Source organism: Bombina bombina, chromosome 5, assembly GCF_027579735.1.
Source record: "Bombina bombina isolate aBomBom1 chromosome 5, aBomBom1.pri, whole genome shotgun sequence".
Classification (NCBI taxonomy): domain Eukaryota; kingdom Metazoa; phylum Chordata; class Amphibia; order Anura; family Bombinatoridae; genus Bombina; species Bombina bombina.
This window is the reverse complement of record NC_069503.1, coordinates 786,797,753-786,869,841: the sequence shown is the minus strand read 5'-3', so window position 1 is coordinate 786,869,841 and position 72,089 is coordinate 786,797,753.

Here is a 72,089-nt window from a genome sequence, read left to right as displayed (position 1 = left end):
ACCTTGCAAGCAGAAGGTTTGTGGTTTGAATCCAGCTACTGCTCTTTGAATGTGCACTCAAAAATTGCTTCTTTTCCAAGTTTTAAGCTATTTCCTTTTCTAATAGGGACATTAAAAAACTCTTGCTTTTCTTTAACAATTTATCTTTGCCCCACTTCTCCTAGAGAGGTTACCAAAAAACATCTGCAACCTTGGTTTTCAAAATGCTGCAAATTGCCATAGAATATGGCACTCCATTGCTGCTTAGAGGTTAACTTGCCTGGAGAGACACAAAACAAATTATTTTGGCAACCTAGATATTCTAGGCTAGTTGTAGCCTTATGAAAAAACATTTGCAGGTAAATGTTATAAACTGTTTTACATTGTTTAGTTCCTAATTGGTCTAAAATCATAACAGTAATAGGTATTAATCCTACCAGGCCAGCTATGAAAACCCTAGCTTAGCTTAGTGGTTAGCATGCCTGTTTACGAAGCAGTAGGTTGAGGGATCAAATCCACCCATGGGCTTTGCTACTTTGTGGCTGCGAAAAACTTTCTTAGGAACTAAAAGTTTAAGGGCTTGTGTTTAGAAAGAACACTGAACCCATTTTTTTTTTCTTTTGTGATTCAGATAGAGCATGCAATTTTAAGCAACTTTCTAATTTACTCCTATTTGCAAACTGTTCTTCATTCTCTTGGTATCTTTATTTGAAAAGCAAGAATGTAAGTCTAGATGCCGGCCCATTTTTGATGAACAACCTGGTCTGTTTTAAGTCAGATCTTGCCCTACATCCAGATCCCTTCCACATCTCTGTGTCCCAAAGCCCATTCTAAATATGCCAGGTACATTCTGATCTTACCTTTTACACATTCCTACCAGCCTCTCTTTCCTCTTGCAGATCCTCCTTCACAACCATACTCTCCATACACCCCACACCCCATTCTAAATATCCAAGGAACCTCCCTATACCCATTTTACATAACGCTCCATCTCTGATAACACATCCTCTTCCTAAATAATGTGGCAGATACTACCTATCCAGCATGCCTACGTACGCTATTGCTACCATCTGGTCTTCCATCACAGATTTCACTCCTCTCCCAATCTGTTTCTGCCACCTCCCCCTCAAGATCCAAGTTAATTTTTTTCCCATTCAGAGCCCTCCCCCTCCTATTTTCCCAACCTGGTCCCTCCCACTCCAGATCCTCACTTTTCCTTATCCATTCCCCTTCCACTCCTATTTTTCCTAACCCTGGCCCTCCTCCCACCAGATTCCTTTTTTTTCCACAAGCAGTCCCCTTCCCCTCCTGATTTTCACAACCAGACCCCTCTCCCCTAACCCATATCCTTTGTATTTCCAAATAGAGACCTACCCTCCCCTCAATATCCTAGTTTACCAAACAGACCCCTTCTCCTCAGACCCTCCCCCTCCAGTTCCACATCCTATGTTTCCCACCCAGAACCCTCCCCCTCTACACCCTTTTCTTCCTCCAGATCCCTACACCTATTGATCTACATCCTTGTTTATTTATTTATTTTAAACATTTGAACCCCACCTCACCTATTTATTCCCATCCAGATCCCTCCCCCTCCAGCTCCTACTTTTTTTCCCACCCAGTCTCCTCCCCCTCTTATTTTTCCCAACCCGATTCCTGCCACTCAAACTCCTATTTGTTTCCCCAATCTCCTCCAGCTCCTACTTTTTCTCACAGTTCCTTTGCCCCATCCTATTTTTCGCAACTCCCAATAGATCACTGCTGTTGGTTCAACAAAGGATACCAAGAGAATGAAGCACATTTGTTGACAGATACAAACCTGAAAGCTGTTTAAAATTGTTTGCTCTACCTGAAACAAAAAATAAAAAAAGTTACGAAAAAGTGTGGGTTTCATGTCTCTTCAAGTTCAATACCAGGGTATCTGTCAGGAACCAGACGTCACAGCAAAGGGAGCAGGCAAAAGAATAGTCAAATGTTTTCTTCCAGAAGTAAGTAGCCAATAAATCAGTCCTTAAAGGGACTTTCAAGTCCAAAAAAAAGTTCATGATTTTAATAGGGAATGTAATTTTAAACAACTTTCCAATTTACTTTTATCACCAATTTTGCTTTGTTCTCTTGGTAGGATTAGTTTAAAGCTAAACCTAGGAGGTTCATATGCTAATTTCTTCGACCTTGAAGATTGCCTCTAATCTGAATACATTTTGACCACTAGAGGGCATTAGTTCATGTGGTTCATATAGATAACATTGATACATGAACGCCAGAACTTCAATAAGAATAACCAAGACTTAGAATGACATCAGCAGACACCTTTTAGCATGTCCCCAGAGGTTATGGCACACAAAATCAATACAGGGTCATCCAGGTTACAAGTGGTGCACCTTTAAGCGCAGGTATTACAGTAAAAAAAGAAGTCTACAGCACCTGCCCCACTCTAAAAGCACCATGATGGCTTCATCCAGTCTCCCCCTCCAACTGTTTTTCCCCAAACTGCTCCCGCCTCCTTTAGATCCCTCCTTTTCCCCCCAGGCTCCTCCCCATTTCCCCCCCTTCCTATTTTCCCTCTCCTGAGCCTCACCTTTTCCTAAGGCTCCTCCTCCTCTAAGCCCTGCGCCTGCTCTTTTTCACCATCCCATCCGACTCCTATTTATTCCTCCTCCAGTATCCTCCTAATCCCTCCCTCTATTTTTCCCCATACTAATCCCTCCTTCTTCCCAGACTCCTCCCCTTCCCCCATTCTCCTCCCCCTCCTCCCTATTTGACCTTACCCAGCCCCCTCCAATTTTCCTTACCAGATCCCTTATGCCCAATCTAGTCTGCGCCCCCTCTCACCAACCCATCCAGTCTCCTTCCACTCCTATTTCTCCCTCCTCAGTTATTCACCCAATCACTCACCTATTTCTCCCTCCTCCATTATTCACCCAATCACTCACCTTCCATATCCCATGTTTTCTCCTCCTCCATATTCATCCCATTTCTATTTTTCCTCCTCAAACACTCCCCCCTCTATATTTCCCATTAAGCCCCTCCCCGATCTTATCCATATTAATTTCTATTTTATGATATTTCCCCAGATCCCATTATTATTATTATAGCTATATAGGTGGATTTGAACCGCTGGCCTTGGGCTTGCTAGCCCATGACCTTACCACTGCTCCACAGCAGCTTTCTGCTTGTTGACTAGGTATTGCCTCGCCGGTAATGGATATTGGCCCTGCCTGGCTTTCTATTGCCAGCATTGGTAGCATAATGGCTAGCTGAACTACCTTGCAAGCAGAAGGTTTGTGGTTTGAATCCAGCTACTGCTCGTTGAATGTGCACTCAAAAATTGCTTCTTTTCCAAGTTTTAAGCTATTTCCTTTTCTTATAGGGACATTAGAAAACTCTTGCTTTTCTTTAACAATTTATGTTTGCCCCACTTCTCCTAGAGAGGTTACCAAAAAACATCTGCAACCTTGGTTTTCAAAATGCTGCAAACTGCCATAGAATATGGCACTCCATTGCTGGTTGGAGGTTAACTTGCCTGGAGAGACACAAAACAAATTATTTTGGCAACCTAGATATTCTAGGCAAGTTGTAGCCTTATGAAAAACATTTGCAGGTAAATGTTATAAACTGTTTTACATTGTTTAGTTCCTAATTGGTCTAAAATCATAACAGTAATAGGTATTAATCCTACCTAGCCAGTTACGAAAACCCTAGTTTAGCTTAGTGGTTAGCATGCCTGGCTACGAAGCAGTAGGTTCAGGGATCAAATCCACCCATGGGCTCTGCTACTTTGTGGCTGGGAAAAACCTTCTTAGGAACTAAACGTTTAAGGGCTTGTGTTTAGAAAGAACACTGAACCCAATTTTTTTTTTTCTTTTGTGATTCAGATAGAGCATGCAATTTTAAGCAACTTTCTAATTTACTCCTATTTGCAAAATGTTCTTCATTCTCTTGGTATCTTTATTTGAAAAGCAAGAATGTAAGTCTAGATGCAAGCCCATTTTTGATGAACAACCTGGGTTGTTCTTGCTGATTGGTGAATAAATTCATCCCCCAATAAACAAGTGCTGTCCAGGGATCCAGACTTTCTTTTCAAATAAAGATAGCAAAAGAACAAAGAAAAATTGATAATAGGAGTAAAGTCAAAAGTTGCTTAAAATTGCATGCTCTTTAATCTGAATCACGAAAGAAAAAATTTGGGCTCAGTATCCCTTTAACTAAAGCTGCTGGTTCCTTTATTTGCACGCTCTTCTAGAACAACTTTACACTGTGTGCAGAATTATTAGGCAAATTAGTATTTTGACCACATCATCCTCTTTATGCATGTTGTCTTACTCCAAGCTGTATAGGCTCGAAAGCCTACTACCAATTAAGCATATTAGGTGATGTGCATCTCTGTAATGAGAAGGGGTGTGGTCTAATGACATCAACACCCTATATCAGGTGTGCATAATTATCAGGCAACTTCCTTTCCTTTGGCAAAATGGGTCAAAAGAAGGACTTGACAGGCTCAGAAAAGTCAAAAATAGTGAGATATCTTGCAGAGGGATGCAGCACTCTTAAAATTGTAAAGCTTCTGAAGCGTGATCATCGAACAATCAAGCGTTTCATTCAAAATAGTCAACAGGGTCGCAAGAAGCGTGTGGAAAAACCAAGGCGCAAAATAACTGCCCATGAACTGAGAAAAGTCAAGCGTGCAGCTGCCAAGATGCCACTTGCCACCAGTTTGGCCATATTTCAGAGCTGCAACATCACTGGAGTGCCCAAAAGCACAAGGTGTGCAATACTCAGAGACATGGCCAAGGTAAGAAAGGCTGAAAGACGACCACCACTGAACAAGACACACAAGCTGAAACGTCAAGACTGGGCCAAGAAATATCTCAAGACTGATTTTTCTAAGGTTTGATGGGCCAGATGGATGGGCCCGTGGCTGGATTGGTAAAGGGCAGAGAGCTCCAGTCCGACTCAGACGCCAGCAAAGTGGAGGTGGAGTACTGGTTTGGGCTGGTATCATCAAAGATGAGCTTGTGGGGCCTTTTCGGGTTGAGGATGGAGTCAAGCTCAACTCCCAGTCCTACTGCCAGTTTCTGGAAGACACCTTCTTCAAGCAGTGGTACAGGAAGACGTCTGCATCCTTCAAGAAAAACATGATTTTCATGCAGGACAATGCTCCATCACACGCGTCCAAGTACTCCACAGCGTGGCTGGTAAGAAAGGGTATAAAAGAAGAATATCTAATGACATGGCCTCCTTGTTCACCTGATCTGAACCCCATTGAGAACCTGTGGTCCATCATCAAATGTGAGATTTACAAGGAGGGAAAACAGTACACCTCTCTGAACAGTGTCTGGGAGGCTGTGGTTGCTGCTGCACGCAATGTTGATGGTGAACAGATCAAAACCCTGACAGAATCCATGGATGGCAGGCTTTTGAGTGTCCTTGCAAAGAAAGGTGGCTATATTGTCACTGATTTGTTTTTGTTTTGTTTTTGAATGTCAGAAATGTATATTTGTGAATGTTGAGATGTTATATTGGTTTCACTGGTAAAAATAAATAATTGAAATGGGTATATATTTGTTTTTTGTTAAGTTGCCTAATAATTATGCACAGTAATAGTCACCTGCACACACAGATATCCCCCTAAAATAGCTATAACTAAAAACAAACTAAAAACTACTTCCAAAACTATTCAGCTTTGATATTAATGAGTTTTTTGGGTTCATTGAGAACATGGTTGTTGTTCAATAATAAAATTAATCCTCAAAAATACAACTTGCCTAATAATTCTGCACTCCCTGTATATCCTGCAGTCTAGATAAAAAAAAATGTCTTGTTTTGCCAACTCCTCTATTCTATTTTGTTTCTTTAGCAGAAGTCATGTCTTTATTGCTTATATACTTGTGATCACTTTCCAAGTAAGATACCAGCGGAGCATACCATTGTGGTCTAGTATTTAGCATAGCGTTCTTGTTTGGTTAAGATTTACAATCCAGCTACAACACCTTGCCTTTTCTGTGTCTTTCTGCTAAGATATTACAGATAGCTTTCCAAAGAAAACATCTGTTTTGCATATTTGATTCCTTTTTATTTTCTTAAAGCAATTCATCACTTTAATTCTTTACACTGTTTCTTGGATCAATGAACTCAAATGATAAAAAGAATGGGTACTGGCCCTGTCTTTAACCAGCATAGCAACTCCTTGCGGCTCGTGGCTAGCTTAGCCCCCTAACAATGTCTGGCGGCGCTTCCAGGGCTGTAAAAGCACAGCTCTCGCTGACAGTGATAACACTGCACTGTTTCTGCGTGCCTCACTGCCTGAGATCCGCACTCGTAGAGCCCTGGAAGGGTACGTGGCCGTAGTGAGGGGGATAAAAATAAATGTTGTTTTGCAAAATTCTCATCTATTTTATTTCCTTAAAGCAAGCCAGGAGATAAGCCGTTCTGAAAAGGACCTTGCATATGCACCTGCATATCGGATTAACCCAGAGCTACTTCTGTACCACCGAAAGGTGGGAGCAAATTCAGCATGGGAAGTCTGTTATGCCACCTGTTCCTCTTCTCCTTGAGATCTAATGAACGTCCTACCTCCCCTGCAGCGGGGAGTAGCGCGGCAGCGACAGCAGCTTTCATGATATCTTTACAAAGGGTATAGGTTTTGTTCTTTGGGTCCTATGAAATCAAATGAGGTATTTGCTGTCTGAGAGAAACCTTGTGTTCCCAACATTTGCACATGTTAACCCTTGATCCTATGCCCATAAAAGCAGTGAGCAAGGTGAAATACATCTGTTGTAAGTCTTTAGAGACACTAACTTTATCGTGCCCCAGAACGTTTGCTTTTAAGGCTTACAGAGCAGCCTAGCTTCTCCGTCCAAAGTCGTTTATCTAGCTATAATAAAATCTCATTGATAGGCCTTACGCTCCTTTCCTTTGACTTTTGGCGAGAGAAAAACATACACATAGGCACAGGAACAATTTCTATTAGAATATTTAGTCTTCATCCTGCCTAAATTTGATCCCCAGATTTTACAACATCACCTAAATTAACTATAAAGTTACACAGTAAATCTAATTTGAATGCATTTCTTCCCTACCCAGATTGCCTAGCTGTTGTGAAAATAAGCTCTGAGCAGAGGGATCATGTTGAACAGTATATTACTTTATCCCACTTGATCTGTCATGTCCTAAGAAATTTTTATGAAGATTTCCTATATTATCATTTAATATTCCTGTAAAAAAATAGAAAATATAAAAAAGTAATAATTTTATGCAAAAAGATCATCTTTTTCATTTGAGCTTGCAGTTTTTGCATTACTGACTCTAGCTATCCTGACAATGTTTTGTTGCATATATAAATAGGAAATATCTATAAAAAAAATAAAAATAACACACATATATACACCATCAACAATTAGCTTTCTGCACAGTATATTTCTGGGGCAGAAAAACAACTACACCATAATAGTTTCTGGAAAAATGTTCTTTTGCCCATGGTATGAAAATAGATGATATTTTGTAAAATCCTAAATGTTGTAGTGTTTTGGTTTTTTTTTTTGGGGGGGGGGGTTGACAACATGTTTTGCTATATTGAGTAAGATTAGAGAGGGGTAGCAGTTTGTGTAAACTGTCACAAATGTCAGAATTTCCCCTCTGGAAAATCAGAACGTTGTGTAATTTTAAAATGTATCTAACAATTTCATACCTACCCACATATCCCATAGTCTTTTGTAGACTGTGAGGTGAAGGAAACTTGTGGCCCTGAACAAAGAGATAGAGTAGTAGGTAAGCCATGGGCAGGGTGGCTGTGTCATTGACAGAGTTAGGTTACACAGAACCATGGCAGTCCCTGGTTTTGTTTTGTTAACCAGGACATTTGCAGAGATGAGGAAGCTGGAAGAGCGACTGCATGGTAAAGACCTGAACCATGGGAATGCTGCAATATATGGAACAGTTGTGAGTTCTGTATTTTTATGGTCTTTTAATAATTACTAATTTTCTGCTTAAATTGAGTGGTAAAAAAATCTAATACATTTTAGCTTTTCAGGATTAATGCTTATTATTTTGCAAACAATATTGACTGTGCATCCAGGTGGAAATTATTTTGATAGTTTCATTCTTAAGAAACCAATAGATGGCGCTGTTTTTTCTGCTAGAATGTAAACAGTTATTTGCACAACCAACAGATGGTGCTTTTTTCTCTAGCTGTAAAGGAGTTTCTAAAGGGTTATTTATTTATTAATTTACTGTTTTTTTTATTAAAGACACAGTGCATTTTTGTGTCTTTTCCACATGTAATAGTCACTTGATAAGTTTACAGTGAATTGGGCAGCTTTAGACCTTTTTCAGAGTTAAAGGGACAGTATACACTCATTTTCATATAACTGCATGTAATAGACACTACTATAAAGAAAAATATGCACAGATACTGATATAAAAATCCAGTTTAAAACCGTTTAAAAACTTACTTAGAAGCTCCCAGTTAAGCTCTGTTAAAAAGGTTACTGGAACACCCACATCAAGTGTGAAATAGCAGACACTCCCCCCTCCCCCTTCTTCCACATATGAAAAGACTCTTTACACAAACAGGAGCAAGCTGGAGTGGTAAACCTGTATGGGCTATATAAATAGATCATCTACAAAACATTTATGCAAAGAAAAATCTAGTGTATAATGTCCCTTTAATAGAGAGAGAAGAGGGAAACCATTTCTGTCTGCATATGATAAAATATGAGATTCAGCAATTAGCTGGTGTGGACAACTGATAACGGCCAAACTTGTAAATCCTTCCAATATAAAGGTGAGATGATAGTTCATTTAATTAACTGATTTTCTATGATTAATTTTATTGTATCACAGACAAATTTTCTTTCAGTTTGAAGTGAAATAAACAAACTACAAATAAGACAATTATATACTTTTATTCAAATAGTTTATACAATATTTGCAAAAAATAAAATAAATGATAGCATTCCTTTTAAACAAACTTTTTTGTCCAGATAGAAAAAAAATGTTTATTTTAAAAAATATGAATAAGAAGCAAATCTATCATCTATAGCATTGCTAAATGGCAAGGATTTAAAGGGACATGCCGGTCACAATGTAACTGCCTACATAAATTACATATTTGAACATATTTGCAATGAACATGTATTAGCAAAATGCTTCTAAAAAAAGTTATCACAGTTTTAGTGTTAACATTTTTCTTTGCACGTGCATGTGAAGCATAGCTAGATATTGTCAGTGAGGCTGCTCAGAGCACCAGTGGGGCTTGTATCATGTCAGCAATTAACAAATTGAGTCATTACCAGATGGTACAAGCACCTTAGGCTCTCTACTCTGAGCAAATGCTGTGTTTAAAATGCTGGTGCACGGTGCATACTTAAATACACTTTTGAATCAGCTATAACTTTTATTAGAAGCACATTTGCTAATACATGTATATTACAAAAATGCTTCTATTCTAAATTTAAATGCATCCTTGTGAATTTCAATTTTGACTGGACTGTCCCTTTAATCTATCAATTTGAGTTCCTAATGATATAACACAGTTTATTAAAGTCCAATTTTAATGTTTGGTTCTGCTAACTTTTAACCCTTTCGAGTATGGGCTAAAGTGTTTGGTTCTGCTAACTTTTAACCCTTTCGAGTCTGGGCTAAAGTGTTTGGTTCTGCTAACTTTTAACCCTTTCGAGTCTGGGCTAAAGTGCCTACATCGGAACAGCTGTTCCGATGTAGACAAATTGAAACCACGCGATCGTGCACACGATCGTAAGATTTCAATTATTGGATCGCGTCTGGGGGGCGTCCCTACAACCCTAGGAACACCCCCAAGACCGCGATCAAGTCCTGACAGCACACAAGGCTTCAGGACAGCTGTTAGCTATGACTTTCTATTCCGTCATAACGGCTTTAAAGCCCAGTCTAATTATGACGGAATAGAACTGCATAACGGCTTTAAATGGTTAATAGCTCCAGTGTGTGTGTGCTTGTGTGTATGCTTGTATGTTTGTATGTTTGTGTGTGTGTGTGTGTGTGTTTGTATGTGTGCATAAGTGTGTCTGTGTGTATGTTTGTATTTTTGTGTGTGTTTGTATGTTTGTGCATAAGTGTGTGTATGTTTGTATGTTTGTGCATAAGTGTGTGTGTGTCTGTGTGTATGTTTGTATATGTGTGCATGTGTGTCTGTGTGTCTGTGTATATGTGTTTGTATGTTTGCGTGTGTATGTTTGTGTGTGTTTGTAAAAATTATTCTAATCAACCAATAGATGGATCTGTGTTTTCTTCTCAGTCGTAAACACGGTTATTTGCACAACCAACAGATGGTGTTTTTTGTATCTAGCTGTATTCTTGGAGTCTTGAACGGAATACATATTTAGTCATTTTAATTTACTTTTTCTTTAAAATTTTTACTAATTTGTATAAATTCTGGTTAAATAAGTTAAGGGCTTTAGTTTGGAACATATTATATTAGTGTGTCTTTTCCACATGCAACATGCTTTTTTCAGGTGGCTGTCCGGTAAAGTTTGTAGTAAAAAAACAGACAGTTAAATGTCTGTTTTTTTGTGTTTTTATTATTGCACAGTTGTTTTAGTTCCCTGCAATTCTGCCTATCTGACTTCTTACACCTTATGTTCAGGAGAGTGCATGGGGATGGGGTTAATAGGGAACTGCCGTGTCACTCACTTTCAGAGACATAAAACTAACAGTTCTCTGTCTGTGCTGTGGAGGAGGGGTGTCTTCTAAAGTTGTAGAGAGAGAGAGAGAGACAATAAATTAATGAGGTAAGCGAATGAAGAGTAGGAAGCCAGCAGCGTGGAATGTCTGCTCTTTTCTTCTTCTTTTTTTTTAAGCATCTTTGCTCCCTACTAGTGATGTTGCGAATTGTTCGCTGGCGAATAGTTCCCGGTGAACATAGCATGTTCGCGTTCGCCTCAGCGGGCGAACATATGCGATGTTCGACCCGCCCCCTATTCGTCATCATTGAGTAAACTTTGACCCTGTACCTCACAGTCAGAATACACATTACAGCCAATCAGCAGCAGACCCTCCCTCCCAGACCCTCCCACCTCCTGGACAGCATCCATTTTAGATTAATTTGGAAGCTGCATTCTTAGTGAGAGGAGGGACAGTGTAGCTGCTGCTGATTTAATAGGGAAATCGATAGCTAGGCTAGTGTATTCAGTGTCCACTACAGTCCTGATGGACTCATCTGATCTCTGCTGTAAGGACAGCACCCCAAAAAGCCCTTTTTAGGGCTAGAACATCAGTCTGCTTTTTTTTTTTTCCTGTTTAATCTAATTGCAGTTGCATGCCTGCCAGCGTGTGTGTGCCCACTTGCCCAGTGCCACCACTCATATCTGGCGTAACAGTAGTATACATTTAAAAAAAAAAAAACTTTTTTGACTGTGAAATAATAGCAGACAGCTGCCAGTAACCAAGATGGCCACCAATAAGGCAGATGGGGAGGGTTAGAGAGCTGTTTGGGGGGGGGGGGGGTCAGGGAGGTTGGGGGCTAAGGGGGATGCTACACCACAGCATATGTAAATATGCTAAAAAACATTTAACATTTTTTTAAAAACCTTTTATTTTAGTACTTGCAGACTTTCTGCCAGTACTTAAGATGGCGGGGACAATTGTGGGGTGGGGGAGGGAAGGGAGCTGTTTGGGAGGGATCAGGGGATCTGATGTGTCAGGTGGGAGGCTGATCTCTACACTAAAGCTAAAATTCACCCTGCAAGCTCCCTACAAACTACCTAATTAACCCCTTCACTGCTAGCCATAATACACGTGTGATGCACAACAGCATTTAGCGGCCTTCTAATTACCAGAAAGCAACGCCAAAGTCATATATGTCTGCTATTTCTGAACAAAGGGGATCCCAGAGAAGCATTTACAACCATTTGTGCCATAATTGCACAAGCTGTTTGTAAATGATTTCAGTGAGAAACCTAAAGTTTGTGAAAAAGTGAACAATTTTTTTTTTATTTGATCGCATTTGGAGGTGAAATGGTGGCATGAAATATACCAAAATGGGCCTAGATCAATACTTTAGGTTGTCTACTACACTTAAGCTAAAATTAACTCTACAAGCTGCCTACATGCTTTCTAATTAACCCCTTCACTGCTGGGCATAAAACACGTGTGGTGCGCAGTGGCATTTAGCAGCCTTCTAATTACCAAAAAGCAACGCCAAAGCCATATAAGTCTGCTATAATGGCATGTCTGGCACACAGTGTTGGGGCAAGGGTCCATCTGCCCACTAATACCTGGTCTGCAAAGCATGGTCAGGGCAGGTATATCACCTACACTGCGCACTGTGAAGCGGGCATAACCCTTACACGTAACCCTTACACTACCTGATCGATACAACATCATACCTGATGTTTTAAAGCACGTTATTCCAAACAATTTAGGAATGTTAGGTGATTTATGCTTTTTATGGATTAAAACCAGACTCTGCATCAACTATGTAATTTTCCATGGGAGTTTTGCCATGGATCCCCCTCCGGCATGCCACAGTCCAGGTGTTAGTGCCCTTGAAAAAACTTTTCCATCACTATTGTGGCCAGAAAGAGTCCCTGTGGGTTTTAAAATTCGCCTGCCTATTGAAGTCTATGGCGGTTCGCCCGGTTCGCAAACTTTTGTGGAAGTTCGAGTTCTCCGTTCGCGAACCCAAATTTTTAGGTTTGCGACATCACTACTCCCTACCTCTGACATATGAGCTGCAACGGACCTACACCTTCCTGCCCTGCTTATACTATATGTTAGCACCAGGCTATGGCCTAGATTTGGAGTTTGGCGGTAAAAGGGCTGTTAACGCTCCGCGGGCTTTTTTCTGGCCGCACCATAAATTTAACTCTGGTATCGAGAGTTTAATCAAATGCTGCGTTAGGCTCCAAAAAAGGAGCGTAGAGCATTTTTACCGCAAATGCAACTCTCGATACCAGAGTTGCTTACGGACGCGGCCGGCCTCAAAAACGTGCTCGTGCACGATTCTCCCATAGGAAACAATGGGGCTGTTTGAGCTGAAAAAAAACCTACCACCTGCAAAAAAGCAGCGTTCAGCTCCTAACGCAGCCCCATTGTTTCCTATGCGGAAACACTTCCTACGTCTGCACCTAACACTCTAACATGTACCCCAAGTCTAAACACCCCTAACCTTACACTTATTAACCCCTAATCTGCCGCCCCCGCTATCGCTGACACCTGCATATTTTTTTTAACCCCTAATCTGCCGCTCCGTAAACCGCCGCAACCTACGTTATCCCTATGTACCCCTAATCTGCTGCCCTAACATCGCCGACCCCTATATTATATTTATTAACCCCTAATCTGCCCCACTCAACGTCGCCGACACCTGCCTACACTTATTAACTCCTAATCTGCCGAGCGGACCTGAGCGCTACTATAATAAAGTTATTAACCCCTAATCCGCCTCACTAACCTATCATAAATAGTATTAACCCCTAATCTGCCCTCCCTAACATCGCCGACACCTACCTTCAATTATTAACCCCTAATCTGCCGAGCGGACCTCACCGCTATTCTAATAAATGTATTAACCCCTAAAGCTAAGTCTAACCCTAATACTAACACCCCCCTAAGTTAAATATAATTTACATCTAACGAAATTAATTAACTCTTATTAAATAAATGATTCCTATTTAAAGCTAAATACTTACCTGTAAAATAAATCCTAATATAGCTACAATATAAATTATAATTATATTATAGCTATTTTAGGATTAATATTTATTTTACAGGCAACTTTGTAATTATTTTAACCAGGTACAATAGCTATTAAATAGTTAAGAACTATTTAATAGTTACCTAGTTAAAATAATAACAAATTTACCTGTAAAATAAATCCTAACCTAAGATATAATTAAACCTAACACTACCCTATCAATAAATTAATTAAATAAACTACCTACAATTACCTACAATTAACCTAACACTACACTATCAATAAATTAATTAAACACAATTCCTACAAATAAATACAATTAAATAAACTAGCTAAAGTACAAAAAATAAAAAAGAACTAAGTTACAAAAAATAATAAAATATTTACAAACATAAGAAAAATATTACAACAATTTTAAACTAATTACACCTACTCTAAGCCCCCTAATAAAATAACAAAGCCCCCCAAAATAAAAAATTCCCTACCCTATTCTAAATTAAAAAAGTTACAAGCTCTTTTACCTTACCAGCCCTGAACAGGGCCCTTTGCGGGGCATGCCCCAAGGATTTCAGCTCTTTTGCCTGTAAAAAAAAAACATACCATACCCCCCCCCCAACATTACAACCCACCACCCACATACCCCTAATCTAACCCAAACCCCCCTTAAATAAACCTAACACTAAGCCCCTGAAGATCTTCCTACCTTGTCTTCACCATACCAGGTTCACCGATCCGTCCTGGCTCCAACATCTTCATCCAACCCAAGCGGGGGTTGGCGATCCATCATCCGGTGCTGAAGAGGTCCAGAAGAGGCTCCAAAGTCTTCCTCCTATCCGGCAAGAAGAGGACATCCGGACCGGCAAACATCTTCTCCAAGCGGCATCTTCAATCTTCTTCCATCCGGTGCGGAGCGGGTCCATCTTGAAGCAGGCGACGCGGATCCATCCTCTTCTTCCGTTGTCTCCCGACGAATGACGGTTCCTTTAAGGGACGTCATCCAAGATGGCGTCCCTCAAATTCCGATTGGCTGATAGGATTCTATCAGCCAATCGGAATTAAGGTAGGAATTTTCTGATTGGCTGATGGAATCAGCCAATCAGAATCAAGTTCAATCCGATTGGCTGATCCAATCAGCCAATCAGATTGAGCTCGCATTCTATTGGCTGATCGGAACAGCCAATAGAATGCGAGCTCAATCTGATTGGCTGATTGGATCAGCCAATCGGATTGAACTTGATTCTGATTGGCTGATTCCATCAGCCAATCAGAAAATTCCTACCTTAATTCCGATTGGCTGATAGAATCCTATCAGCCAATCGGAATTCGAGGGACGCCATCTTGGATGACGTCCCTTAAAGGAACCGTCATTCGTCGGGAGACAACGGAAGAAGAGGATGGATCCGCGTTGCCTGCTTCAAGATGGACCCGCTCCGCACCGGATGGAAGAAGATTGAAGATGCCACTTGGAGAAGATGTTTGCCGGTCCGGATGTCCTCTTCTTGCCGGATAGGAGGAAGACTTTGGAGCCTCTTCTGGACCTCTTCAGCACCGGATGATGGATCGCCAACCCCCGCTTGGGTTGGATGAAGATGTTGGAGCCAGGACGGATCGGTGAACCTGGTATGGTGAAGACAAGGTAGGAAGATCTTCAGGGGCTTACTGTTAGGTTTATTTAAGGGGGGTTTGGGTTAGATTAGGGGTATGTGGGTGGTGGGTTGTAATGTTGGGGGGGGGTATGGTATGTTTTTTTTTACAGGCAAAAGAGCTGAAATCCTTGGGGCATGCCCCGCAAAGGGCCCTGTTCAGGGCTGGTAAGGTAAAAGAGCTTGTAACTTTTTTAATTTAGAATAGGGTAGGGAATTTTTTATTTTGGGGGGCTTTGTTATTTTATTAGGGGGCTTAGAGTAGGTGTAATTAGTTTAAAATTGTTGTAATATTTTTCTTATGTTTGTAAATATTTTATTATTTTTTGTAACTTAGTTCTTTTTTATTTTTTGTACTTTAGCTAGTTTATTTAATTGTATTTATTTGTAGGAATTGTGTTTAATTAATTTATTGATAGTGTAGTGTTAGGTTAATTGTAGGTAATTGTAGGTAGTTTATTTAATTAATTTATTGATAGGGTAGTGTTAGGTTTAATTATATCTTAGGTTAGGATTTATTTTACAGGTAAATTTGTTATTATTTTAACTAGGTAACTATTAAATAGTTCTTAACTATTTAATAGCTATTGTACCTGGTTAAAATAAATACAAAGTTACCTGTAAAATAAATATTAATCCTAAAATAGCTATAATATAATTATAATTTATATTGTAGCTATATTAGGATGTATTTTACAGGTAAGTATTTAGCTTTAAATAGGAATCATTTATTTAATAAGAGTTAATTAATTTCGTTAGATGTAAATTATATTTAAGTTAGGGGGGTGTTAAGTGTTAGGGTTAGACTTAGCTTTAGGGGTTAATCAATTTATTAGAATAGCGGTGAGCTCCGGTCGTCAGATTAGGGGTTAATAATTGAAGGTAGGTGTCGGCGATGTTAGGGAGGGCAGATTAGGGGTTAATACTATTTATGATAGGGTTAGTGAGGCGGGTTAGGGGTTAATAACTTTATTATAGTAGCGCTCAGGTCCGCTCGGCAGATTAGGGGTTAATAAGTGTAGGCAGGTGTCGGCGACGTTGAGGGGGGCAGATTAGGGGTTAATAAATATAATATAGGGGTCGGCGGTGTTAGGGGTAGCAGATTAGGGGTACATAGGGATAACGTAGGTGGCGGCGCTTTGCGGTCGGAAGATTAGGGGTTAATTATTTTAAGTAGCTGGCGGCGACGTTGTGGGGGGCAGGTTAGGGGTTAATAAATGTAATACAGGGGTCGGCGGGGTTAGGGGCAGCAGATTAGGGGTACATAAGTATAACGTAGGTGGCGGTCGGCAGATTAGGGGTTAAAAATTTTAATCGAGTGGCGGCGATGTGGGGGGAGCTCGGTTTAGGGGTACATAGGTAGTTTATGGGTGTTAGTGTACTTTAGGGTACAGTAGTTAAGAGCTTTATGAACCGGCGTTAGCCAGAAAGCTCTTAACTCCTGCTATTTTCAGGCGGCTGGAATTTTGTCGTTAGAGCTCTAACGCTCACTTCAGAAACGACTCTAAATACCAGCGTTAGAAAGATCCCATTGAAAAGATAGGATACGCAAATGGCGTAGGGGGATCTGCGGTATGGAAAAGTCGCGGCTGAAAAGTGAGCGTTAGACCCTTTAATCACTGACTCCAAATACCAGCGGGCGGCCAAAACCAGCGTTAGGAGCCTCTAACGCTGGTTTTGACGGCTACCGCCGAACTCCAAATCTAGGCCTATGACTCTTACCACAGTTTGTGAATTCATTATCATTACTTTAGTCTTGTAATCAATTTTTTTCACCCCTTGCTCGCCATAGAGGGCTGTTATGCCTTATGTAGCAGTAGATGTGTGTAATATTATTAACATGTCATGTGATGTGTTTGTCAATTTGCATACAGAATGTTGATTGGCTCTTGGTGTTTCTATTATATATGGTAACAAGTTCAGTTAGGATAATAAACAGTTAATGACTAGATGCAGATCTGTGTTCTCTGGGTTATTCCTTGGTAAGACACTAATTTGAGTGACTACACAGCCCTCTCAGGTAGTAAAGTGCTTAAATAATTTGATTTACAAGTTTACTTACAATCCTATATAATGAAAGGCCAAGTGTGTTTGTCCAAAGCTGTCTTGTGCAGTAGAGACTGCGAGCGAGGACAAACACACCTGGCCTTTCAACTGACCTGGCGTCGTGTGGTGGAGTGGGCGTGGCTGGGCGGGTGCGACGTGGGCGTGACCAGACGGGTGAGATGTGGGCGGGGCTGAGTGTGACACAGACGGGGCTGGGTGGGGCCAGATGCCGGGGCGGCTGGCGAGTGACAGAGAGCTCTAAAAAGGGTGGATAGAGAGAGCAGAAAAGGGTGGATAGAGAGAGCAGAAGAGGGGGGATAGAGAGAGAGGCAGCAAAAGAGAGAGGGGGAGAGAGGCAGCAAATGAGAGAGGGGGGAGAGAGACAGCAAATGAGAGAGGGGGGAGAGAGACAGCAAAAGAGAGAGGGGGGAGAGAGACAGCAAAAGAGAGAGGGGGGAGAGAGACAGAGGGGAGAGGGGGATGCTTCCGGGCAGCGACCAAGATGGCCGACTAACTTTAGCACTCTGAGGACTCACTGATTATTCCGCTGTAAATCAGTGTATAGAATTTACATCCACAATTAAGAACAACAAGGATTAACTAATAATAGCCCAAGGAATATCTAGATCTGCTTATAAGTCTTTAACTCAAGTGCTGAGGTACTGGAACGGTGGGTCTGCAGTGGCAACGTGTGTGTGTTTGAGGCCTTCACCTAACCCCCCCGGTTGATCCAGGTATAGCAGCCGACGTGAGCTGCATAACGAACATTGTTCAGAACCGGTATTCAGGATACTGTGCTACAATTACTTGGTGTAGGATAATAACTACCATGGCAATGAGAATCAACCTGATTCTGGAGGAACTGCTTACCAGTATGGAGGAGCACTTTCACAGCCTCCTCAGAGACATTGAGACCTTATTTGCTCCATTGTTGGTACAACATGCAATTGGCAGCACAGAGACCCTACCCGATGTGATAGTTGTTCCGCGGGAGGACGACTCTGCAGATCATATCATACTGCCACTACCTACCCCTGAGACGTCTTCCGAGTTTTGTCGCCTGGTGAGGGAGATCGGGCATGTGGAGCGGCTGTGGCAGCTAGAGAGTGCGGCACAGGTGGAGATTTCCAAGATCCGAAGGGAGTCAGGGGCTGAGAATCCCCTTATCTGTGAATATGATGGAAGCGGTGCAGACGTGAGGATAGATGGCCATCAGGTATTTATGGTGGAGCAGACAACCAGGAAATTATCTGGTAAGCATGCCATGAGACTAAGCCTGTATTCCAGCAGGAAAAAACGCTCACCGAACTGGACTATTAATCCTATCTTCACCTTCCACTTCAAAACAGGAGTAGGATGATAGCCACATAAGAAACATATTTCAGTGCAGTGAAATCTTACTTATCCCCCTAACGATCAAAAAATCATCCTCCACGCAACAAGGGGCCTAATGACTTTTCGCTGACCGAAGAACTTGCATTCTATTGGCTGTTCCGATCACTGAAGATTGAATGGAAGGGACCAGTTTTATATTTGGGGTACCTTGCAGTCCTATTGGCTGAAATTTTCAAATCAGCCAATAGGATAAGAGTTACTGAAATCCTAACTTATTTAACCAGAAGTTATACAAACTAGTACAAATTTAAAGAAATAGTAATTTAAAATTAATAAATATGTATCCCTTTGAAGACTCCAAGAATACAGCTAGATAAATAAGCACCATCTGTTGGTTGTGCAAATAACTGTTTACGACCTAGAATAAAACACAGCACCATCTATTGGTTGATTAGAATAATTTTCACATACACATATGCTCAAACATATAAACACACAGACGCAAACATACAAAAATACATATACACACAAACATACATACAAGCACACACACTAGAGCTATTAAATTTAATAGAACAGGTAGGAAATATATAATCAACCATGACAGGTGAATTCTGTTTTGAGCTATGCAGAGAGGGATCTCTTAAAGGATATTAGGCTTGGGGAAGGTTTTAAAGTGTGTGGGGGGTCGTTCCATAATTAAAGGACGATAGAGCTGCTTTCTTTTTGTATGGAGGCAGACTTAATAATGTGCTGGTACTGGATCGGAGGTTATGGAGGTGGGAACAGCTAAGGAGAGCATTCTGCTCAGGTAGGGTGGGAGCTTCCCAGAAAAGCTCTTAAACACAAGGCTGGAAAGATGGAGGGTGCATCTGGATTCCAGTGACAGCCAGTTTAGTTCTTTTAGCATGTCACATTGGTGTGTCCTGTAATTACATTGTAGCACAAAGCGGCAGAACAAGTTATACAGTGTATTAAGTTTATTAAGGTGAGTTTGCGGTGCAGGTGCATATACTACATCCCCATAATCCATGATTGGCATCAGCATTTGCTGTACAATCTTTTCCTTTACTGTAGGGCTGAGGCAGGATTTGTTTCTGTACAGGGCACCTAGTTTTGGATAGAGTTTAGATGCAAGTTTTTCTATGAGGAGGCCAAAAGATAGATTGGGTTCTAACAACATACCCAAGTATTTGAAAGAGTTGACTGCGGTCAGTGTGCAATTTGATTTTGTTTTTATGCATAGATGGGAATTTTGTAGTTTGTTTAATTTAGGTATCATTCCAAAGATCATTGTGACAGTTTTGTCAGTGTTTGGGAAGAGTTTGTTTTTTGAGATCCACTTTTCTACCTTTGTGAACTGGCCTTGGAGCACTGCCTCAAGCTGCGGCAGATCCGATTTGTTTGCATAGATTACCATGTTGTCTGCGTACATGTGTACAGTTGAGGATTTGCAGACATTTGACAGAACATTTATCTAATGTGAATAGTAGGGGGCCGAGAATGGAACCTTGGGGAACACCACACGTGACTGGGAGTCACTGTCAGAAATGGAGACATACTGTGATCGATCCGATACATATGATCAAAACCAGGTTAGCGGACGATCACCAATACCTGAGTTTTTTAGTTTGAGCAGTAGTATGTCATGGTCTACTGTGTCAAAGGCCTTTGCAAAATCAAGGAAAATAGCTCCAGTTAGGTCTACTTGTTTCATGCCAGTTTAGATGTTGTTGCAAACTTTTAGGCGGGCAGTTGTAGTGGAGTGATTCGGGTTGAAAACCTGATTGAACAAGGGTCATATAGTTAGATTGTTGGTAATACTCACATAGGTGAGTATTGAAACATTTTTCTAAAATTTTTGACAACACTGGGAGCAATGATATTGGGCGATAGTTAGTAACCAAGGTTAACTCACCACTTTTATGGATAGGCACTGCTCTTGCAGTCTTCCAAAGTTTGGGTATGTATCCAGACACCAAAGATTAGTTAATTAGGGTTGTGACATGTTTAGCAATTGCCAGCGCACTGAGCTTCAACAGCATTGCTGGAATTTGATCCGGTCCAGACTGGTTTTTCATTTTTAGATTATTACGGTGTTTCTTAATGACATTGATGAGTACAAGTCTAAAATTGAACTTCTCTATATTGGGTCTTTGCAGATTTAGTGGGGCCTGATCCACATTTGTAGTTTCAGGATACGTGTCATTTATTAGTTTGTCAATCAGGGTGGTGGAGCATCCGACAAAATAATTGTTAAAGGCATTTGCTACTTCTAAGGGAAGTTGCAGGGTTTGGTTGTCCACTTTGACAGTGGAGGGTTGGGAGTGGATTGGGGGAGTGTGTAAGTTGTTTATTACTTTCCAAACCTTTCTAGGGTTTGATATGTTATTGTTCAGATTTTCACAGAAATATTGGGCCTTGGCCAATTTTGTTTGTTTAGTGCATATATTTCGCCATTGTCAGTTTGCCATTGTTTATATACACAGTGATGGTTCATAGAGCCAGTATGCTTCTACTTTGACAACAAAGAATCCCAAAACTGGTACATTTGAATGCGGTCAGCTCTGATCCAATTTATATGTGCTCCTTTTACTCGCACCTTACCCAGCGGGGCATACAAATTCCAAACTTGTAGGAGTTCGGACTGATAGAATTCAACTGCAGAGTCTAAATCTGGAATTAGGTTTAATCTGTGCCAGGGGAGGTTCTTGATGTCATTTAGAAATGATTGAAAATTACATTTTTTGAAGGACCTGGTGATTTTAACCTTGGGAGAGGATTTAGTAGCCTTTATTTTGCGCACGCAGTACACTAAGCAGTGGTCACTGAAACTGTTAGGGAGAACACCTGCCTCCTGGATTCGGTAAGGAGAAGTGGAGAGAATCCAATCGAGCAGGGTGTGGTTATGGCTTTTAATGTTTCTGCAAGTTGGGGAGGAGATTAATTGCGTTAGCTGCAAAGCCTTAAACGTTGAGCAAGAACTATTGTTTTTAGGATTCAGCCAATCAATATTAAAATCTCCAAAGGCCAAAATTTCACTTTTTGATAGACTAATTCCTTGCAATTTAGTAATGTTATAGATAATAGATTTGCTTCTTATTCATATTTTTTTTAAATAGTCAAAAAAATAATTTTTTTTATCTGTATAAACAGTTTGTTAAAAAGGAATGCTATCATATTTTTTTATTTATAATATGGTATTAGCAATTTGAATTAAAGTATATAATTGTCTTATTTGTAGTTTGTTTATTTTGCTTCAAACTGAAAGAAAATATGTCTGACACAATAGCTAAGATTCATTGTAGAAAATAAAATAGTTATTAACTAGCATCTCACCTTTATATTGGACAAGTTTGGCCATTATCAGTTGTCCACACCAGCTAACTGCTGAATCTCATATTTTATCATATAAATAGAAAAAGGCTTCCCTCTTCTTTCTCTATTAACTCTGAAAAAGCTCTAAAACAGCACAATTCACTGTAAACTTATCAAGTGATTATTACATGTGGAAAAGACACAAAAAATGCACTGTGTTCCAAACCAAAGCCCTTTAGCTTATTTAACCAGAAGTTGTACAATCTAAAAAACATATTTCTTTTTGCTGGTATGACTAGGGTTGCTAGGTGTCCTCCATAAAAAAATTGGACACCAAAGCTAAGAACTGGACGCGACCCCCGGTGTGGCGTCCTCTACCACATAGACTCTCCAACAACAAACGCACATCTCCCATTCGGAGTCCTGCTTCACTACTAGATCCCACAAGCTCCACAAAATTGCTTCAAAGTGAGATAAATGCTCTAAGTTCTGAATGATCTGTGAGCTCAAGATGATAAGTATTACAATCTGAATGATCTGCGAGCTCAAGATGATAAATATTATAATTTGGGGGAGGGGAATGATATGCCCGTTTACTGCTTTTTTTCCCTTACAGGTTTGTTCACAATGTTTATGTTTACAATATTAAGTGACCTTTTTAGACTTTTATCCTAAGTGACATTGTGTCTGATCTAAAGCCATTTTTAGTAGTACTTATACAGATTATCTCCAACCTTCTGTCTAACTGCTGAGGGGTTCTCCTAAACTAAGACTCTGCTATATGATAGGAGTTCCCAAGACTGCCCTTAGAGGAGACTGTCCAAAGCTACATAACACATAAGCAAAATTCCCCGCATAATGGAGGTCCCCTCCACTGGAGTGGATTTATGAAGATTTTGTCCTGAATGAACAAATTGAGAGATATTAACAACAGCCAACTAACTTAAGCTAGGAACTCCATTGTTAAGATTGTTACTATACTCCTTTAATTCACCCTATTATTTACATAGTTGCCGATGAATCTGACAATAGTATTTACTACAGATGTGAAGGCTTTCATCTATTACTGAGCCTATAATGGTTAGTTGTAGCTATAATATTCTTGTTTATGTTTAATTATGCTTAGTTTTGGTTAGATATGTTCATCCTGCTACTATGCAAGACCTAAAATACAGCTCTGCTCTGTCGCCCCGATATGTGGTGAGTTGAAGCGAGATGTTTCATTCAGTCAAGACTGGAGCTGACTGAAACGGTTCCGCTCTCCGGGAGGCGGGGCAGCCCAGTAATATCATCCCTGAGGTGAACTGTTTTAACCCCTAATAGCACATATTAACACTGCTTTATTACTTGGTTTTATGGTTTTTATATGCTGTTCTGTCTTGCTACCATGGGAACTTCAGTATCATGTTTCAGGACTGTTATGATCTCACCGAGGCCTATATTTAGGCTGTGGGTTCCCTGTGTGGCATATCAGAAGAGCTTAGATACCTTTGGGGCTACACCTTTTACTTATGTTCTTTTTTATAGCCCCTGCTATGATTGACCTTAGATACAATGTCCTTACTTATGTTATGCTACGTCTGACTTTAATTTAATATGCTTGCCTTGTCAGAAGTCACAGTTTTATATGTTGCTAAGTTGTTATTGTGTATTTGCACTTCAATGGCATACCCTGCCCTTCATAAAGTAAAAGGCTTTTTAATACCATCTGAACACATATCTACTACTACTTCTTATTTATGTGCCAAATACTAGTGATCTGGCCACAGCCATTCAAGATATCTACCACAACTGTTCATAGACAAAATGCTTCCAGTTGTGTTTTAGGATCTCTAATTTTGACTGGTTATGCTTGCTTTATCATTGTATAAACTTAAGTGTCTTGGTCTGTCTGCATGCTATGACGGGTCTTGGATTGTCTGAGATAATTGGTCCAGGCTTGGACTGCAACTGCAAGTAGTAGTTAGGGCTGGTCTTGCGGCAGGACAGACCAATACTATTAACTCTATGTTTAATACTCTAGCGTTTGTGCACCTATATCCATATCTGTATGTATTTTCATATTATGCTTGTTTACATGTTGCTTAGCGCTGTCACAGCGGGAAATGCAGTGGTGTTTCATGCCTTCAATCACTCCATACCCCTTACAAAGGTCCCTTTATAGAGTATTCTATACTTATATGATTTGCAGAGTCATTGTAATTGAACTTCTCCAGCATATGCTTTTAGGTTATAAATAAGTCAGTTAATTAGGCCCCCTCACCCCATTGTTTAGGTACAACTTAGGTCGCCAATACTCTGATACTTTTGGATCCCCTGACTGCCGGATACACTGGCTACCCTTAAGAAGAAGCACATAAGTTTCAAACCCCCCCATGAAAAATAAGTTTACGCAGTAAACACTAGAACACAGAGTCCAGAATTTCACTTCTCCTCTGAACGTGAAATATTACTTCTGGATGATTCTGAGTAAACCTTGGTTTTTACTAAGGCTCTTCTCTAACACAGATCAGTAAAAAAGTTGTCTGATTTGTTCAAAGACTTAGCATCTTCCCTTTTTTTTTTTTTTTTTTAGGACAAAATGGCCCAAGCGGCAGCGCTAGGTTTTCTTACCTTTAACGTAAAGGGTTTGAATTCTCCCGTCAAGCGTAGTCTTTTAAGAAATTTTCTCCAGACTCGAGGGAGTGATTTGGTTTTCCTTCAATATCCCGACCATTAAGTACCCTCAGTTCCCGGAGGTCTACCACTCCACCTATAAAGATAAAAACAGGGGAGTCTCTATCTTGATTGGTAGAAATGTGGCCTTCCATCTCGTACATCTAGAGAGAGATGAGGAATGCCGCTTCCTTATCTTGATCTGTAAGCTGAACAACCAATTGTATGTGTTGGTCAATATCTATGCTCCAAACCAGGGGCAGTTAGTGTTCCTAAAAAATCCTTACCATAGTTGATAGGTTAAAGCAGGGAACCCCGATTCTAGGTGGTGACTTTAACCTAGTCTGGGATCCTTATATGGATAAGAGAATTCCAATTAACAAATCTCTAGACTCCTTCACTACCTCAATAGCCCCTAAGTTTCAGAACTTAATATTCCAACACTCCCTATATGATGTCTGGAGGGCATGCCACCCAGAGACGAGAGACTTTTTATATTTTTCGGCCTCACATAGATCATATTCTCGTCTGGATTACTTCTTTGTCGACTCTTGGACTATGAATTAGATTACAGAATCTAGAATTCATTATTGCGTTTGGTCTGATCATGACGCAGTTTCTTTCAATATTCAAAGCTCAGATCTCCCTCCTGCCAGACCATCCTGGAAATTCCCTAAATTTCTCTGGAAGGATTCCTTGTTTGTGCAGACCCTTCAGAAGGAAATCCAGCAGTTCCTAGCAGTAAACCAGGAGGGTCAAACCTCTCATTAAATTAGATGGCATCGCTAAAAGCATATCTATGAGGGTTATGCATCTCTAAGGTAGCTACAATGTGTCAGCAGACTAAAGCCCCTTTGGGCAAATTAATGTGCGAGCTGAGAACGGTAGAGTGTCAGAACAGAAAAAACCCATCTCAACAATGCTCTGAGGAAATCAAGCGTATAAAGGGCCTGATTAAGGAAATCGAGCTCAGTAGAATTCAAAAAGCTCTGTCTACCTTCAAGCAGGCTTTATATCATAAGAGCAATAAAGCGGATTCCTTATTAGCTAGCAAGCTTAAAAACCGAGAGGCCACAGCTAGAATTCCATATATCGTTCAGAAAGGTGTGAAGGCCTATGCACCAGATGAAATTGGGAAAGCATTTTATGTATTATGACGATTTGTATAATATTACTAAAAGTGAATCTTCGGACGCAGCTACAGTAACGGAGATCTCTCAGTTTCTCCAGACACTACACCTTCCCACGCTCTCAGAGGAGGATGGGATTTCCCTGATGGAACCATTCCGAGACAAAGAGGTCATATTGGCGATCAGAAACCTAAAAAACAATAAAGCCCCAGGGTCTGATGGCTTCCCTGGGACTTTTTACAAAAAGTTCTTAAAACAATTGGCACCAGTCTTACTCCCTCTTTTTAATGAAATCAAATTGGAAGGTAAAATGTTGCGGGAGAACTTAGAGGCTTCAATAATTACTATACTCAAACCCAAAGACCCAACATTATGTAAAAGCTATCACCCGATTTCATTGATTAATGCGGACACTAAACTATACTCCAAACTCCCGGCTGATAGACTGGTCAACCTCCTACCTTCTCTTATACAAGTGGACCAATTTGGCTTCAGCAAAGGATGCCAAGGACCAGATAACACGAGGAGATTACTATCTGTCTTCTCAGATGCGGCCAGGTTAGGTACCCCACTGGTGGCCCTGTCGCTAGACGCCGAGAAGACCTTCAACAGGGTCAGGTGGGAGTTCATCTGGGAGGTTCTTAAAATTTTTGACTTCCCTTCAAAGGCCATTTACCGGTGGCAGTATTGCATTCCCCAACATTTATTTATATTATGAAGCGGCGAGACTCACTCATATCTCCGCATGGGGTTTATTAACCGAGAAACCGGGATGGTATAGACTTGAGGAACAGGCTTTACCTTTAGGACTAAACCTCAGAGAAGTTATTTGGGTTCCTAAACACACAAACTAAAGTAAACAGATTGATAACCCCATTGTCAAGCAGGCCTTTAATTTTTGGCATGACCTTCGTCATCATACTGAAATTTCCCCACACCCATCTCCCATTCATGGTATGGGTGGTCTACTATGGAACTCTCCAAATATTCATCTAGATTTTTGGAATAGGCGTCTGATCTTTATCTGTCGGGAGCTCTTGCTTCCTCTGCTCGATTGTGCGGACCTTCTGGTGAGAACCCACTGTGGTTCCGATTTGAGAGCTTCAGAGTACTGAGCCTCGTTAGATCTAGAGGATTTCCTAAAACTGATCTGAGAGAAAGGACCAAATGGGAGGAGAGATGGATCCAAGGCAAGGCCATGAACAGACCTCTGTCCTTTCATTACGCAGCTCTTTTGAAAGATCAGGCGATAGATCTTCCATGGCAGATAAAGGCCTGGTGCAGAGAACTAGATACTATAATCCCGCCCAGCGAGTTCTCCTTAGCGATCTTGATTATGAAAAAAACTCTCCATTGTGTGACAGTTCTAGAAACATATATAAAGGTAATATTGAAATGGCATAGGACTCCTGTGAGACTGGCCAAGCTGTATAAAAATAGCAGTCCACAATGCTGGAGGAATTGTGACCAGCTGGATACGGACATACACATATGGTGGTCCTGTACGAAGGTTATACCGCTTTGGTATGATGTTGAGATGCTTCTCAAATCACTCAATATAGAATTAAACCTGACTCCCCAAATGGCACTGTTTCACATTTTTCCACGCTCTATTCCTATGCCCACCAGGAGACTACTCATCTACATTATGGCAGCTACTAAATTGTGTATTGCCAAGGCCTGGAGACAACCAGAGCCCCTGAACCTAAATGGAGTGTGCGACCTGGTGAATCACTTTGCAACAATGGAAAAATATGTGGCCGGAGAAACCAATTAGTTTGAGGCCTACTGGGAGACATGGTCGGATTAGATCGCTTACCAGTAACTGATCAAAGCTTTTTCTTGTTATCTTAGGTCGGTGTGGTTTAGATAGATTAGTGGAAATGACCTGTTTAGGTCTCTCAGCACAGACTTGCTGGGAACGATTTATTCTTTGGACAAATTTTTTTTTCCCCTACCTTCCTCAACCTTCCCACCCTCCCCCTCTAATTTAAACCCCCTTCCCACTAGCCCACACGGGAAGAATGCTAATCTAATCAGTTTATTATTTTCTAATTCGACAGATAGTATGCCCATTTTTAGATGCATCTACATCCTTCCCAATACACTACATGCGCTCTTCTCAAGAGTGAATTCAAGTTCTTTTTGTATTCTCCAATTTCTCGTAATATAGAGTGTCCTTCGCCATTTGAATTTAGCCCACTAGGCCTACCTCTTTTTGATCATTCTACTTTCAGACTAGGGCCCCAGGCTAACAGTTGCTCTTTTAGCTTGGCGATGGAGGGCATGAAAAGATCTATCATATATACCAGATAAATCGATGTATCAATGTTTAATTGACATGTCTACAAGACCTGCAGCTTGAAACTATATGTTCTTTATATACTAAATCTCAATGACTTTGTATAGGTCAGCTGAGATCTGTTTGAAATGTTTGTATTATTTTCTATGCAATTTCAATTATAAAAAACAACAACTAAGAACTGGAGGGATGTGCCAGGGGGTGGGGGTAAAGGTTAATATATATTTAAAGTTATTAAAAACATTATACACACACACAGGGGGGGTCAATATATATTTATAGTAATTAAAAACAATAGATACACAGACACACATATGGGACAACTTGTATCATTTAAGGGGAAACGCTAGCCCAACATTTTACTAGAATATTTCATATTTTATATGTTCCCAGTAGGCCCTCCATTGCAGCTAGACAGAGGGTTAGGAGGGAGCTCAGTTACACCCCTACTAGCAGGGCGGGGGCTAGGGCGGGCACCAGGGCTAGGGAAAGAGCAGCAGGGAGAGCTGTTCCCAGGGATAGTTCTGCCCAGGTTCGGCTAGGGCTGGGCCTGATGCGGGGGAGGCCAGGGAGCATGGAGCAGACATGGGGGCCCTTATGCAACAGCTGCCGGCGCTCCCGCCGGGTGCTCTGGCCACTGTCTTGGCCCTCGCTCAGTCTCTGGCCTCAGGCCGGGGGCCGGGCGGCGTGGAGCAGGGCCTGGATGGTGCCGGAGGGTCCGGTGGTAGTGCCGGTGGTTGCCAGGGCCGGGCGGGCTTTGGGCCTTCTGGTGGTGCGGGGCGTGGCTACGCCCCCGCACGTAACGTGCGTCGCATCTCCTCCCCCTCTGACGGATCTTCTTCTGGGGAGGAGCGCGGTCGCACGCGAGTACTACGCCGCCCTGCAGGACGACCGGAGGAGCCTACCGGAGCAGCCCCTAGTAAGTTGGGGAGACTCCGGGCGGCGGCGACGGTCGCAGGGGGCAGGGGGGCGGGCACCGGGCAGGTTGTGAGTGCGGCTGTGAGTGGGGAGCATAGGCGGCAGGTGCAAGGCACGCAGGCGGGCGGCTCAAGTGTTAGAGGCGCAGATGACGCCATCACTGCAGCTGAGGACTTCCAGGCTCAGGGTTACAGGCAACAGGTTAGACCTCCAATAAAAGCGGAGGTGGTGGTGCTGAGGGGTAGTGTCACAAATGGTGCTGTTACCGCTATGAACAGGGATTCTATCACTACTGATCAACCCCAGAGACAGGAGCAATGCGTGAGAGTTTGCAGGGGACAAGGTATAGGCACAAATGATGCCTCTAACTTTCAGGAAGCGGTCTGTCCGCCTCAGCCTCCTTTTCAGCAAAGGGAGCAGATGCAAGCTCCTGGCAGGGGCCAGGGGACGGCCAATAGACTAGGCAATGCTAATGTGAATCATGGGTCAGGTGCTATGGGTGACAAAGGTGACTCTCTGCAGGGCCAGTTGAGGGGTGTGAATGTATGTGTGGACAGCGCGCAGATCGCTGCTGAAGTACAGCGTGAGGTGAGAGAATGCGTTAGTCAGGCATTAGGGGTTCAGGAGGACTTGATTAGAAGGGCTGTGGCTGCAGCACTTGGGGTGCAGGAGAGGGTTAGGGGTGGCGAAAAGGAGGATGCGGTCCCTTCTGGGGCCCTCTTCGTCGCTCAGAGTACTCCACAGTCTGTTTTGTCTCCTCAGGTGTCATCTGTTGCAGAGCAAAGAATGGAGGCTGGTACAAGCAGCCAGTGCACGGCGAATGGAGGAGCTGCAGGACCGGCTAGCTCAACAGCAGGTGGACGCCTACAGCCATCGGAAGGGACTTCGCAGCAGCTGTCACAGGCTGGTGAGTGCACCATCACTGACATCACACACACTAACATGGGGTCTTCATCTAGTGACTCAGGCTCTGATACCGAGACGGGGCTGGGTTTAGTGGGTAAGGGCCAACAGCAGATGTTTAGGATGATTAAGAAATTAGTGGCAGCGCAGGTGCAGGCGAAGGCAGGCGCGCCGGGCGTGGTAGAGAACAATTCCTTAGCGCAGGTGGGGGATGCGCCGGCAGGGCAGGTGGCGTCAAGGAAAGTGGCGAAGCACGGGGATTCGTACCCGTGCCTAGTCCACTCACTTTATGGCCATTTGAAGGCTAAAGTGATTAAAAAAATCCAAGAGGGTAGATATGTAAATATCTACAAACTCACTCCGGAAGCCTGTAGAGCTAAGGAGAGGGCGGCCGAGGGCTCTGGCCCCAAAAAAGTTCGGCGCCAGGAAACTTATGATGAATGGCAGGCAGGATATAGGGTGTTGGCGTCCTGCTATGTTGATAGGTGGCCGACTCAGGGGCATAACCTTTTTAAATATCAGGACACGATTGGTGATATTTACAAAAGGTTCAAGGAAGGTGCTTGGAGGGATTACGATATAGCATTCAGCAAGAAAATGGTGGGAAACCCCATCTTACACTTCGGGACGCAGGATATGCACCTGTGGTCTAAGTTGGGGCGCGAGAGGTCTACTTTGCCGCCCGCGGTGACGAAGCCTGGAACGCAGCGGTCCTTTCTGCGCCCGAAGAGGCGTGGGAGGGAGTGCTGGAAATTCCAGGATAAGCAGTGTGACAGGGGAGCGAATTGCTCCTTTCGTCACATCTGCAAGTTTTGCAGCGGACCTCACCCGGGTTCAGAATGCACGAAGAGAAGGGAACCCGGTGCACCCACCCAGAATAGTAGAGGGGGGCCTGGTGGCAAGGGCCCCAACTCCACTTAAGTACGAGAAGATGGCGCCGTGGCTGGCGCTATACCCTGATGGTGAGGCAGCGGCAGTCCTGTCGTCGGGGTTGAGGGTGGGGTTTAGGATACCGGTTACTTCACAAGTAACCGGGTCCTCTGTCCACCGTAACCTAAAGTCAGCTTATGAGTTCCCGCACGTAGTGAGGGAAAAGTTGGCTAAGGAACTGAGGCTGGGGAGGGTGGTCGGCCCATTTCGGGAGCAGCCAATTGCGGATCTAGTAGTCTCTCCACTGGGAGTAGTTCCCAAGCGGGAGAGGGGGAAGTACAGGCTTATTCATCACCTGTCGTATCCCAAACGGGCGTCAGTGAACGACGCGATAGATCCGGACCTCAGCTCTGTACACTATCAGTCCTTTGACGAGGCACTGGAGGTGGTTCGCTCTCAGGGTCGCGGGGCCTTGATGGCCAAGCTGGACATTGAGTCCGCTTTCCGCTTGCTCCCGCTTCATCCTTTCTCATTTTGGCTGATGGGGATGAAGTTCGAGGGTGAATTCTTTGTTGACAGGTGTTTGCCCATGGGCTGCTCCTTCTCATGTGCCCTTTTTGAATGCTTCAGCTCCTTCCTGCACTGGGTGGTGCAGAGGGCGTCTGGGGGCGGGGCCGTGGCCCACTACCTGGATGATTTCCTGCTGGTAGGGGGTCCAGATACTGACGAATGTGCTGGGTTGATGCGAGTGATGCAGGATGTTACAGCCGAGTTCGGGGTTCCGCTCACACACGAGAAAACGCAGGGACCATGTATCTGCCTGACGTTCCTAGGCATAGAGATTGACACTGTTGCATCCCTATGCAGGCTCCCGAAAGATAAAGTCGACTGCCTCCTTGGGGCGGTTCAATCAGAATGTCGCGCAGAGCACATCTCCATTAAGGAGCTGCAATCTCTTCTGGGATTGCTTAACTTTGCAGGGAGGGCGATCCCCATGGGGAGGGTCTTCAACCGCAGGTTAGAAGCTCAATTGAAAGGGCCTCGGACGCATAGTCAGAGGCGCCGGGTGACGGAGGAGATGAGGGACGACCTAAGAGTTTGGGAAAGGTTCCTGGTTCATTTTAATGGGGTCTGCCTTTGGAGAGACGGACCCATTTCCAATCAAGCCCTGCATCTGTTCACGGATGCTGCGGGCGGGTTGGGCTATGGAGCCTATTTGGACGGAGACTGGAGTGCGGAGCCATGGCCAGAGGGCTGGATTACCGCGGGCCTCACGCGTAATCTTGCATTGCTTGAACTCTTCCCTATTGTAGTAGCAGTAGAACTATGGGGAGAGAGGCTGTCCAATCGGTCAGTAATCTTCTGGTCAGACAACATGAGCGTGGTATACGCCATAAACAGGTTGTCAGCAGCCTCGCCGGTGGTGGTGACCTACCTCCGGCACCTGGTCTTGCGGTGTTTGCAGCTTAATGTTCGCTTCACAGCGCGGCACGTCCCAGGGGTAAGCAATGTGATAGCAGATGCCCTTTCAAGATTTCAATGGGGTCAGTTTAGAAGGGTGGCCCAGAGGGCAGCGGCTGAGGGTCTAACGTGCCCTCTTTTCCTTTGGCAGCTGGTGGAGGTTGGGAGACCATCCTCCCCCTGATCAGAGCATCGCTGGCTCCTAAGACGTGGGCGGCGTACTCGTTGCATTGGAGGGCGTGGGAGCGCTTCAGCGTGCAGAAGGGTTTCTTGTTGTGTCAGGCATCTCAGGTACATGTTCTGGAATGGCTAGCGTGCTTGAAGCTTGAGGGTGTGTCCAGATTGTCAGCTCTGAGCAGGTTAGCGGCATTGTCGTTTTTCAGCAAAGCTTTAGGTTTCAGGGACCATACGGGTACTTTCCTAGTAAGGCAGATCTTGAAGGGATGGGGCTGGATGGCCCCACCCGCAAAGGATCGGAGGGAGCCAATCATGACAGAAAGATTGCGCTCGCTGGTAGTAAATCTGGGGGCAGTGTGCAGTTCAGCCTACGAGGCGGTCTTGTTTCGGGCTGCTTTCGCGCTGGCATTTGCGGGGGCGCTGAGGATAGGCGAAGTGGTCACCTCCTCTACAAGAGGGGAGGTAGGCGGCATTAAAGTGGGGCACGTAAGGGCCTCGGATGATTGCGTGCTACTGCTCATTCCCAGATCCAAAACGGATCAGGATGGGAAAGGGGCTTGGTTGCCTTTAGCCAGGCACGAATGCCCGGAATGCTGCCCGGTATCGAGCATGGTGGCTTATTGCCGTGTACGGCCGGGCGGAGGGCTGCAGTTTCTCGTGCATGAGGACGGCAGTTCTCTTTCAGTCTTCCAGTTCCGCAAAGTGCTAGCCAAAGTGGCAGCGGGATTGGATCCGTCTAAGATTGCTCCGCATTCATTCCGTATCGGGGCAGCGACTAGTGCTGCGGCCGGTGGGTCGTTGCAGGCGGTCATTAAGAAAATGGGGCGTTGGAAGTCGAAGCGATATAGGGGCTACATTCGCCCTTTGAATGCTTAGTTGATGGGGGCACGTAAGGTGCGGGACCTCTTGATACCTTCCCGGCCGGGCATGGGGGTGAGAAGGGGTGTTTTGCTAGTGGTTGTTTGTCACCGTTTCATTGTCCCCATCCATGTTGTTATAGGTACAGTAAAGACCCCAGTGCGCGTGTGGACTATTGGGCACTCCTTTATCCACTGGGCGGCTATCAGGGCGCATCATTCCCCGGGAGGGCAGCAGCTAGGATTGGCGGCATCCAGGGCTAACATTCACTGGCTCGGGCGCAGGGGTCTAAATTGGAGTGAGCTCCCCGCTCTGTTACAGGATGCACATAGGAGGTGGGGAAAGCCTCAAGTGATTGTTGTGCATCTGGGCGGAAATGACTTGGGATCCATTCCCGTGTTGGATTTAATTCGGGTTATGGTTGCGGACATTAAGTGGGTGTGCATATGGCTTCAGGATATGTGGATAGGTTGGTCTAACGTGGTTGCACGGCTGCGTTGGCGTCACATTGTGACACAGAGGGCAGCGTACAATGTCCGCAAGAAAGTTAATAGGGAAGTGGGAAGAGCGGTCACGGCCGTGGGAGGTTTCGTCATCAGGCATGACACTATTACTGCCGACAAGAAGGCCCTTTACCGACCGGATGGGGTTCACCTGGCGGACGTCGGGTTGGACATTTTTCTGGCTGACTTTAAGAAAGCCATCTCATCGGTTGTTTAAAATGGACACTCGGTAGGACATTAGTTAGTTTTCCAAGTTCTGTGCTATGGTTGGCATCCGATCATTGTTAACACAGCGTTATTTATATTTTATAAAAAAAAAAAAAAAAAGGTTGAATTTGGTTAAGTGTGTTATATTGTTATTTAAGGGCTATGTTGGTTAAGTGTGGCGGCAAGAGGATCATCTTTTTGTGGAGGTCGGGCAAGGCCCTGGGAGCGGGCGCAGTGTGAGCAGAGTGACGGCCCGAACACAGGGAGAGGTGTCGCCCACTAAGTGCCGGCTTAGGGGTTCCTCTCCCCCTTTTAAAGAGCTGCAGGCCGAAGAGCTCTCCATAACAAAATCTCTCTCACTGTGCCAATGAGCGTGCGCAACCCCTGTGTGATGCTGCAGACATCGGAGGGGCCTTGTCCGTCAATAAGTAGGGGTTAGTTAGCTAGAAGAAGATGCCGCCACCAACTGGAATGAACTTGTTACAAGTTCAGTGATAGGTTGATTTGAGCTGCCTAATTATTGGCTAAGATTAGGCAGAATTCAATTTGTTTAATAAACGCGACCGTGACCGGTCTTTTCCCCAAGCAGTTGTGTTGTGTTTTTATTGAGAACGTAGGACGTAATAGGAGGTTTATCCCTTATGGAAGTGGAAGGCCCTCTAGTGGGCCTGTAGCAAAATTAAGGGATAGCTGACTTGAAGTCTGGAGGGTTCTAGAAGTGTGTGTATGCTACAATATTGCAAATGTGTGGGAGGGTGTACCTCTTGCCTTTATAGGGTCCTGTTCCAGTGGATTCGGCCTCTTCCTGCCTCCAGACTTCGAGGAGAACTTTCCCCGCCCACCCGCCCGTCCCTGGAAGAAGGTATGTGGCGGCAAGTTAGGTTGAGGGTAAGTCTGTCCTCGACGGGGGTAGGTTTAGTTGAACCAGCCCCATAAGCCCAAGGTTGTAAGATAGTCATCCACCTCTCTCATTCGTGTTGGACGACGCGTTTGGAGAGGATGCCTTGAATGTTTGGTAGGTTTAGACTGTCTAGCTGGTGGGGAATCTAGCACACCTGAAGTAAACTTTATCCCAAAGTTTAAAGAGTTATAGTTAGTTGTAGTAGGTGGAGCAAAACAAGTTGCTATTCCCAATGTGTCTTACTGTAAAGATTTGTGATAATATGTGGGCTCAATATATGTTAATGTTTTGATGAGTCCTAATTTTATATTCTCTTTTGGAAAAAAATGGATGTCGAAACTATTTAAGAAATAAATATGATCCTTTATTTGATTATGGTAAATTTACCCAATAGTAGTGATGCTAAAAGTACAGTTAAACAAAAATTATTACAATTCCTTCAAAGTTTAAAAAATGACACCGGTGTCTCTATGTATAAAAATGTACATAATATATAAAAAATAAATTAAATTAAAATAATAACGTTGAAATCTTATAATTTATACAGTTTTGGGTTTATCACAAGTTGTAATTTCTAACAGAATGTTTGTAGATACAATTTTATAGTGGATAAAACAATAGTTGCTGTATAGTTCATATAGGATACTTTGTTTCAAGTTCAGCTATGCAATTGAGATCTTATCTTAGGCAACTATATATCAAATGTAGAGGTATGTTGGTGCGATTTTTATCACACTATAATATAAGTATACAAATTAGTACCTTGAAGTGTATCTGTTTGATATCACTTTTGTGAGATAATTGCGGTTAAATAAACGCCGCTATGCCAGTGTTTTGATTAAGTTTCAAGATCAAGCTGGTGGCAGTTCTATATGAGCTGCTGGCGGTTAAATAAATGCCGCTTTGGTTTCCTCTTATTAGGTGGGCTTATCTGTTTGCTGCGAGAAAATTCACTTTTATATAAGTGTTTGGGTAGTTGTCGTGGCCGCTCAGTTACCTTATCCTTTGTCGGTCAGTGACCGATCACACTCTTAAGGGTTTCTTGGTGGGATCTTCGTTGCGGTTAAGTGCTAACCGTTTGCTGATGTTTAAGTATCTCCGTTTTTTCTATTCTGTGGCTTGTCTGTCGGTCAGTGACCGATCACGATGGTATGGTTGTTGGATAACCTCCTGATGTGGAATTTTTGCGTGCCTTTCCGGTCTGTTGTTCCCAGGTTTCTTAGATGTCGGTCAGTGACCGATCTGGGTGCTGAAATGTGGTTGTTGGGATAAGTAGAAAGTTTGTAGGATAAGTAGAAAAAGGATTTCTAGTTATCAATGTGATCTTTGCGGTTAAATATATGCCGCTCAGTGGGAACTTGAATATTTCAACTGGGTATAGCTGGTATTCACTTTGTCTTCTCAAATCCTGTGCAGGCGTGCTCTGGTATCAACATGTTTCGGCTGGACAGCCTTTTTCAAGATACCAGATGTGGGGATTCAAAGGCTATTTAAAGCCTCTCTAATTTAGCAATAAGTCACTAATTGATGATATACATAAAATAAAAAAAATCAGGAACAATTATAAAATGCTGTTTTATTATATAACATAGGTATCCTTGGGTCTTAATTATAATATAGTTGGGTGTTTTTATGTAGCGATAAACATTTTATATGATTACTTTTAAAATAGAGAAAGATATTATATATCTTAATGTCAATTACTTTTAGAGTGTATATTTTAGTCACTTTATGAAACCATGGATATTTTAAAAGGTTTCTGTAATTAGAGCGTAATATTAGAGTGAAATAATTTGTCTTTACTTGTATGTATGGATATTTTAACCATAAAATATAGTTAAAACGGGGCCAATGGTGAAATTAGAATTTAGTGAAATAAAAGTTAGATGGGCCAAAAGAGAATATAAATTTAAGTGAATCTTTTGACTCTAGTTTGAATGTTTCTATTTGTTATCTGTGGGCTACAATAACCAGATAGTGGGTATTGTAAAAATATAGTAAAGAGCTGTATGATCCAATGAGTGTGTTGTACCAATACTTTTCTAGTTTTTGTGGATATTAGTATTATCGGATGAGAGATTAGCCTTCTTGTATGAATTTTTATAATTATTGTAGGAATTTTAAAATTTCAAGTTGTTTGTCCTTAGACTGTAAAACTAAGTGGTAATTTTGTCAAATATATATATATATATATATATATATATATATATATATATATATATATTATTTTAGAATTCTATTGTATTTAATCAACTTGGTTTGTTAGTGTGATGGCTTGGTTTTTATGATCTTAATCTTTATAAAAATGGCCTATGTGTTAGTTTAAATTTCAAGTGGTGTGTCCTTAGACTGTAAAACTATATATATATATATATATTTTATTTTTTTTATGATATATATATATATATATATATTTTTTTTTTTTTCTTAAATAGTTTTATTATGTTTAGTAAATATGTTTTAATGGTGTGTTTGCGTGTTTTCGTGATATTTATCTTATAGAATTGCATTGAGGTCTAGTTCGCTATTGAGGCCTTTTGGGTGTAGAGTTTTCATTTTGAAAATCAATTCTGCTTCATGGTATAGTAGCTTTTTTTCCATATTTCCGCCTCTACCATCTGTCTTTATTTTCTTAATGCCCCAAAATTTCATGTCATTTGGGTTACCTTTGTGGAATTCTTTAAAGTGGGCATAAAGTCTGGTATTATCTTTTTCTTTTTCTATGCATCTGATGTGTTCTCTTATTCTTTCTTTCAGTTTCCTTCCCGTTTGACCTAGGTACTGTAGTTTACATGAGCACTGAATTAAATAGATTATGTTGGTGTCAGTGCATCTTATGGTGTCATTAATCTTCAGTTCTTTCTGGGTTACATTAGATTTTACCTTTTTGGGTTTCCGGTAGGAGGAGCTGTGCAGTGTGAACACGCTGTGTCAGCGTTGAGAGCTGAAGTTTGTTCAGCTCCATACCACGCTCTCCAGGCGTCTTATCTCCCGCTGTTGGTGCGGACAGCATCCTAGGGAGCCGGGCAAATGCTATTCAAGCCCAGACGGGAAACCCACAAGAGACTCAATTTTGGCTTTTTTGTCAAAGCCGCAACTTCGTTACTCTCTTAAAGTGCCGGCAATCAGAAGTATTGTGCCCAGTGTTTTGAACCTGCTTCCTGTCCACCGCTGTATGTACAGCATGCCTTTACCGTGATGGGACAGTTTGTTACTTTGGTCATACACCAGTTTTTGTGCAGGGATGATTGCCGTCGGTGAAAAGATTACCTGCACAGGATAAATCCTGAGGATCATTTGTGCCCGTTGCGGGGTAGCGATTCCCCCTAGGACACCTACGGAACATTAATCCCCCCTGGGAGTTTCGAAAATAACCTTAATAAAGGTATCAGTATTCAGTGTTTGGGGATATAACAGCTGAAGACCCTCGGCCAATTGGAAAGTGGTTCACTGTGCGAGCCTTTCCACCCACCCAATAGGAAACAAAGGTGTGTCAGGAAGTAGACGACACCCATTATTTCCAAACGGAGCTCACACAGGCTCGTTAAACCACCCGGACTCTGTTTTGCTTGAAGAGGGGAGCGGATTGCTGGCTGAAAGCAATAAGGAGAGCCCCAGAGTACTCCCTGAGGACTGAGCGAACAGGTTGGGCGATACATATGTGAGTAACAAACGCCTGTTTCATCCCATTTACTGAAATCTTTATCTATATACATATCTTGCTACTGAGGTGGGTGGAGGCTTAGCAATATATCGTTGTGAGGATTCCCCACTGCCGAGATTCTGCCAAGACTGGTTCCCAGAACTACTAAAAAGGGGAAAGAAAGGAGCCGCTGTATATACCTTTATCCTCGGGAATAATACACTGGACGTTATTGAGAAGGCCAGAGTGCTTTACTCTTGCTTAAAATTTTCCTTGTTTTTTCCCCTTTTTTTTTTCTTTTTTTCCTTCTCTCCTCCTTCCTTCTCTTTGGACGCTACCCAGTAGAAGAGGAGAAATATATTTTGTGATCGTTGTGATCTTTTCATTAACCCTTTTTTATTTTCCCTCTGTTATTTGCTAATAATTTTTATATTGGTATAATAATATAACAACAGGTGTGCTTAAAGGAAATGGTATAAGTACTTTATAGTGTTTAGTAGAAAGAAGGGCAGTGATGTGGGAGCTTTTAGTTTATTACCGGATTTAGGCAATTTCTATTTTTTCAGAGTGCTTTATTATCCTTGATTATAAACCTAGGTATTATATGGCCTAGATTATGCTAACGCAACAGCCATTCCATCCAAGTGGTCTTTACATATGCAATGTTAATGGTTTTTGAATTTTATGTCTAAGAAGACCTTAATAATTTCACACTGTTTTGATACCTCTCATAATTTTTATTTAATTATACAGAATTTGCTTGTTAATTGACGATAAAGAAAGGGAAAAGCCTTCCTTATTTAGGATAATTGCATGGTAAATCCTGTAGATTACCTTTAAAGAACTATAATATATATAGTACTGATTATTGGCACGCTGAACAATCTGTATTTGTCCTTATAAAATATAACTGGGGAGATTTCCCTTTATCATATGTCCCTGCTCGCTGGTTATCTACTCAACTGATATTAGGCTCTGGAAAAACTCTTCTCTGACCTAGAGATCACAGGCTCTACACACCTTTTTTTTTTTTTTTTTTTTTTTTATCACTAAGAACACTTCTTTGATTCTATACACACACGGGACACATAGTGGAAGGCTAGTGTCCTAGCACACACACACAAATAAATAAACAAGATCGGGTGAGGGGGTTTTGTTATACACAACATCCATTTTCTTTTTTTACACGAATTTGGGTTGTATTTTTTCCACATTCACTCTCCAGGCGGTAGCCTGACACTGTATTTAGATTAGGGGTGGCTTTCTTTTGGATGGAAAGATTTATCACGCAGGGGAAGTCTAGTTCTCCCATAATGCCTGTGAAAACGAAAGACAAAAAGAGTAAAACAGGTGATACTAGTTTAGACAGTACAATGGAGCCCAGTAGGTCCCCGTTCGATCCACAAGCTCTTATAGCCAAAATATCAGAAGTGTTTTCACCACAGTTTGAAGATATTAAAAAGGAGTTGGGTTCAATTGCTACTGAAATAGGCTCACTGTCTGCTGAGGTAAGACAGTTCGCAGCGCGACTGACAGAAGCAGAGACTAGGATCTCTGATATAGAAGACCAGACAAATATTCAGGCTGATACCCTACGAAAACAAGAATCCAAAATTAAAAATATGCAGTTGCGCCTGGAGGATCTGGAGGATCGCTCCAGGCGCAACAATATTAGATTAGTAGGACTTCCAGAACAGTCAGAATTCGAGGATCTAATAAAATTCACATCTACTACATTACCCCTTTCTCTTGGCATGCCATCTCACTTGCTACCACTCACAATTGAGCGTGCGCATAGATTGGGTCCCAAGAAGTCCTCTCTGGATGGAGTTGCAAAGAATAGAGTCTGCCTATTTAAACTTCTCAAATTTCAAGATAAAGTTGATCTATTAAAACTATTTAAAAAATCTGACCCCCCAGTATTCGGAGGCAGCAGGATATTATTATTTCAGGACTTTTCCTTTGAAACTTCATCTAAGAGAAGACAGATGGCCCCTCACTGTACACAATTGATAAATAAAGGGCTAAAGGCTCATATGATTTATCCTGCCAGAATTATAGTTGAGGATCATTCTGGTACCAGACATATATTTGACGAGGTTACAGAAGTTAAAAAATTTATTGAGAGCAGCTAATCTCAGGGAATTTCATTAGTTAGAGTTTATGGTTTTCTTTCTCTTTTCGATGTTGCTGGAAACTAATTACTTAATGCGATGTAAGGATAACGAAGTTGTCTTTTTTGTTTTATATTATTTTAGGGCTATGTTATATATGGTTTGTTTTTGTTTTTTTTTTTTTGTTTGTTTTTTTTCTCCCCTCTCTCCCTCTCTCTTTTTCTTTCTCCTTTCCCGCATCTTTTTTCTCTCCGCTGCTTTCCCTCTGCCTTGTACGCACCCTCTGCTCGCCCCAAATCTAGGGATCTCTCATAAATTAGTTATTGAATTCTAAGCTTGATTGTGGAAGGAATTAAAGTATTATCCTGGAATATAGGAGGAATATCCTCTCCAATTAAACGTAAATTGGTTATTAAGACCCTAGCAAGATATAATCCAGATGTTGTTCTCCTTCAGGAGACACACCTTAATGAGCATGAAGCGGCTAAACTGAAGATAAAATGGGTAGGGGAAGTAGTTTCCACGACTGGCCCATCTAGAAAATGCGGGGTCGCTATTCTCTTCCATAAAGAACTGAAATATAGGATAGAGAAGATAGAAATAGATCCAGCTGCAAGGTATATACTTATTCATGTTTTTATAAAAAATATTAAATTTATATTTTGCAATATATATGCTCCAAACCAGTTTTCTAAAGAATTTTGGGAGAAAATAAAAATTAAATTATTTCCTCTTATTACAGAAAATTTAATTTTAGGGGGCGATTTCAATGCCACTTTGTGTCCTGTGTTAGACAGATTGTCCAATAAAAATTGATTACTATATACAAAAAATGCAAAATATTTATCACAATTCTGTGCCAGGTTAAAACTAGTAGATATCTGGCGTCTAAAAAACCCAGATAAACAAGCATTCTCTTGTGAGTCCAAAGCACATGGCACCTTCTCGAGAATTGACTTATTTCTAATTGCGGAGAATTTGTCTATTCAGAAGCTGGAGGCTGGGATTGGAGATATTATTATCTCAGATCATGCTATTATTTCTTTGACCTTTCTTTCTAGGCTAAAACAACGGATTCAAATACCCAGTTTCTATTTTCCTCGACACCTATACACTAATCCGAAATTTGTCAATTTCTTGAGATCACGGTGGCTGCAATATTATTCTGATAATGTGAGTTATTTTAACAAACCGGAAATTTTCTGGGAAGCGTTTAAAGCAGTAATGCGGGCAGAAATACAAACATATCTTAGTATAGCAAAAAAAAAGAGTAAGGTATGGGAAATCCAAATCATGAATAAAGTCAAGAATTCATATAGTAAATACTGTCTAAACCGAACTACGGCAAATTGGAAAATATACCAAGATAATAGGAAGGAAAGAGATTTGTTTTTAAAACAAAAACTTTTAGCAGAAGAAGCGAAAATTAATCTCCAATTTAAAGGTACTCACGGATCCTCTGCTAAATACTTGGCTAGACTTATTAAAGCCAGAAAAAAGAAAAATCTTATCTCAGCGATTCAAACTGAAAAGGGTAGACATCTGGAGACTAATGGAATCTTGGAGGCATTCTTTGTTTATTACCAACAGCTATACTCTGGAGTTAAGACAGATAATGTCAATCAAGATCTTTTTTGGTCCATGATAAAGACACCTCAATTAAGTAGTGAGGACCTAATATTAATTAATGCTCCAATATCTATTGATGAAATAAAAAGAGCCATAGATCACCTGAAGATGAATAAAGCTCCTGGACCAGATGGGTTTCCCGCAGAGTTTTATAAATGTATGGGCGAGGTTTTTCTGCCCACCTTAGAAAAGCTATTTAACTACTATTATAGGTCGGACAATGTGATTTCTAGCTACTTTTCTGCAGCTAATATTTCTCTCATCTTGAAGAAAGGTAAAAATCCTGAAAATATGGCCTCTTATAGGCCAATCTCGGTCTTGAATTCAGATTATAAGATTTTAATGGCCATTATCTCTTTAAGACTATCTGGGTGTCTAGCTAAAATTATCCATCCAGACCAGACTGGATTTATGGTAGCTAGGAATCCAGTAAAAAATACTTGTAAATTGATTAATTTCCTAGATTATGCTTGGAACGTGGATAGGGAAAAAAAGAAGCCCCTATGGCAAGAGACTGCAATACTCTCCCTAGACGCGGTTAAAGCTTTCGACTCGATAGTTTGGGAATATCTATTCAGAGCGATGGATCAATTTGGTTTAAAAGGGGAATTCGTCAAGTTTATTGGTAGACTATATCATAACCCGATCTCCTTCTTGCTTATTAATGGCTCTTTATCTTCTAAAATAACACTACAGAGAGGCACCAGGCAAGGGTGTCCTCTATCCCCTCTTCTTTTTTAAATTTTATTGAAGTTTTAATCAAGGCATACAAAAATCGGAGAACAATAAAGTACAAAAAAGGCACGACACATGCAACACATAAAACCGAGTCAAATGCAAAAGAAATATTGTGCAACCAGTTATGCCAAATAATAAACCACCCCCCTAAATGACACATGAGGACACTTTTGATCCTCACCACTATAAAGCAAACTTATAGGGGGATATCTTGAATAAATGAGACCTCTTTTGGATCTCCTATGTCGAACCTCAAGTTCTAATTTAGAGAAGTTACTCTACAACTGAGAAATCAAAGAGAAGAGAAAAAACGAAAAAAAACTACACAACATATATAACACATTGGTAGCGGATCTGAATCTAGCTAGCTCTTCAATGAAGGAGGTAGGATAAGGGGTAATATGGTGGTAATCATAATTAGAGCTGCTCCATATATTTACAATTCAATAAGAGTATTAGTTCCTATATGAGTATGTAGGATACTGCGTTGGACAGGCCATACTCGCTTATAAATATGGGCAATAAGGCATTAAACATACAGAACATTTGCAAAAATAAGAGATACAGATATTAACATTATAATTGACAAAACAAAAAGTGTACCTGAGAGGTTTCTTCCCTCATTACCTTCTTCCCCCCTCTGTTATATAGGTCACTCTTGGCCCTTATTATTTCAAGCTTACTACACTCATACGTTAACATTATATAGAGGCACATAGATAAGCAAATGCATCACAAAGTACATTGGAGCTTAAGTAGTATTATCATTTGCATAGTAGGATGCATCAGCCAGACCTAAAGACACGTACAACCCATATTATGATACTATTTGATATTGAGAATAACTAATAGGAAATCCATCTAAGTCACAATTAACCAAGGATAAAGGGTTATACCTTTTGAATTACACATTTTATCACTTCATACCTGGGGATATGTGCTAGTTCAATAATATTGATGCAATCTCAGAGGGAGCATGGTTTTAGGCTCCTTATGTAATATTATGTGCCAACGCTTTCCTGCAGATTATAACACTAGAAATTAGACATCAGATATCAAGAAGTTATAGCAGCAGTACATTAAGCTAGCATTCTCAGCATATTAAGCCGTTCACATAGATATGAATACTTTTAAAGACTTGATTTCAACACTAAGGTTATTGTTACAAGTGATCACAACTGGAGCCCTTAGTTATAGCTTAAATGGTATCTGAAAAGTCTTCTAGAGCTAATGCCCAATGTCCACTCTATATTCCAGTGAAATGTCCTTCTTGATGAGTGGGGTCAGTTACTGGGGCAGTATTAGGCTATAGCATGCATTTAATACACATAAATCATTAAGGCTATCTATATAAAGCACTCAAATATAGCACAATACTAAAATTACAGTTATTACTCAAAGCTACACACCGACAGTTCTGCTGGAAAGTAGCATGTATAGGGTTTGATGAGAATATGAGCGATTATCCTAAAATGTCTGTTTCTGGGAATCCAGCTTAAGGAGTACTGTCTCACACACCTCGGATCCCGTGCTCATCTGTACCATGAATTTTCAACCTATCCCGGTCCTGCTCCCCTCTGAGGCAGCGTTTGCTTGTGTGATACGGAGAGCATGTAGAGAGCCTTTTCCCCTTTGAGTATCATGGCTGCCATACCCCGGGAGGTGCGGGTAACTTATTCCACGGCAGGCAGATGACATAGCTGCATGTAGGGCTCTAAGGTATGTGCTTGCGCTGCTGAGCCTCTCTCTTGCATGTAATTTCTCCTTGAGTGGCCCCGAATCTCCCAGATCAGGCAGGCGGTACCCCAGTGTTTCCCCAGTAAGGGCAGGGAGGGTCGGAAGGTGTGCAGATAGAGGCCGCGGTTTAGAATTCTTAGAGGCGTCAGGCAACACGGATCCCTGCAGGTCTGGACCAACTTCATTGCGCTGCTGAGATATTTGGTGTGCTGCTCCTCCCGAAGTGTTCACTTCAGCTCGTTCAGCGCCAACTTGTGTTGCGGCTCCCTGCTCCACTGTCACAACTGTGTGTGGGCCGGCATTAACATCCGACTGGGCTAAAAAAGGTATATCAGCCATGTAAATTTTAGATGCCTGAGTCAGGTACTTGCGTGGTTCTGGTAAGGGGTGTACTTCTCTTTTTATGTTAACGCAAACACCCTTTAGGGAGGTGAATTCTTCTTGTAGAACTTCATGAAGCCTGAGGAAGTGTGTTTCAAGCATGGCTTTCACTTCCCTCATGATTAGCTTAGTAGCTAGCGCCATATTGGAGAAACGAAAAGCAGGTTTCCAGCAGACGTATTAGGCCTCTCACCACTTCAAACAGTAAAATACCAGTTGAAATAAAGGATAGTTAGGGTTTTTCCTCCTCCTTCCAAATGCAACGATTCAAGAGCTGTCCAGTTACTATGGAACTGGTTTGGTAACCCAGGGACCTGGGGGGGTATATTAGCGGCAGCTTTGACAACACTGTCAGTCTATAGAGGCCTCTCAGTCTCGCGGATAGCTGCAGTGTGGTCAGCTGAGGAACATAGGTAGTCCGTTTTGTGTAATGTGTCTCCAGACTCTTCTAGGATGGTACAAGTGATTATGGCTATATTTCCAAAAAAGAAAATTGAAGTATAGTTGAAAAATAACTCCAAAATAGTCTTGTAAGATCAGGAGCTCCACAAAAAAACGTCCTACCGCAACAGCTATAGGCTCCGCCCCCCTATCCCCTCTTCTTTTTAATATCGCGCTGGAGCCTCTTGCGATTCGTTTCAGAGATGTTTTGGACGGAGTCCCATTCGGTGTACACCGTCTTAAAACGCTGCTCTATGCAGATGACGTGTTGCTTTTTCTTACCAATATCCAGCAGTCTATCCCTATGATTATACACGAATTAGAAACTTTCAGTTCCTTCTCAGGTTATAAGATTAACCTAGAAAAGAGTGAATTAATGTGTATCAACAACTCTCAGTTAGCTGGCTTTGATATCCCATTTAAAATGGTTGATGTTATTAAATATTTAGGCTTAATCCTACATAAAAACCCTAAATTTTGGTACAAAGCTAATTTCGAGCATTTGTTTCAAAAAATTGGATCTGATTTATATCTATGGGCCGCTTTTCCATTGTCTATCACAGCCAGAGTAAATTTGATAAAGTCAATTATCTTTCCGCGTTTATTATACCCTCTCCAGAATCTGCCCTTATTTATATTAAATAAAGATTTAAAGCTTTTTAATGCTCTTATCTCCAAATTCATTTGGAATAATACAAGGCCTCGAATTGCATTGGCCAGACTAATGCAAAATTATGGATCGGCGGGTTTGGCGCTTCCCAATCTCAAAATATATAACCTGGTCGTGATGGTTAAAATAGCTATAGACTGGTTAGCTGGCTCTAATCTAGTTTCATCTGTAGAAATAGAAAATTATTTGATTACCCCATTTGCGTTAAAGGCTATACTACATATCGCTGTTCAGAATCTACCGCAGAATGTTAGCTGTCTCATTTCTATTATGAATATTGTATCAGCCTGGCAGAAGTTCTGTACAATATTAAATATAGATTATTCGTTCTCTGAATGGCTCCCTATCATAAGTAATCCAAATTTTTTGCCAGGTCTCTATCAAAAAGCTTTTAAAGTCTGGTCCGATAAAGGTCTACATTATATAAAACAGTTATTTGATGAGAATGATCAACTTTTAGAAGCAGATATTATTTTTAATAAATATGATCTAGCTAGATCCAATCTATTCGCCTACTTTCAAATTCGCCATTTTGTCTTATCACAAAGCTGGTCTCTTTCTTCTCTTTCTGATTGGACGGACATTAAGCTTCTTATACAAAAATTTGTGGGAGGAAATTCTTCCATATCCTTGATGTATGATATCATGTTGAATAAACAGAGTCTACTATTTAAGGACATTATCTGTAAATCTTGGTCTCCGCTAATTCCCCTGATAAACCATGATAAGATCATTCAGAGTTTTGACTCTCTACATAAGTGCAAAGTACCGGTCTCTTGGAAGGAATCTCACATGAAGCTGGTCAATAATTTTTATCTCTCCCCGTGGAAAGTCTCTAGAATCTTTCCGTCTTCGGTCAATCTATGTCCTCGTTGTTCATATGATAGAGCTGATATACTCCACATGTTTTGGATATGCCCTATGGTAAGACAACTATGGCTTAAGATTATCTTCTGGTTTAACAAATTATATAAAATATCATGCGCCTTATCTGCGGAGGATATTATCTTTTTATGCCCTCCACATGAGGCCCTTAATATGAATACTATAAACAGCCTAAATACTATTATTCTTGCGGTTAGATATTGTATACTTAAAAATTGGAAAGCTAGGCGGATACCTGGATTAGCCATGGTCTTTAGATCATTACAAGATCAAATTGTCTTTGAATCATTTCATCTTCATGACGTATCTGAGAAAAGGATCAAGAAGTTTTTCTGGAAATGGACGCCAGTTATTTTATCTTATCCACATCCTTTGCAAAAGAGGATTCTGTCACCCTTCCTTTCTTCACAGACCTTCGCAGAATTAACGTTATTGGATATTTTCCCACATACTTGGATTAATGGTACTATGAGAGATTCCTAGCTGGTAGCGTGGTGGGGGGGCGGGACGAGGGTGAGGAGATGGGGAGTGGGAGAGAAATACCCCGGCTCATTGACCCTTCCTCTTTTCCCCATTTTTTTTTTTTTTTTTTTTTTCCTGTGTTTTGGTTTTGTTTTGGTTTGGTTTGTTTTGGTTTGTCTTGTTCTGTTTTGTCTTGTCTCGTATTGTTTTGCTTTGTTTTGTTTTGTTTTACGTTATTATATTTATTGCTGTGTTCTGAGTAGGAAAAGTTAGGAAAGTACATTAATGAAAAAAAGAAAGAGAAGATTATGGTCTATGATTTCAGAGACACGGGGCAGAAACACGAAACTATATTATGCCATGTTAGCTATTTTTGAAATGTCCAGGACTTAAGCTCAAAATGATCAGCTAATAATAGTCAGTTTTCTGCACACTGCTGTAATAATCCTTGTGTCTCCTTTTTTTGTTATTTCATTCTTGTACATTGATAATGAGAGCTTTAAAATCTTCCATCTCTATGTATTAGAAAATAGGAAACAGGAGGTTTATCTATAATTGTCTTGTTGTAATTGTGATGTAACAGATTTGTTTTTTGACAATTTGATTGTTATAATCCTTTTCTTTTTTCTGTTGACTTTTATATTTAACCTCAATAAAAAGGAATTGAAAAAAAAAAAGATTTTACCTTTTTGGTTTTGGTGCTAAATTTGCATGATTTGCATACATGACATGGAAAAAATCCTAATAGTTTTTCATTGTTTAAGTTGTATTGCTGGGGACCTGTTTTTGATTTAAATTCGCTTGGCGCTAAGATATTCTTTAAATTAGTGGCCTTTCTGAATATAACATCAGGGCGATATTTTAATATTTTCCCTATTATGGGGTCACTTCTGGCTATGTGCCAGTGTTTCTTTACAATGTTCTCAATTAGTTTATGTTGACTAGAAAATGATGTAATAAATGGAATGTCATATGGATCTTTTCCTGCCTTGTTAGTCATATTGCTGTCTTCTAGTAGTGACCTCCTGTCTATTTGTCTAACCAGTTTGTTGGTTTCTAGTAGTTGTTTGGGGTGGTATCCTTTCTCTAAAAATCTGTTGTGCAAGATCTCTGCTTGTGAGTCATAATCTGCGATTTGTGTGCAGTTTCTTCTGATTCTTGAGAATTGCCCTTTTGGTATGTTTCTTTTCCATTTATTATGATGGCAGCTTTTAAAATCAATATAGCTGTTGGCATCGACTTTTTTAAAAAAGGTGGTTGTGGTTATTTCATTATTTATTATAGATATTTCTATATCCAGAAAATTAATTTTTACTTTGTTATATTCATATGTGAATATTAATCCGAAATCATTGGTGTTAAAATCTGAAATGAATTGTTCTAGTAGTTCCTCATCACCTTTCCAGATAATGAATATATCATCAATAAACCTTTTGTAGAGCACGAGATTCGCACCCCACAGAGTTCCGGACAAAAAAAGTTCTTCAAAATGCCCTACGAACAAATTGGCGTAACTGGGTGCGAATCTCGTGCCCATGGCTGTGCCCATGTCAACCAGTTCACAAGGAAACTAGCACTTAAAAAATATTTTCTAAAAAATCCTTTAGAAAGTACTATTAACTATACTTCCACATACATTCATACTAATCTCAAACAGAAATCTGATTTCAACCCCACACAAGAAAAAGGTAGTGCAATAGAAATATTCGAAAAAAAGGTAAAAGAAGATATTGAAAAAATAGACGATAAAAAAGACTTAAAATGGAATCTAACCAAAAAAGAAAATTTAGTTTTAAAAGATCTAAAAGAGAACAAAGACATAACGATTAAACAAGCTGATAAAGGTGGGGGAGTGGTTATAATGGACACTGTACACTACCTTAATGAAGCATATAGATTATTGGGAGATGAGGCAACATATAAAAAAGTGACTGGGAACCCCTTAGAATCCATGAAGAAAAACTTGGACAAAATGATAGTTACAGCAAAAAACAAAGGTATTCTTAATAACCAAGAAAGTAGATTTCTAGAAATTGATCACCCAAGGAAACCAGTCTTTTATTTCCTGCCCAAAATCCATAAAAGCATCACCAACCCCCCAGGCAGACCAATCATCTCAGGAATTGATTCCCTAACATCTAACCTATCGCAATACACAGATTATTACCTACAGAAATATGTGAAATCTATACCATCACATCTCAAAGACACCAAACATTTTTTAAATCTAATAGAAAATTTAAAATGGGAAGATAACTACATCTTAGTCACGTGTGACGTGAGTTCTTTATACACTTGCATAGAACATCAGAAAGGTCTAGAGGCTACTCATTCCTATCTACTAAGAGATACAGAAATGTCAAAAGTACAGCAAGAATTCATATTAGACTGTATGGAGTTTATTCTTAAGAATAACTATTTTTCATTTAATGGGCATTACTATTTGCAAAAAAAGGGCACAGCCATGGGCACGAGATTCGCACCCAGTTACGCCAATTTGTTCGTAGGGCATTTTGAAGAACTTTTTTTGTCCGGAACTCCGTGGGGTGCGAATCTCGTGCTCTACAAAAGGTTTATTGATGATATATTCATTATCTGGAAAGGTGATGAGGAACTACTAGAACAATTCATTTCAGATTTTAACACCAATGATTTCGGATTAATATTCACATATGAATATAATAAAGTAAAAATTAATTTTCTGGATATAGAAATATCTATAATAAATAATGAAATAACCACAACCACCTTTTTTAAAAAAGTCGATGCCAACAGCTATATTGATTTTAAAAGCTGCCATCATAATAAATGGAAAAGAAACATACCAAAAGGGCAATTCTCAAGAATCAGAAGAAACTGCACACACATCGCAGATTATGACTCACAAGCAGAGATCTTGCACAACAGATTTTTAGAGAAAGGATACCATCCCAAACAACTACTAGAAACCAACAAACTGGTTAGACAAATAGACAGGAGGTCACTACTAGAAGACAGCAATATGACTAACAAGGCAGGAAAAGATCCATATGACATTCCATTTATTACATCATTTTCTAGTCAACATAAACTAATTGAGAACATTGTAAAGAAACACTGGCACATAGCCAGAAGTGACCCCATAATAGGGAAAAGATTAAAATATCGCCCTGATGTTATATTCAGAAAGGCCACTAATTTAAAGAATATCTTAGCGCCAAGTGAATTTAAATCAAAAACAGGTCCCCAGCAATACAACTTAAACAATGAATAACTATTAGGATTTTTTCCATGTCATGTATGCAAATCATGCAAATTTAGCACCAAAACCAAAAAGGTAAAATCTAATGTAACCCAGAAAGAACTGAAGATTAATGACACCATAAGATGCACTGACACCAACATAATCTATTTAATTCAGTGCTCATGTAAACTACAGTACCTAAGTCAAACGGGAAGGAAACTGAAAGAAAGAATAAGAGAACACATCAGATGCATAGAAAAAGAAAAAGATAATACCAGACTTTATGCCCACTTTAAAGAATTCCACAAAGGTAACCCAAATGACATGAAATTTTGGGGCATTAAGAAAATAAAGACAGATGGTAGAGGCGGAAATATGGAAAAAAAGCTACTATACCATGAAGCAGAATTGATTTTCAAAATGAAAACTCTACACCCAAAAGGCCTCAATAGCGAACTAGACCTCAATGCAATTCTATAAGATAAATATCACGAAAACACGCAAACACACCATTAAAACATATTTACTAAACATAATAAAACTACTCAAGAAAATATATATCATAAAAAAAATATATATATATATTTATATATAGTTTTACAGTCTAAGGACACACCACTTGAAATTTAAACTAACACATAGGCCATTTTTATAAAGATTAAGATCATAAAAACCAAGCCATCACACTAACAAACCAAGTTGATTAAATACAATAGAATTCTAAAATAAAATATATATATATTTGACAAAATTACCACTTTGTTTTACAGTCTAAGGACAAACAACTTGAAATTTTAAAATTCCTACAATAATTATAAAAATTCATACAAGAAGGCTAATCTCTCATCCGATAATACTAATATCCACAAAAACTAGAAAAGTATTGGTACAACACACTCATTGGATCATACAGCTCTTTACTATATTTTTACAATACCCACTATCTGGTTATTGTAGCCCACAGATAACAAATAGAAACATTCAAACTAGAGTCAAAAGATTCACTTAAATTTATATTCTCTTTTGGCCCATCTAACTTTTATTTCACTAAATTCTAATTTCACCATTGGCCCCGTTTTAACTATATTTTATGGTTAAAATATCCATACATACAAGTAAAGACAAATTATTTCACTCTAATATTACGCTCAAATTACAAAAACCTTTTAAAAATATCCATGGTTTCATAAAGTGACTAAAATATACACTCTAAAAGTAATTGACATTAAGATATATAATATCTTTCTCTATTTTAAAAGTAATCATATAAAATGTTTATCGCTACATAAAAACACCCAACTATATTATAATTAAGACCCAAGGATACCTATGTTATATAATAAAACAGCATTTTATAATTGTTCCTGATTTTTTTGATTTTATGTATATCATCAATTAGTGATTTATTGCTAAATTAGAGAGGCTTTAAATAGCCTTTGAATCCCCACATCTGGTATCTTGAAAAAGGCTGTCCAGCCGAAACATGTTGATACCAGAGCACACCTGCACAGGATTTGAGAAGACAAAGTGAATACCAGCTATACCCAGTTGAAATATTCAAGTTCCCACTGAGCGGCATATATTTAACCGCAAAGATCACATTGATAACTAGAAATCCTTTTTCTACTTATCCTACAAACTTTCTACTTATCCCAACAACCACATTTCAGCACCCAGATCGGTCACTGACATCTAAGAAACCTGGGAACAACAGACCGGAAAGGCACGCAAAAATTCCACATCAGGAGCTTATCCAACAACCATACCATCGTGATCGGTCACTGACCGACAGACAAGACACAGAATAGAAAAACCGGAGATACTTAAAAAACATCAGCAAACGGTTAGCACTTAACCGCAACGAAGATCCCACCAAGAAACCCTTAAGAGCGCGATCGGTCACTGACCGACAAAGGATAAGGTAACTGAGCGGCCACGACAACTACCCAAACACTTATATAAAAGTGAATTTTCTCGCAGCAAACAGATAAGCCCACCTAATAAGAGGAAACCAAAGCGGCATTTATTTAACCGCCAGCAGCTCATATAGAACTGCCACCAGCTTGATCTTGAAACTTAATCAAAACACTGGCATAGCGGCGTTTATTTAACCGCAATTATCTCACAAAAGTGATATCAAAAGTGATATCAAACAGATACACTTCAAGGTACTAATTTGTATACTTATATTATAGTGTTCCGATGTAGGCACTTTAGTCCAGACTCGAAAGGGTTAAAAGTTAGCAGAACCAAACACTTTAGCCCAGACTTGAAAGGGTTAAAAGTTAGCAGAACCAAACACTTTAGCCCAGACTCGAAAGGGTTAAAAGTTAGCAGAACCACACACTTTAGCCCATACTCGAAAGGGTTAAAAGTTAGCAGAACCAAACATTAAAATTGGACTTTAATAAACTGTGTTATATCATTAGGAACTCAAATTGATAGATTAAAGGGACAGTCCAGCCAAAATTGAAATTCACAAGGATGCATTTAAATTTAGAATAGAAGCATTTTTGTAATATACATGTATTAGCAAATGTGCTTCTAATAAAAGTTATAGCTGATTCAAAAGTGTATTTAAGTATGCACCGTGCACCAGCATTTTAAACACAGCATTTGCTCAGAGTAGAGAGCCTAAGGTGCTTGTATCATCTGGTAATGACTCAATTTGTTAATTGCTGACATGATACAAGCCCCACTGGTGCTCTGAGCAGCCTCACTGACAATATCTAGCTATGTTTCACATGCACGTGCAGAGAAAAATGTTAACACTAAAACTGTGATAACTTTTTTTAGAAGCATTTTGCTAATACATGTTCATTGCAAATATGTTAAAATATGTAATTTATGTAGGCAGTTACATTGTGATCGGCATGTCCCTTTAAATCCTTGCCATTTAGCAATGCTATAGATGGTAGATTTGCTTCTTATTCTTTAAAATAAACATTTTTTTTCTATCTGGACAAAAAAGTTTGTTTAAAAGGAATGCTATCATTTATTTTATTTTTTGCAAATATTGTATAAACTATTTGAATTAAAGTATATAATTTTCATGTTTGTAGTTTATTTATTTCACGTCAAACTGAAAGAAAATTTGTCTGTGATACAATAAAATTAATCATAGAAAATCAATGAATTAAATGAACTAGCATCTCACCTTTATATTGGAAGGATTTACAAGTTTGACCATTATCAGTTGTCCACACCAGCTAATTGCTGAATCTCATATTTTATCATATGCAGACAGAAATGGTTTCCCTCTTCTCTCTATTAAAGGGACATCATACACTAGATTTTTCTTTGCATAAATGTTTTGTAGACGATCTATTTATATAGCCCATACAGGTTTACCACTCCAGCTTGCTCCTGTTTGTGTAAAGAGTCTTTTCATATGTGGAAGAAGGGGGAGGGGGGAGTGTCTGCTATTTCACAATTGATGTGGGTGTTCCAGTAACCTTTTTAACAGAGCTAAACTGGGAGCTTCTAAGTAAGTTTTTAAACGGTTTTAAACTGGATTTTTATATCAGTATCTGTGCATATTATTCTTTATAGTAGTGTCTATTACATGCAGTTATATGAAAATGAGTGTATACTGTCCCTTTAACTCTGAAAAAGGTCTAAAGCTGCACAATTCACTGTAAACTTATCAAGTGACTATTACATGTGGAAAATACACAAAAATGCACTGTGCTCAAAAGCAAAGCCCTTTAACTTATTTATTTGACTTTTAACTGCATCTGATGAAGTCTGCATATCTTTTTCTATTGTCAGTTATAAAAAAAACAGTAAATTAATAAATAAATAACCCTTTAGAAACTCCTTTACAGCTAGAGAAAAAAAGCACCATCTGTTGGTTGTGCAAATAACTGTTTACATTCTAGCAGAAAAAACAGCGCCATCTATTGGTTTCTTAAGAATGAAACTATCAAAATAATTTCCACCTGGATGCACAGTCAATATTGTTTGCAAAATAATAAGCATTAATCCTGAAAAGCTAAAATGTATTAGATTTTTTTACCACTCAATTTAAGCAGAAAATTAGTAATTATAAAAAGGCCATAAAAATATAGAACTCACAACTGTTCCATATATTGCAGCATTCCCATGGTTCGGGTCTTTACCATGCAGTCGCTCTTCCAGCTTCCTCATCTCTGCAAATGTCCTGGTTAACAAAACAAAACCAGGGACTGCCATGGCTCTGTGTAACCTAACTCTGTCAATGACACAGCCACCCTGCCCATGGCTTACCTACTACTCTATCTCTTTGTTCAGGGCCACAAGTTTCCTTCACCTCACAGTCTACAAAAGACTATGGGATATGTGGGTAGGTATGAAATTGTTAGATACATTTTAAAATTACACAACGTTCTGATTTTCCAGAGGGGAAATTCTGACATTTGTGACAGTTTACACAAACTGCTACCCCTCTCTAATCTTACTCAATATAGCAAAACATGTTGTCAACCCCCCCCCCCAAAAAAAAAAACCCCACTAAAACATTTTAGGATTTTACAAAATATCATCTATTTTCATACCATGGGCAAAAGAACATTTTTCCAGAAACTATTATGGTGTAGTTGTTTTTCTGCCCCAGAAATATACTGTGCAGAAAGCTAATTGTTGATGGTGTATATATGTGTGTTATTTTTATTTTTTTATAGATATTTCCTATTTATATATACAACAAAACATTGTCAGGATAGCTAGAGTCAGTAATGCAAAAACTGCAAGCTCAAATGAAAAACATCATCTTTTTGCATAAAATTATTACTTTTTTATATTTTTTATTTTTTTACAGGAATATTAAATGATAATATAGGAAATCTTCATAAAAATTTCTTAGGACATGACAGATCAAGTGGGATAAAGTAATATACTGTTCAACATGATCCCTCTGCTCAGAGCTTATTTTCACAACAGCTAGGCAATCTGGGTAGGGAAGAAATGCATTCAAATTAGATTTACTGTGTAACTTTATAGTTAATTTAGGTGATGTTGTAAAATCTGGGGATCAAATTTAGGCAGGATGAAGACTAAATATTCTAATAGAAATTGTTCCTGTGCCTATGTGTATGTTTTTCTCTCGCCACAAGTCAAAGGAAAGGAGCGTAAGGCATATCAATGAGAGAGTCTTTATCATAGCTAGATAAACGACTTTGGACGGCGAAGCTAGGCTGCTCTGTAAGCCTTAAAAGCAAACGTTCTGGGGCACGATAAAGTTAGTCTCTCTCCTTGCACTGCTAAAGACTTACAACAGATGTATTTCACCTTGCTCACTGCTTTTATGGGCATAGGATCAAGGGTTAACATGTGCAAATGTTGGGAACACAAGGTTTCTCTCAGACAGCAAATACCCCATATGATTTCATAGGACCCAAAGAACAAAACCTATACCCTTTGTAAAGGTATCATGAAAGCTGCTGTCGCTGCCGCGCTACTCCCCGCTGCAGGGGAGGTAGGACGTTCATTAGATCTCAAGGAGAAGAGGAACAGGTGGCATAACAGACTTCCCATGCTGAATTTGCTCCCACCTTTCGGTGGTACAGAAGTAGCTCTGGGTTAATCCGATATGCAGGTGCATATGCAAGGTCCTTTTCAGAACGGCTTATCTCCTGGCTTGCTTTAAGGAAATAAAATAGATGAGAATTTTGCAAAACAACATTTATTTTTATCCCCCTCACTACGGCCACGTACCCTTCCAGGGCTCTACGAGTGCGGATCTCAGGCAGTGAGGCACGCAGAAACAGTGCAGTGTTATCACTGTCAGCGAGAGCTGTGCTTTTACAGCCCTGGAAGTGCCGCCAGACATTGTTAGGGGGCTAAGCTAGCCACGAGCCGCAAGGAGTTGCTATGCTGGTTAAAGACAGGGACAGTACCTATTCTTTTTATCATTTGAGTTAATTGATCCAAGAAACAGTGTAAAGAATTAAAGTGATGAATTGCTTTAAGAAAATAAAAAGGAATCAAATATGCAAAACAAATGTTTTCTTTGGAAAGCTATCTGTAATATCTTAGCAGAAAGACACAGAAAAGGCAAGGTGTTGAAGCTGGATTGTAACTCTTAACCAAACAAGAACGCTATGCTAACTACTAGACCACAATGGTATGCTCTGCTGGTATCTTACTTGGAAAGTGATCACAAGTATATAAGCAATAAAGACATGACTTCTGCTAAAGAAACAAAATAGAATAGAGGAGTTGGCAAAACAAGACATTTTTTTTTATCTAGACTGCAGGATATAAAGTTGTTCTAGAAGAGCGTGCAAATAAAGGAACCAGCAGCTTTAGTTAAAGGGATACAGAGCCCAAATTTTTTCTTTCGTGATTCAGATTAAAGAGCATGCAATTTTAAGCAACTTTCGAATTTACTCCTATTATCAATTTTTCTTTGTTCTTTTGCTATCTTTATTTGAAAAGAAAGTCCGGATCCCTGGACAGCACTTGTTTATTGGGGGATGAATTTATTCACCAATCAGCAAGAACAACCCAGGTTGTTCATCAAAAATGGGCCGGCATCTAGACTTACATTCTTGCTTTTCAAATAAAGATACCAAGAGAATGAAGAACATTTTGCAAATAGGAGTAAATTAGAAAGTTGCTTAAAATTGCATGCTCTATCTGAATCACAAAAGAAAAAAAAATGGGTTCAGTGTTCTTTCTAAACATAAGCCCTCAAACTTTTAGTTCCTAAGAAGGTTTTTCCCAGCCACAAAGTAGCAGAAGCCATGGGTGGATTCGATCCCTCAACCTACTGCTTCGTAGCCAGGCATGCTAACCACTAAGCTATTCTAGGGTTTTCATAACTTGCCTGGTAGGATTAATACCTATTACTGTTATGATTTTAGACCAATTAGGAACTAAACAATGTAAAACAGTTTATAACATTTACCTGCAAATGTTTTTTCATAAGGCTACAACTTGCCTAGAATATCTAGGTTGCCAAAATAATTTGTTTTGTGTCTCTCCAGGCAAGTTAACCTTCAAGCAGCAATGGAGTGCCATATTCTATGGCAATTTGCAGCATTTTGAAAACCAAGGTTGCAGATGTTTTTGGTAACCTCTCTAGGAGAAGTGGGGCAAACATAAATTGTTAAAGAAAAGCAAGAGTTTTTTAATGTCCCTTTAAGAAAAGGAAATAGCTTAAAACTTGGAAAAGAAGCAATTTTTGAGTGCACATTCAAAGAGCAGTAGCTGGATTCAAACCACAAACCTTCTGTTTGCAAGGTAGTTCAGCTAACCATTATGCTACCAATGCTGGCAGTAAAAGGCTAGGCAGGGCCAATATCCATTACCGGCGAGGCAATACCAAGTCAACAAGCAGAAAGCTTGTAAAAAATTAAAGAGATGAATTGCTTTAAGAAAATAAAAAGGAATCAAATATGCAAAACAAACGTTTTCTTTGGAAAGCTATCTGTAATATCTTAGCAGAAAGACACAGAAAAGGCAAGGTGTTGTAGCTGGATTGTAAATCTTAACCAAACAAGAACGCTATGCTAACTACTAGACCACAATGGTATGCTCCGCTGGTATCTTACTTGGAAAGTGATCACAAGTATATAAGCAATAAAGACATGACTTCTGCTAAAGAAACAAAATAGAATAGAGGAGTTGGCAAAACAAGACATTTTTTTTTATCTAGACTGCAGGATATAAAGTTGTTCTAGAAGAGCGTGCAAATAAAGGAACCAGCAGCTTTAGTTAAAGGGATACTGAGCCCAAATTTTTTCTTTCGTGATTCAGATTAAAGAGCATGCAATTTTAAGCAACTTTCGAATTTACTCCTATTATCAATTTTTCTTTGTTCTTTTGCTATCTTTATTTGAAAAGAAAGTCCGGATCCCTGGACAGCACTTGTTTATTGGGGATGAATTTATTCACCAATCAGCAAGAACAACCCAGGTTGTTCATCAAAAATGGGCCGGCATCTAGACTTACATTCTTGCTTTTCAAATAAAGATACCAAGAGAATGAAGAACATTTTGCAAATAGGAGTAAATTAGAAAGTTGCTTAAAATTGCATGCTCTATCTAAATCACTAAAGAAAAAAAATGTGTTCAGTGCCCCTTTAAACTTTTAGTTCCAAAGAAGCAGTTTAGCAGAGCCCATGGGTGGATTCGATCCCTCAACCTGCTGCTGCGTAGGCAGGCAAGCTAACCACTAAGCTAAGCTACGGTTTTCCTCAGTGGCTTGGTAGGATTAATACCTATTACTGTTATGATTTTAGTCCAATTATGAACTAAACAATGTAAAACAGTTTATAACATTTACCTGCAAATGCTTTTTCATAAGGCTACAACTTGCCTAGAACATCTAGGTTGCCAAAACAATTTGTTTTGTGTCTCTCCAGGTAAGTTAACCTCCAAGCTACAATGGAGTGCCATATTCTATGGCAATTTGCAGCATTTTGAAAACCAAGGTTGCAGATGTTGTTTTGTTAACCTCTCTAGGAGAAGTGGGGCAAACACAAATTGTTAAAGAATAGCAAGAGTTTTTTTAATGTCTCTTTAAGAAAAGGAAATAGCATAAAACTTGCAAAACAAAAAAACAAACAATTTTTGAGTGCACATTCAAGGAGCAGTAGCTGGATTCAAACCACAAACCTTCTGCTTGCAAGGTAGTTCAGCTAGCCATTATGCTACCAATGCTGGCAATAGAAAGCCAGGCAGGGCCAATATCCATTACCGGCGAGGCAATACCTAGTCAACAAGCAGAAAGCTGCTGTGGAGCAGTGGTAAGGTCATGGGCTAGCAAGCCCAAGGCCAGCGGTTCGAATCCACCCTATGACGTCTGCTTAAACTGGTCTGGTCTGTAATATAACACCCTACCTCAGACCACCCCCTAAAATCCTGGTTAACAATATATAGCTGTAATAATAATAATGGGATCTGGGGAAATATCATAAAATAGTAATTAATCTGGATAAGATTGGGGAGGGGCTTAATGGGAAATATAGAGGGGGGAGTGTTTGAGGAGGAAAAATAGAAATGGGATGAATATGGAGGAGGAGAAAACATTGGATATGGAAGGTGAGTGATTGGGTAAATAATGGAGGAGGGAGAAATAGGTGAGTGATTGAGTGAATAACGGAAGAGGGAGAAATAGGAGTGGGAGGAGACTGGATGGGTTGGTGAGAGGGGGAGCAGACTAGATTGGGCAGAAGGGATCTGGTATGGAAAATGGGAGGGGGCTGGGTAAGGTAAAATAGGGAGGAGGAGGGGAGGAGCATGGGGGAAGGGGAGGAGCCTGGGAAGAAAGAGGGATTAGTATGGGGAAAAATAGAGGGAGGGATTAGGAGGATACTGGAGGAGGAAGAAATAGGAGTCGGATGGGATGGTGAAAAAGAGCAGGCTTAGAGGAGGAGGAGGAGCCTAAGGAAAAGGTGAGGCTCAGGAGAGGGAAAATAGGAAGGGGTGGAGCCTGGGGGAAATGGGGAGGAGCCTGGGGGAAAAGGAGGGATCTAAAGGAGGCGGGAGCAGTTTGGGGAAAAATAGTTGGAGGGGGAGACTGGATGAAGGCATCATGGTGCTTTTAGAGTGGGGCAGGTGCTGTAGGCTTCTTTTTTTACTGTAATACCTGCGCTTAAAGGTGCGCCACTTGTAACCTGGATGACCCTGTATTGATTTTGTGTGCCATAACCTCTGGGGACATGCTAAAAGGTGTCTGCTGATGTCATTCTAAGTCTTGGTTATTCTTATTGAAGTTCTGGCGTTCATGTATCAATGTTATCTATATGAACCACATGAACTAATGCCCTCTAGTGGTCAAAATGTATTCAGATTAGAGGCAATCTTCAAGGTCGAAGAAATTAGCATATGAACCTCCTAGGTTTAGCTTTCAACTAATCATACCAAGAGAACAAAGCAATATTGGTGATAAAAGTAAATTGGAAAGTTGTTTAAAATTACATTCCCTATTAAAATCATGAACTTTTTTTTGGGCTTGACTGTCCCTTTAAGGACTGATTTATTGGCTACTTACCTCTGGAAGAAAACATTTGACTATTCTTTTGCCTGCTCCCTTTGCTGTGACGTCTGGTTCCTGACAGATACCCTGGTATTGAACTTGAAGAGACATGAAACCCACACTTTTTCGTAACTTTTTTTTATTTTTTGTTTCAGATAGAGCAAACAATTTTAAACAGCTTTCAGGTTTGTATCTGTCAACAAATGTGCTTCATTCTCTTGGTATCCTTTGTTGAACCAACAGCAGTGATCTATTGGGAGTTAGCTGAACACAAGTTGCGAAAAATAGGATGGGGCAAAGGAACTGTGAGAAAAAGTAGGAGCTGGAGGAGATTGGGGAAACAAATAGGAGTTTGAGTGGCAGGAATCGGGTTGGGAAAAATAAGAGGGGGAGGAGACTGGGTGGGAAAAAAAGTAGGAGCTGGAGGGGGAGGGATCTGGATGGGAATAAATAGGGGAGGTGGGGTTCAAATGTTTTAAAAAAATAAATAAACAAGGATGTAGATCAATAGGGGTAGGGATCTGGAGGAAGAAAAGGGTGTAGAGGGGGAGGGTTCTGGGTGGGAAACATAAGATGTGGAACTGGAGGGGGAGGGTCTGAGGAGGAGGGGTCTGTTTGGTAAACTAGGATATTGAGGGGAGGGCAGGTCTCTATTTGGAAATACATAGGATATGGGTGAGGGGAGAGGGGTCTGGTTGTGAAAATCAGGAGGGGGAGGGGACTGCTTGTGGAAAAAAAAGGGATCTGGTTGGAGGAGGGCCAGGGTTAGGAAAAATAGGAGTGGAAGGGGAATGGATAAGGAAAAGTGAGGATCTGGAGTGGGAGGGACCAGGTTGGGAAAATAGGAGGGGGAGGGCTCTGAATGGGAAAATATTAACTTGGATCTTGAGGGGGAGGTGGCAGAAACAGATTGGGAGGGGAGTGAAATCTGTGATGGAAGACCAGATGGTAGCAATAGGGTACGTAGGCGTGCTGGATAGGTAGTATCTGCCACATTATTTAGGAAGAGGATGTGTTGTCAGAGATGGAGCGTTATGTAAAATGGGGATAGGGAGGTTCCTGGGATATTTAGAATGGGGTGTGGGGTGTAGGGAGAGTATGGTTGTGAAGGAGGATCTGCAAGAGGAAAGAGAGGCTGGTAGGAATGTGTAAAAGGTAAGATCAGAATGTACCTGGCATATTTAGAATGGGCTTTGGGACACAGAGATGTGGAAGGGATCTGGATGTGGGGCAAGATCTGACTTAAAACAGAGTTTAGGTGATGGGGTAAAATGTGGGATCTAGTGAGGTAAAAGGGAAATCTATTGATATATTGATTGGTTCCCGTATTATTAGAGGCTTAGGCCCCTGCTTACATGAATTGGCTGACATTGCCCTTTTCTGAGGATTTAGTGAAAGAATGTTGATGGGTGCAAGATACAGATTCAGTGTCATTATGGCATTTGTTCCTGTGCCTATGTGTATGTTTTTCTCTCGCCACAAGTCAAAGGAAAGGAGCGTAAGGCCTATCAATGAGATAGTTTTTATTATAGCTAGATAAACGACTTTGGACGGCGGAGCTAGGCTGCTCTGTAAGCCTTAAAAGCAAACGTTCTGGGGCACGATAAAGTTAGTGTCTCTCCTTGCACTGCTAAAGACTTACAACAGATGTATTTCACCTTGCTCACTGCTTTTATGGGCATAGGATCAAGGGTTAACATGTGCAAATGTTGGGAACACATGGTTTCTCTCAGACAGCAAATACCCCATATGATTTCATAGGACCCAAAGAACAAAACCTATACCCTTTGTAAAGGTATCATGAAAGCTGCTGTCGCTGCCGCGCTACTCCCCGCTGCAGGGGAGGTAGGACGTTCATTAGATCTCAAGGAGAAGAGGAACAGGTGGCATAACAGACTTCCCGTGCTGAATTTGCTCCCACCTTTCGGTGGTACAGAAGTAGCTCTGGGTTAATCCGATATGCAGGTGCATATGCAAGGTCCTTTTCAGAACGGCTTATCTCCTGGCTTGCTTTAAGGAAATAAAATAGATGAGAATTTTGCAAAACAACATTTATTTTTATCCCCCTCACTACGGCCACGTACCCTTCCAGGGCTCTACGAGTGCGGATCTCAGGCAGTGAGGCACGCAGAAACAGTGCAGTGTTATCACTGTCAGCGAGAGCTGTGCTTTTACAGCCCTGGAAGCACCGCCAGACATTGTTAGGGGGCTAAGCTAGCCACGAGCCGCAAGGAGTTGCTATGCTGGTTAAAGACAGGGCCGGTACCCATTCTTTTTATCATTTTAGTTCATTGATCCAAGAAACAGTGTAAAAAATTAAAGAGATGAATTGCTTTAAGAAAATAAAAAGGAATCAAATATGCAAAACAAACGTTTTCTTTGGAAAGCTATCTGTAATATCTTAGCAGAAAGACACAGAAAAGGCAAGGTGTTGTAGCTGGATTGTAAATCTTAACCAAACAAGAACGCTATGCTAACTACTAGACCACAATGGTATGCTCCGCTGGTATCTTACTTGGAAAGTGATCACAAGTATATAAGCAATAAAGACATGACTTCTGCTAAAGAAACAAAATAGAATAGAGGAGTTGGCAAAACAAGACATTTTTTTTTTATCTAGACTGCAGGATATAAAGTTGTTCTAGAAGAGCGTGCAAATAAAGGAACCAGCAGCTTTAGTTAAAGGGATACTGAGCCCAAATTTTTTCTTTCGTGATTCAGATTAAAGAGCATGCAATTTTAAGCAACTTTCGAATTTACTCCTATTATCAATTTTTCTTTGTTCTTTTGCTATCTTTATTTGAAAAGAAAGTCCGGATCCCTGGACAGCACTTGTTTATTGGGGATGAATTTATTCACCAATCAGCAAGAACAACCCAGGTTGTTCATCAAAAATGGGCCGGCATCTAGACTTACATTCTTGCTTTTCAAATAAAGATACCAAGAGAATGAAGAACATTTTGCAAATAGGAGTAAATTAGAAAGTTGCTTAAAATTGCATGCTCTATCTAAATCACTAAAGAAAAAAAATGTGTTCAGTGCCCCTTTAAACTTTTAGTTCCAAAGAAGCAGTTTAGCAGAGCCCATGGGTGGATTCGATCCCTCAACCTGCTGCTGCGTAGGCAGGCAAGCTAACCACTAAGCTAAGCTACGGTTTTCCTCAGTGGCTTGGTAGGATTAATACCTATTACTGTTATGATTTTAGTCCAATTATGAACTAAACAATGTAAAACAGTTTATAACATTTACCTGCAAATGCTTTTTCATAAGGCTACAACTTGCCTAGAACATTTCATAAGGCTACAACTTGCCTATTACATCTAGGTTGCCAAAACAATTTGTTTTGTGTCTCTCCAGGTAAGTTAACCTCCAAGCTACAATGGAGTGCCATATTCTATGGCAATTTGCAGCATTTTGAAAACCAAGGTTGCAGATGTTGTTTTGTTAACCTCTCTAGGAGAAGTGGGGCAAACACAAATTGTTAAAGAATAGCAAGAGTTTTTTTAATGTCTCTTTAAGAAAAGGAAATAGCATAAAACTTGCAAAACAAAAAAACAAACAACTTTTGAGTGCACATTCAAGGAGCAGTAGCTGGATTCAAACCACAAACCTTCTGCTTGCAAGGTAGTTCAGCTAGCCATTATGCTACCAATGCTGGCAATAGAAAGCCAGGCAGGGCCAATATCCATTACTGGCGAGGCAATAACTAGTCAACAAGCAGAAAGCTACTGTGGAGCAGTGGTAAGGTCATGGGCTAGCAAGCCCTGACGTCTGCTTAAACTGGTCTGGTCTGTAATATAACACCCTACCTCAGACCACCCCCTAAAATCCTGGTTAACAATATATAGCTGTAATAATAATAATGGGATCTGGGGAAATATCATAAAATAGTAATTAATCTGGATAAGATTGGGGAGGGGCTTAATGGGAAATATAGAGGGGGGAGTGTTTGAGGAGGAAAAATAGAAATGGGATGAATATGGAGGAGGAGAAAACATTGGATATGGAAGGTGAGTGATTGGGTAAATAATGGAGGAGGGAGAAATAGGTGAGTGATTGAGTGAATAACGGAAGAGGGAGAAATAGGAGTGGGAGGAGACTGGATGGGTTGGTGAGAGGGGGAGCAGACTAGATTGGGCAGAAGGGATCTGGTATGGAAAATGGGAGGGGGCTGGGTAAGGTAAAATAGGGAGGAGCCTTAGGAAAAGGTGAGGCTCAGGAGAGGGAAAATAGGAAGGGGTGGAGCCTGGGGGGAAATGGGGAGGAGCCTGGGGGGAAAAGGAGGGATCTAAAGGAGGTGGGAGCAGTTTGGGGAAAAATAGTTGGAGGGGGAGACTGGATGAAGCCATCATGGTGCTTTTAGAGTGGGGCAGGTGCTGTAGGCTTCTTTTTTTCTTCTTTTTTTACTGTAATACCTGCGCTTAAAAGTGCACCACTTGTAACCTGGATGACCCTGTATTGATTTTGTGTGCCATAACCTCTGGGGACATGCTAAAAGGTGTCTGCTGATGTCATTCTAAGTCTTGGTTATTCTTATTGAAGTTCTGGCGTTCATGTATCAATGTTATCTATATGAACCACATGAACTAATGCCCTCTAGTGGTCAAAATGTATTCAGATTAGAGGCAATCTTCAAGGTTACAGACTAGATTGGGCAGAAGGGATCTGGTAAGGAAAATGGGAGGGGGCTGGGTAAGGTAAATGGGGAGGAGCATGGGGGAAGGGGAGGAGCCTGGGAAGAAAGAGGGATTAGTATGGGGAAAAATAGAGGGAGGGATTAGGAGGATACTGGAGGAGGAAGAAATAGGAGTCGGATGGGATGGTGAAAAAGAGCAGGCTTAGAGGAGGAGGAGGAGCCTAAGGAAAAGGTGAGGCTCAGGAGAGGGAAAATAGGAAGGGGCGGAGCCTGGGGGAAATGGGGAGGAGCCTGGGGGAAAAGGAGGGATCTAAAGGAGGCGGGAGCAGTTTGGGGAAAAATAGTTGGAGGGGGAGACTGGATGAAGGCATCATGGTGCTTTTAGAGTGGGGCAGGTGCTGTAGGCTTCTTTTTTTACTGTAATACCTGCGCTTAAAGGTGCGCCACTTGTAACCTGGATGACCCTGTATTGATTTTGTGTGCCATAACCTCTGGGGACATGCTAAAAGGTGTCTGCTGATGTCATTCTAAGTCTTGGTTATTCTTATTGAAGTTCTGGCGTTCATGTATCAATGTTATCTATATGAACCACATGAACTAATGCCCTCTAGTGGTCAAAATGTATTCAGATTAGAGGCAATCTTCAAGGTCGAAGAAATTAGCATATGAACCTCCTAGGTTTAGCTTTCAACTAATCATACCAAGAGAACAAAGCAATATTGGTGATAAAAGTAAATTGGAAAGTTGTTTAAAATTACATTCCCTATTAAAATCATGAACTTTTTTTTGGGCTTGACTGTCCCTTTAAGGACTGATTTATTGGCTACTTACCTCTGGAAGAAAACATTTGACTATTCTTTTGCCTGCTCCCTTTGCTGTGACGTCTGGTTCCTGACAGATACCCTGGTATTGAACTTGAAGAGACATGAAACCCACACTTTTTCGTAACTTTTTTTTATTTTTTGTTTCAGATAGAGCAAACAATTTTAAACAGCTTTCAGGTTTGTATCTGTCAACAAATGTGCTTCATTCTCTTGGTATCCTTTGTTGAACCAACAGCAGTGATCTATTGGGAGTTAGCTGAACACAAGTTGCGAAAAATAGGATGGGGCAAAGGAACTGTGAGAAAAAGTAGGAGCTGGAGGAGATTGGGGAAACAAATAGGAGTTTGAGTGGCAGGAATCGGGTTGGGAAAAATAAGAGGGGGAGGAGACTGGGTGGGAAAAAAAGTAGGAGCTGGAGGGGGAGGGATCTGGATGGGAATAAATAGGGGAGGTGGGGTTCAAATGTTTTAAAAAAATAAATAAACAAGGATGTAGATCAATAGGGGTAGGGATCTGGAGGAAGAAAAGGGTGTAGAGGGGGAGGGTTCTGGGTGGGAAACATAAGATGTGGAACTGGAGGGGGAGGGTCTGAGGAGGAGGGGTCTGTTTGGTAAACTAGGATATTGAGGGGAGGGCAGGTCTCTATTTGGAAATACATAGGATATGGGTGAGGGGAGAGGGGTCTGGCTGTGAAAATCAGGAGGGGGAGGGGACTGCTTGTGGAAAAAAAAGGGATCTGGTTGGAGGAGGGCCAGGGTTAGGAAAAATAGGAGTGGAAGGGGAATGGATAAGGAAAAGTGAGGATCTGGAGTGGGAGGGACCAGGTTGGGAAAATAGGAGGGGGAGGGCTCTGAATGGGAAAATATTAACTTGGATCTTGAGGGGGAGGTGGCAGAAACAGATTGGGAGGGGAGTGAAATCTGTGATGGAAGACCAGATGGTAGCAATAGGGTACGTAGGCGTGCTGGATAGGTAGTATCTGCCACATTATTTAGGAAGAGGATGTGTTGTCAGAGATGGAGCGTTATGTAAAATGGGGATAGGGAGGTTCCTGGGATATTTAGAATGGGGTGTGGGGTGTAGGGAGAGTATGGTTGTGAAGGAGGATCTGCAAGAGGAAAGAGAGGCTGGTAGGAATGTGTAAAAGGTAAGATCAGAATGTACCTGGCATATTTAGAATGGGCTTTGGGACACAGAGATGTGGAAGGGATCTGGATGTGGGGCAAGATCTGACTTAAAACAGAGTTTAGGTGATGGGGTAAAATGTGGGATCTAGTGAGGTAAAAGGGAAATCTATTGATATATTGATTGGTTCCCGTATTATTAGAGGCTTAGGCCCCTGCTTACATGAATTGGCTGACATTGCCCTTTTCTGAGGATTTAGTGAAAGAATGTTGATGGGTGCAAGATACAGATTCAGTGTCATTATGGCATTTGTTCCTGTGCCTATGTGTATGTTTTTCTCTCGCCACAAGTCAAAGGAAAGGAGCGTAAGGCCTATCAATGAGATAGTTTTTATTATAGCTAGATAAACGACTTTGGACGGCGGAGCTAGGCTGCTCTGTAAGCCTTAAAAGCAAACGTTCTGGGGCACGATAAAGTTAGTGTCTCTCCTTGCACTGCTAAAGACTTACAACAGATGTATTTCACCTTGCTCACTGCTTTTATGGGCATAGGATCAAGGGTTAACATGTGCAAATGTTGGGAACACATGGTTTCTCTCAGACAGCAAATACCCCATATGATTTCATAGGACCCAAAGAACAAAACCTATACCCTTTGTAAAGGTATCATGAAAGCTGCTGTCGCTGCCGCGCTACTCCCCGCTGCAGGGGAGGTAGGACGTTCATTAGATCTCAAGGAGAAGAGGAACAGGTGGCATAACAGACTTCCCGTGCTGAATTTGCTCCCACCTTTCGGTGGTACAGAAGTAGCTCTGGGTTAATCCGATATGCAGGTGCATATGCAAGGTCCTTTTCAGAACGGCTTATCTCCTGGCTTGCTTTAAGGAAATAAAATAGATGAGAATTTTGCAAAACAACATTTATTTTTATCCCCCTCACTACGGCCACGTACCCTTCCAGGGCTCTACGAGTGCGGATCTCAGGCAGTGAGGCACGCAGAAACAGTGCAGTGTTATCACTGTCAGCGAGAGCTGTGCTTTTACAGCCCTGGAAGCACCGCCAGACATTGTTAGGGGGCTAAGCTAGCCACGAGCCGCAAGGAGTTGCTATGCTGGTTAAAGACAGGGCCGGTACCCATTCTTTTTATCATTTTAGTTCATTGATCCAAGAAACAGTGTAAAAAATTAAAGAGATGAATTGCTTTAAGAAAATAAAAAGGAATCAAATATGCAAAACAAACGTTTTCTTTGGAAAGCTATCTGTAATATCTTAGCAGAAAGACACAGAAAAGGCAAGGTGTTGTAGCTGGATTGTAAATCTTAACCAAACAAGAACGCTATGCTAACTACTAGACCACAATGGTATGCTCCGCTGGTATCTTACTTGGAAAGTGATCACAAGTATATAAGCAATAAAGACATGACTTCTGCTAAAGAAACAAAATAGAATAGAGGAGTTGGCAAAACAAGACATTTTTTTTTTATCTAGACTGCAGGATATAAAGTTGTTCTAGAAGAGCGTGCAAATAAAGGAACCAGCAGCTTTAGTTAAAGGGATACTGAGCCCAAATTTTTTCTTTCGTGATTCAGATTAAAGAGCATGCAATTTTAAGCAACTTTCGAATTTACTCCTATTATCAATTTTTCTTTGTTCTTTTGCTATCTTTATTTGAAAAGAAAGTCCGGATCCCTGGACAGCACTTGTTTATTGGGGATGAATTTATTCACCAATCAGCAAGAACAACCCAGGTTGTTCATCAAAAATGGGCCGGCATCTAGACTTACATTCTTGCTTTTCAAATAAAGATACCAAGAGAATGAAGAACATTTTGCAAATAGGAGTAAATTAGAAAGTTGCTTAAAATTGCATGCTCTATCTAAATCACTAAAGAAAAAAAATGTGTTCAGTGCCCCTTTAAACTTTTAGTTCCAAAGAAGCAGTTTAGCAGAGCCCATGGGTGGATTCGATCCCTCAACCTGCTGCTGCGTAGGCAGGCAAGCTAACCACTAAGCTAAGCTACGGTTTTCCTCAGTGGCTTGGTAGGATTAATACCTATTACTGTTATGATTTTAGTCCAATTAGGAACTAAACAATGTAAACAGTTTATAACATTTACCTGCAAATGTTTTTCATACGGCTACAACTTGCCTAGAATATCTAGGTTGCCAAAATAATTTGTTTTGTGTCTCTCCAGGCAAGTTAACCTCCAAGCAGCAATGGAGTGCCATATTCTATGGCAATTTGCAGCATTTTGAAAACCAAGGTTGCTCATGTTTTTTGGTAACCTCTCTAGGAGAAGTGGGGCAAACATAAATTGTTAAAGAAAAGCAAGAGTTTTTTAATGTCCCTTTAAGAAAAGGAAATAGCTTAAAACTTGGAAAAGAAGCAATTTTTGAGTGCACATTCAAAGAGCAGTAGCTGGATTCAAACCACAAACCTTCTGCTTGTAAGGTAGATCAGCTAGCCATTATGCTACCAATGCTGGCGGTAAAATTCCAGGCAGGGCCAATATCCATTACCGGCGAGGCAATACCAAGTCAACAAGCAGAAAGCTTGTAAAGAATTAAAGAGATGAATTGCTTTAAGAAAATAAAAAGGAATCAAATATGCAAAACAAAGGTTTTCTTTGGAAAGCTATCTGTAATATATTAGCAGAAAGACACAGAAAAGGCAAGGTGTTGTACGCTATGCTAACTACTAGACCACAATGGTATGCTCCTCTGGTATCTTACTTGGAAAGTGAACACAAGTATATAAGCAATAAAGACATGACTTCTGCTAAAGAAACAAAATAGAATAGAACAGTTGGCAAAACAAGACAACATTTTTTTTTATCTAGACTGCAGGATATAAAGTTGTTCTAGAAGAGCGTGCAAATAAAGGAACCAGCATCCTTAGTTAAAGAGATACTGAGCCCAATTTTTTTCTTTCGTGAGTCAGATAAAAGAGCATGCAATTTTAAGCAACTTTCTAATTTACTACTATTATCAATTTTTCTTTGTTCTTTTGCTATCTTTATTTTAAAAAGAAAGTCCAGAACCCTGGACAGCACTTGTTTAGTAGGGGATGAATTTATTCACCAATCAGCAAGAACAACCCAGGTTGTTCACCAAAAATGGGCCGGCATTTAGACTTACATTCTTGCTTTTCAAATAAAGATACCAAGAGAATGAAGAACATTTGCAAATAGGAGTAAATTAGAAAGTTGCTTAAAATTGCATGCTCTATCTAAATCTCAAAAGAAAAAAATTGGGTTCAGTGCCCCTTTAACTTTTAGTTCCAAAGAAGGCGTTTAGCAGAGCCCATGGGTGGATTCAGATCCCTCAACCTGCTGCTTTGTAGGCAGGCATGCTAACCACTAAGCTAAGCTATGGTTTTCCTAACTGGCTTGGTAGGATTAATACCTATTACTGTTATGATTTTAGTCCAATTATGAACTAAACAATGTAAAACAGTTTATAACATTTACCTGCAAATGTTTTTTCATAAGGCTACAACTTGCCTAGAACATCTAGGTTGCCAAAACAATTTGTTTTGTGTCTCTCCAGGTAAGTTAACCTCCAAGCTACAATGGAGTGCCATATTCTATGGCAATTTGCAGCATTTTGAAAACCAAGGTTGCAGATGTTTTTTTTGTTAACCTCTCTAGGAGAAGTGGGGCAAACACAAATTGTTAAAGAATAGCAAGAGTTTTTTAATGTCTCTTTAAGAAAAGGAAATAGCTTAAAACTTGCAAAACAAAAAAAATAAACAACTTTTGAGTGCACATTCAATGAGCAGTAGCTGGATTCAAACCACAAACCTTCTGCTTGCAAGGTAGTTCAGCTAGCCATTATACTACCAATGCTGGCAATAGAAAGCCAGGAAGGGCCAATATCCATTACCGGCGAGGCAATACCTAGTCAACAAGCAGAAAGCTGCTGTGGAGCAGTAGTAAGGTCATGGGCTAGCAACCCAAGGCCTGCGGTTCGAATCCACCCTATGACGTCTGCTTAAACTGGTCTGGTCTATAATATAACACCCTACCTCAGACCACCCCCCTAAAATCCTGGTTAAACAATATATAGCTGTAATAATAATAATAATGGGATCTGATCTGGATAAGATTGGGGAGGGGCTTAATGGGAAATATAGAGGGGGGAGTGTTTGAGGAGGAAAAATAGAAATGGGATGAATATGGAGGAGAAGAAAACATGGGTTATGGAAGGTGAGTGATTGGTTGAATAATGGAGAAGGGAGAAATAGGAGTGGGAGGAGACTGGATGGGTTGGTGAGAGGGGGCGCAGACTAGATTGGGCAGAAGGGATCTGGTAAGGAAAATGGGAGGGGGCTGGGCTGGGTAAGGTAAAATAGGGAGGAGGGGCATGGGGAGGAGCCTGGGAAGAAAGAGGGATTAGTATGGGGAAAAATAGAGGGAGGGATTAGGAGGATACTGGAGGAGGAAGAAATAGGAGTCGGATAGGATGGTGAAAAAGAGCAGGTGCAGGGCTTAGAGGAGGAGGAGCCTTAGGAAAAGGTGAGGCTCAGGAGAGGGAAAATAGGAAGGGGAGGAGCCTGGGGGGAAAAGGAGGGATCTAAAGGAGGCGGGAGCAGTTTGGGGAAAAATAGTTGGAGGGGGAGACTGGATGAAGGCATCATGGTGTTTTTAGAGTGGGGCAGGTGCTGTAGGCTTCTTGTTTTACTGTAATACCTGCGCTTAAAGGTGCGCCACTTGTAACCTGGATGACCCTGTATTGATTTTGTG